The sequence below is a fragment of the Gigantopelta aegis genome, chromosome 3, assembly GCF_016097555.1.
Source record: "Gigantopelta aegis isolate Gae_Host chromosome 3, Gae_host_genome, whole genome shotgun sequence".
NCBI lineage: Eukaryota > Metazoa > Mollusca > Gastropoda > Neomphalida > Peltospiridae > Gigantopelta > Gigantopelta aegis.
In genome coordinates, this window is record NC_054701.1 from 71,769,095 (window position 1) to 71,828,353 (window position 59,259).

General features: G+C 37.0%; 4 protein-coding genes across 9 annotated transcripts; 1 reads left to right on the forward strand and 3 right to left on the reverse strand.

Annotated features, from left to right (window-relative positions):
- Positions 1-3,010: 3,010 nt before the first annotated feature.
- Positions 3,011-10,886, reverse strand: LOC121392261 (protein rolling stone-like). 2 transcript variants are annotated; one of them, XM_041523566.1, is made up of 4 exons: positions 10,569-10,886; positions 6,759-6,978; positions 5,693-5,803; positions 3,011-4,276 (listed from the first exon to the last, which is right to left on the reverse strand). In XM_041523566.1, exons 1-4 carry the CDS (start codon positions 10,656-10,658, stop codon positions 3,912-3,914), a joined length of 786 nt encoding a protein of 261 aa, XP_041379500.1. In that variant the 5' UTR covers positions 10,659-10,886; the 3' UTR covers positions 3,011-3,911. The 2 variants fall into 2 exon arrangements, with proteins under 2 accessions (XP_041379500.1, XP_041379501.1); XM_041523567.1 differs by lacking the exon at positions 10,569-10,886 and adding an exon at positions 9,467-9,648.
- A 3,169-nt stretch (positions 10,887-14,055) lies between these two features.
- On the reverse strand, positions 14,056-25,625 carry LOC121369029 (protein rolling stone-like). Of its 4 annotated transcripts, none has more exons than XM_041493838.1 (5): positions 25,494-25,625; positions 22,405-22,571; positions 19,438-19,669; positions 15,990-16,106; positions 14,056-14,922 (listed from the first exon to the last, which is right to left on the reverse strand). In XM_041493838.1, exons 2-5 carry the CDS (start codon positions 22,561-22,563, stop codon positions 14,525-14,527), a joined length of 906 nt encoding a protein of 301 aa, XP_041349772.1. In that variant the 5' UTR covers positions 22,564-22,571; positions 25,494-25,625; the 3' UTR covers positions 14,056-14,524. The 4 variants fall into 4 exon arrangements, with proteins under 4 accessions (XP_041349772.1, XP_041349773.1, XP_041349774.1 ...); XM_041493839.1 differs by having other exon boundaries at positions 22,405-22,568; positions 25,494-25,622; XM_041493840.1 differs by lacking the exon at positions 25,494-25,625 and adding an exon at positions 24,699-24,718 and having other exon boundaries at positions 22,405-22,568.
- Positions 25,626-25,778: 153 nt separating this feature from the next.
- Positions 25,779-42,681, forward strand: LOC121369032 (NADH dehydrogenase [ubiquinone] 1 alpha subcomplex assembly factor 3-like). 2 transcript variants are annotated; one of them, XM_041493843.1, is made up of 5 exons: positions 25,779-25,924; positions 39,035-39,224; positions 40,061-40,127; positions 41,502-41,602; positions 41,985-42,681. In XM_041493843.1, exons 2-5 carry the CDS (start codon positions 39,084-39,086, stop codon positions 42,288-42,290), a joined length of 615 nt encoding a protein of 204 aa, XP_041349777.1. In that variant the 5' UTR covers positions 25,779-25,924; positions 39,035-39,083; the 3' UTR covers positions 42,291-42,681. The 2 variants fall into 2 exon arrangements, with proteins under 2 accessions (XP_041349777.1, XP_041349776.1); XM_041493842.1 differs by lacking the exon at positions 25,779-25,924 and adding an exon at positions 37,809-37,951.
- On the reverse strand, positions 29,461-36,677 carry LOC121369031 (protein rolling stone-like). Its single transcript, XM_041493841.1, has 4 exons — positions 36,385-36,677; positions 34,747-34,969; positions 33,879-33,989; positions 29,461-31,380 (listed from the first exon to the last, which is right to left on the reverse strand). The coding sequence occupies exons 1-4, from the start codon at positions 36,478-36,480 to the stop codon at positions 30,899-30,901; spliced, it is 912 nt and encodes a 303-aa protein (XP_041349775.1). The 5' UTR covers positions 36,481-36,677; the 3' UTR covers positions 29,461-30,898.
- Positions 42,682-59,259: the final 16,578 nt, after the last annotated feature.

Below are 59,259 nucleotides of genomic sequence, written 5' to 3' on the forward strand. Positions count from 1 at the left end.
GGGGTGGGGTGGTGGGGGGGGGGACGGGTTGTTTAACGACATCAAAGGTAAAGCATATTGATTTAATAATCATCCGACCCCATACAACCGGATTTTATTTACCGGCCTCGGTGGCGTCATAGTAGGCCATCGGTCTACAGGCTGGTAGGTACTGGGTTCGGATCCCAGTCGAGGCATGGGATTTTTAATCCAAATACCGACTCGAAACCCTGAGTGAGTGTTCCGCAAGGCTTAATGGGTAGGTGTAAACCACTTGCACGACCAGTGATCTATAACTGGTTCAACAAAGGCCATGGTTTGTGCTATCCTGCCTGTGGGAAGCGCAAATAAAAGATCCCTTGTTGTTAATCAGAAAGAGTAGCCCATGTAGTGGCGACAGCGGGTTTCCTCTCAAAATCTGTGTGGTCTTTAACCATATGTCTGACGCCATATAACCGTAAATAAAATGTGTTGAGTGTGTCGTTAAATAAAACATATCCTATCCTTCCTTCCATCTGCTGTTGGATGTCTAACATTTGATAATTTTTACATATAATCTTAGAGAGGAATCGGGTGCATGTGCAGGGGGAGGGTATTGGAGGTCGAAAACCTTACTTTCCCAAGCTTAAACAAAATTGAAATGTATGTTTTGGGGGAGCATGGCCCCATATAAACTTCGCTTAACACAGTCTATAACCCCAACCCCGCTGAAATCCCTGCACACGCGCCTAGCAAGGAACTGTTTATATATACCATCCCACAGACAGGATATCACATACCATGGTCTTTTTGTATACCCGCCGATGAGGATCGATCCTAGACTGACCGCGCATTTCCAAAAAAAGCACCTTTTTAGGTCTAAGTAATGAATAAAAATAACATATAGTCTTGAAAAATGTTACGTAAATCGAACACAGTACCCTCTTCCTCTACCCCTAGAGCGTTACGTAATTAGTAACACCCCCTTACATGTAACGCGTATGCCAACAGCTGGCCACTGTCAAAATTTCAAGGCAAATTCCCCACTCAACGACCCCTGGAAAGGCGTTGTACCATACCTCTATGGATATATATATGTTTTGGAGATATGAGACGACCCCTCAATCAAGACAGTTAAATTTGTTCAAAAATTGCGAAATCTCACGTGATCTCTTGTTGGGGAATTCTATACTTGTGATAAGCCAATGAAAACCGAGATCGGTACGAGCCCGTCAAAAGTGTTCCACTTTCAAAATCATGGCTTTGTTTTTGACCTGGATAAGCCAGCGTAGTGAAACCAATGCGGAGTGCGGCGTCATATATGCACCAAACGCAATTGGATTTTCTGTTCTATATGCTTAAATAATAAAAATATTCCAGGGAATGTAGTTATAAGAAGAAAAAAAATTTCATTAGTTTATTCAGTTATCATTTTTGGTTTAGTTTATTTTTATTTATTTATTATTATTATTGTTTTAAGTTCTTGTGATTGATTTTTGTTAGTTTGTTCACTTCACTTCACTGGTTTTTGCTACAGTTAATTCATGTCTCATTTCACATTGTTTACTTCTGTTAATTTGTTTTGTTCCCATCATTGGTTTCTGTTACTGTTTGTTCAGTTCGCATTGTTTATTTATCTTAGTCCGTTCAGTTCTTGTTACTGTTTTCTGTTACTTTATTCAGTTCTCATTATTTGTTTTTGTTACAGTCTGTTTTGTTCACAATTTACGATTGCTTTCTCTTAGTTTATTCATTTTGTTTGTTTGCAACAGTTTGTTTTGTTTTGTCTTGTTTGTTTTGTTTGTTTAGTTTTATTTCTTTATTGCTGTTGTGGTGTTTGATATAAAATTTAGTTCCGTTTTCGGCTATCGTCCATCATCATTACATAAATTAGGATGTATTGGAGACTTGGAACATGGAATTGATGAAGAGAAGAACAACAAGAAAAGAAACCACTAGAGCACACTGATTAATTAATCATCAGCTATTGGATGTCAAACATTTTGTAATTCTAAATCGTAGTCGTCAGAGGAAACCCGCTACATTTCCCTATGCAGCAAGGGGTCTTTTATATGCATTTTCCCACAGACAGGAAAGCACATACCACGGCATTTGATCAGTTGTGGTGCACTGGTTGGAACGAAGAAAAAAACCAATCAGTTGAATGGATCCACCGAGGTGGTTCGATCCTGCGACGCAAGCATCTGAAGCGAGCACTCAACCGACTGAGCTAAATTCCGCCCCAGAAAAAATGAATGAAGAAAATTGCATTTTTACAACATTTCTGGTTTGTCTTTACTATTCGGTTCATCTACTGTTGTCTTTGGTCTCCTTTGTCTTTTGTGTAATCATGTCTTCAGCTGTGTAAAAGCCTGTTCTTTTAATCGGGGAGTCCAAATATTTTAACTTCACTTGGGCCTACCGATGGGGATTAATCCTACACTGACCAAGCAGACCTGATCATAGTTTTGACGTCATAGGAAAACCCTAGAACAAGCCTGGACATGGCTGTGTATTATGTATAAAAACATTAGATTTAAAACTGTGTGTCGTTCGTCAGTCGACTGTGCGTTGTAGAGTGAAGACATATGTTACAAATGGCTTCGGAATATTTGAGAATGGACAGTAGTAGCAGCAGCAGTGGTAACAGTGACAAATATGACATCTTGGGTTGCAAATGTTCCAAAAGAGACACATTCAAAGACTGTAAGAGCGTGAATCGAACCGTAGATGAAAACGATGCTACTCGTTAACAGCGATAGCGTCCCAACCCACGCCAATCATAGCGTACCCACGCTAACTCAGCCTCAGGTCAATACCTTATGTGGAAACATCTCGAAACGTACAGGTTTTTCTATGACGTCACACCTCACGCTGTCTGAAAGGTTGGCACACAGTTGCCACTGCTTACATCTGGTTTTCATTGCCCCCCCCCCCCCCCCCCCAAACACACATACACGTCATCTGAAAGGGGGCTGCTAGTTCATCCATGTTTGTTTTTCATACTAGAAATATATACATCAACTACATCAGCCAAACTAGGGAAGCTATAATGATTTTAATTTTTATTACACGCACGCACATATCGATGGTTTCCCACGCTTACTCCCACAGAGATCATTCACCCCATACACGCCATCCTTCAGGTATGTACGTCAGCGTCTTCACGTGATGCTTAGGCCCAAAACACACCGGAGCTGGGTCTGGGTCTGGCGAGTATGGTATCAGTCAAAAATGAAACACACTGAATCGAATGTGACAAAACACACCGCGTCTGTGCTGGTGCAAACTACAGATCTGGCAACAGACGACATAGAACATGCACTATATTTTCATATTGCTATACTGGTAGCTGGAGCCCGTGCAAGCATTTTGTTTTTGCCTTAATAAACAACAGGAAAGATATATTTTAATCAAAATTGGATTCTCATAATTATTGTTAGTGTTTACAGAAGAAAATATATTTAAAGATATAAACGCAGTTAAAAGACATGTATATTGAAAACTAGTTACAGTTACAGACCCAGACGTCAAAATACACCAGGCACGGTGACTTTGCCACACTCGCCAGATCCAGACCCAGCTTTATGTCAGGTCAGGTCATAGGGCTTTACGTGCACATTCAGAGCAAGCTGTTGTAGCGCACGCTTTAGACCCAGCTTTAGTGTTTTGGGCCTTAAGAGGACTCACAGTTTGACGTCACGAGGTCAAGGCCAAGGACGCTGAACAAAGGTCATTCAACTAGAAAGGTACCTTTTCATCACATAAAAAGGACAACCTAATGAAATGTTTTAAAATAATAATAATAATAATAATAAATTAAGAGAGGCGCTTGAATATATTTAGGGAGACAGTTCCCCTGGATTTCCCTCCCATCTTCTGAGCCTTAGTTTAAATTGTGTTGAGGATATTGTTAAAGAACCACGCTATTCCTTCCTGTACAAAAGTCTGCATCAAGCCATGATGTCTACGGATCTTCTCTGGTAACGGTTATACACCGCAACTCGAGCCAAGTACACATGAAATATCAATGAATGAATCAGCGGAATCGCCACAAACACCACCCCTGCTGAATACATGGCAGCAGTCCCAGGACGGTTCCAGTCAATCTGAGGGTAGATGTATGGTTTGTCGTGTCTGTTGGTACCGCCCAGTGCGTGATACACGATGGTAAATATGACGTAGACAACCCCGACTACCATTGAGTGGAAGAAATGGTAAATCCCGACAGGAACCGCAGTGACGGGCAGGTTCAGAATCACGTAGACGCTATTCAAGGCGTGCACGACAACAGTCGTGGTCGTTATCGGTACACCAGCTGCCAGAACACAAGAACAAATCAAATATTCGTATTAAAAAATCAGTGTTTAAACAACAAAATGCAGAAAACTGGAGAACTTTGACATGTCCAAATGGACGAATACCGTGTTGGCTTCCTACGCCTATAGATACTAAAACCAGTCTAGCGAGCGACCGTAGGCGCCTGCATTGACATTCAGAAGGTTTGATACCACAATTAATAATAATACATTCCCTACATTCATTATTGCGTTAGCCATCCCTAAAATTAATAAAAGTATGAAGACTGAGATAAACATCATTTAAATAATAAAATTTTAATTAGAAACACAGAGAAATGTTTTTAGCATAAACGTACCTGAAATTATAAACAAATGTTTGATATAACAGGGTGAAAAACCTGCAATTATCATGTTACAAATCAGGGTCACGAGACTAAACCTAATTCAAAATAACCCAAAACCGATTTTATTCAGTATTTTATAAGCAATCAGTCTTTTAGCAATCAGTCTTTTAATAAAGACTTCAAGATGGAATCTCTGTTTTAGCAGGCTAAAATTATACTTATGGTTTATTTTGCAAGATTATTCTTCACTGTATTTTGTAACTATAATGACATTCATTAGAGAAACCCACAATCTTTCCAAGTGATATCAATGAACTGTGCCATTAGTCTCAGTGTTTTACAAATGATCAGGGTAGATTCACTGCGTATGTTAATTCTCTGTCAACACCGTAACGAACATAAGTAATGTACTGATATTAATATGATTCATTCAGAGATCATAAATGGATGATTCGAAGACAGAGCTTGACAATTCAACAATAATGAGATACAAATTTGTGTTTTTGTTACATTTTGTCAACACCGTGACTTAGGTGTCGCTAAACAAATATTCCTTTGCACTCCTATTGTCTTAGCCATTTAATTGTGTGAATATGTAATTTTATCCAACAATATTCTTTTGTTTGTGTATTTGTTTTATGTTGTTGTTCGTTTGTTTTCGGGGTGGGGGGGGGGGGGGGGGGCGGTGGGGTGGTAGCCGTTCCCGCGCATTTCATACTGATTAGCTAATTATAAGGTGAAAAAGGAAAAATGCGATTAATGTGTGTGTGTGAGAGAGAGAGTGAGTGTGTAAATGTGTGTGTGTGTGTGTGTGTGTGTAAATGTGTGTGAGTGAGTGTGTAAATGTGTTGGTGTGTGTGTGTGCGAGAGTGTGTAAATGTGTGTGTGTGTGTGTGTGTGTGTGTGTGTGTGTGTGTGTGTGTTAGGGTTCTAACATTTATCACATTGGGAGGTAATTTATTTAACATATATATGCAGAGAATGCGATAGACCTATCGGGTATAAAATAATAATTTTGATGCCTTTAGTCTTTCTATATAGTCAGCACTTACCAGTGCTTATTATTGAAGATTACAGTGAACCACTTACTTTTATAGAGGATAAACCAGTACAACACTGTGACGAGGACAGCGCTGCAGTTGCCGACGTTATAAACAACCCACACAGCCTTTAAATACCACGGCGTCACCGTATAGTCACCTGATAAAATAATGTTGATATTTATCTAAACAGCCTTTAAATACCACGGCGTCGACGTCACTGTACATTCACGGTTCACCTGATAAAATAATGTTAATATTTATTTAAACAGCCCTTCAATACCACGGCGTCACCGAATAGTCACCTGATAAAATAATTTTAATAGTTATCTAAACAGCGTTTAAATACCATGGCGTCACTGAACAGTCAAGTGATAAAATACTGTTTATATTTATCTGAACAGCCTTTAGAGTCAGGGAGAGCAGAACGGAGTATTATATGTGTTGACGTGTGTGTATGTGTGAGGTTTCTTCCATGCCAACTAATACTTCACGACAAAGGATGTTGTAATACTTTGAGTATCTTTTTCATATATAAATATTTTTTTATAAATGATTTGTTTGTGTGTTTGTTTGTTTGTTTATTTATTTATTATTTATTTATTAACTTGCATTTTTTAAATGTTTACCAAAGGGACAGTCCTGAGTTTGCAGCCAGTGTAAGATGTTTACGACCATCATCATTTTTGCTGACTATAATTACAGATGAAAAATATTTTCCTGTTTAGAATATCAGTATCTGTATAAGCAAGGCGCTTGTTGTCGTATTGTCCAAATCAGATTTTACCTCCCTATCATTTCATACGTACGATATATATATATATAGATAGATAGATAGATAGATATAGATAGATATGTATAATAATGCTACAAATAATAGCACATGTCTGCAAACACAGGCACTGATATTCTAAACAAGAAAGTGTATTGAATATGTAATTCTAGTCGCTAAAAAGGTTCTATTTTAGGGAACCATCTTACAATCATGTAACAATAGCAGCAAATTCGAGACGGTCCCTTTAAAGGTGTTATGAATTGTTAGTTTTCCGGAAACATATTACAATGGCTGCAAACAAAATAAAGACAGTCTCTTTAGTGCCATACAATTTACATACCAGATAATATATCGTCTGCTTTTCGAACATAGACAACTGCTATAAATTCCAATAGTACGTCGAGAGTGAGCATGCTATAACTCCAGTTAGTGAGGTATATAAACCATTTCACGTCGGTCTCCCCATGGATGTTTTTGGAGACGAATGCGCATGCGATAATGGAAGCCAAATGGTACATGGCCCAAAAGGCACGCCATACTATATACAGTTTTCTTCCACACTGAAATACACACAAAGAGATAAAATAATATCAAGCATATCCAATTTGCACCCACACGCAGATATATATACAAACATATTGAGATATTGTGTGGGAAAAAATAGGAAGTCGGTTTAATATACACATCCTCGAATAATCAAAATGTCACGAAATGGGAGTTTTCACACTGGCTTTGTTACATACAGGTCTTCGGACAGCTGTATTGGCCATCTCCCAGTTTTATTAGTCCTCGGCGTTACCTCGGGCCAATATAACTGTCCTCAGGCCAATATGAAAAAAACTAAACAATATCATGTATCCAAAGTACATACACATTATGCATACACTTACAAACATATCCAGATATTGTTGTGTGGAATAAATTGGGAGTGAGTTTAATACACCTCCACGCCCCCGCCCCATTTGTTCTTATTTTTCAACTACTAGGCCAAAGAGAAAAAAGAATAACAGCCGTAAAACATACATGTTTTGTTTTTTGGTTTGAATTAAAATCTTGTGTCTCTAACATATTACTTCAAATTTAATGCCTTAAACCTAATACATAACTATTTAGTAATAAGAATGTGGACATCACCAGTCCAGTAGAAGTCGAATAATAAATATGTCACTAAGTGGGAGGTTTCACACTGGCTTTGTTAAACATAGCTCTTCGGACAGCTGTATTGACCCTCCGCCATCTATATTAGTCCCCGGCGTTACCTTGGGCCAATATATAACTGTCCTCAGGCCAATATGAAAACACCGATTTAATAACATAATACAATAAAGGATATTCAAATATCTTGCTTATATAGAATTGACTTCTGCATATTTAGAGTTAAAGGAATTACGCTAAGAGTTTGCACAATGTCCAGACAGCTATACTGATGTCAAGAAATGAGGAAATGCGTTGTATTTGAGACCAAATTTCATTATCCATTAGAGTAGTTATGCCTGGGTATACAGGGTTGAAAATTAACATGAAAACCAAGGTCGCCAGCAGGGTCAGTTGAAGAAAAATCGTACTGGCCCTTCTCAAATTCAACTAGCCCTCCAATTATCACATTGGAATTTAACTGCACAGCTAAAATTAAAAACAGAGTGTTTTTTGTTGAATAATAACCGTTTGCGTTAAAGAAAACCGATGAATTGACGTTTAACTTCATGAATAAAGTAAAACTTCATATAAAAACATGCCATTAAGTTTTAAACCCATACTAACTCCAAAAAAAAAAAAAAACAATTTGAAAAAGAAATCCAGTATAAGCAAACATGTTTCTTTACAAAGTACCATTAAATTAAACATATTAAATCTCATTTTAATACAGGGTAATAGATAATGCAGTACAGACCAAATGTAGAACTGCGCGTGCTTTAGTAAACTGTATGGGAGTGGCAGTCCTCTTTGTGGCGATGCAAGAGGGATGGGATAAATTTTGTGGTGATGCAGGGGGGGGGGGGGGTGAAATTCCCAGCAAATGATTTCCTCGGGAGTGGCTGTTCTCCTAGATAGAGATCCATGAAATCATCCCCTATTTTGCCAAATGCCCATTCGACTATGCTTTGTGCAGAGATACGACCCTGGTCATGTATTATGGTTGTGTCATTCAGATTACCTTGGATGTTCCATCAATTGCCTTGAAACTTGTATCACAAAACAAAGTTAAGCTATGCAGTTTTATGGTTATTTGTAAATAATTTTTGTTTTAATTTACACTGCACTTTTACCCCCAATAAAATGTTATTTGATACGGTATGGGTTTAAAACAATAAATTAATATGTTTTATATGTTCTTTGTCTTCTGCTGCCAGATCTGTAGTTCTCGCCAACATAGACTTTTGTCACATTCGATTCAGTATCAATGTGTTTCTTTTTTAACTAGTGCCATACTCGCCAGACACTAAAATCGATGGTCGCCCAACGGACCACTTTTCTAAAATTCGTAATAAAGGTGGCGACCGGGCGACTGCTAATTTACAACCCTGTATATAATACTGAGATGTAATGCGTGACTGAACGTGAATGCTATATTATTGAATGTTAGTAACGCAGTTAACTTCCTGATACTACAGTTGAAGGTTCGAATATCAGTCAATGTATGCGGGCTACTGTTTATGTGTTTTCTTATTTCTTTCTATCACCCCTGTGTGTGCTGTTCCTCGTCGTGGGGCAAGGGTGGAAACATTCTCGTGGGTTTCCTTGAGTGGCGAATACAGCATATATGTTCAGTTTCTGTTGGAAATTTTAAAACAAGTTTTATAAGCATCTGTGTTAATGTTTTCAAATTCAGTTTAGTGCAAAATTGGTTTATTTACTACCTCTCTCTCTCTCTCTCTCTCTCTCTCTCTCTCTCTCTCTCTCTCTCTCTCTCTCTCTCTCTCTCTCTCTCTCTCTCTCTCTCTCTCTCTCTTTATATATATATATATATATATATATATATATATATATATATGTATATATATATATATATATCGTATTTGTATTTAATGTTAATATGCGTATGCGTACCGTAAATCCTTGAATAGAAACTCAGGCTTTTGTTTGTTTTTTTTCATTTTCGCGACACTCAGAGACTCGGCCTCTATTCAAGGCTGGCTTCTATTTTTTTTTCAAAATCATTATGTTTTTTTTTTTTTGTCCTGATGTTCTCGTCATATGGTTAAAAACGTGACGTCATACAACAGAAGTGACGAGTATAACGCAGTCATTAACCTGACAAAGCTAGAATAGCAGAACTAGGTAGGCTTCTATTGAAGGCAGGCTTCTATTCAAGAATTTACGGTATGTGTCGTTCACAAATGTGACTATTTCATAGATGTCTACACTATTTTTATTAATGATTTTTAAATTGCACATTGATGTTGATCATCATATATACACCTTTGTTTGACATCCCCAATAGCCGATAATTTTGTCGGGTTTCTTGGTTGTTGTTTTGTGTGTGCTGGGGTGTCGTTAAACATTCATTCGTGCATTCTTTCCATCAATATATTTTTATTTGTGAAAAGGGAATATGTAGAGACAAATATTTTAGTACTTGCGTTTATTATTTTATGGGGGAAAGGACAGTCAAGATCTGGATTCAGGAGGGGAAGCAATTTTTTCCCCATTATAATTATTCGCTACTGATTCTTAGCATTGTTATATTATATTACATGTATCTTATATTACATGTATATTACATGTATATTATATTATATTATATTATATTATATTATATTTCACTGGAGCCTAATTCACAAAGCTCTCTTTAACTTCGATTAATCATCGCATCATCGTTTCACGTCTTTTTGTATTGTACTGCGAGATGCCAAGTGATTATCGAACACATAGATACTTTTTATTGCTTCTTTTCTTTCTATCTTTTGTCTTCCTTCATTCTTTCTTTCTCTCTTGCAATAATATTTATTTCTGTTCATATTTAAATTGCACAAATATATTACTGTCGTGACGTGTGTGTATTATGGAGGCCTAGTAAGTTGTATAACTTGTTCCTAATCCATTTCTTTTAAAGCAATAAAATATATTTCAATCAATCAATCAATCAATCGCCAAGTTGCGAGAGTTTAGTAAATTAGGCCCGTGGAGTTGCGAACATGAAATCACTTACCTGGAACTGAGACTGGACAAAATCAGCAGGTTCGTTATATTCTAAAGATACATTTCTGAGAGCAAAGTGTTTACGACATGCGTTACTCATGTCTAAGCTTCAGTAATATTAAGTTATACAAGCAATTTTAACTACCAATTCAAACGCCCACTGCATTTACTCCTATCTAGCTATATTTAGTTGTCATGACCTCGTGTATTTGACATCGACTATAACAGCAATAAATATTGCGAAGTGCCCTCTGTTCAGATATGTTGTTCGAACATATTCGTCCTGTTAATGCTGCTCTGAATTTTGACCATGTTGTGACATATATCACTGAAAACACTCCAGGGCATGGCACACGTTTTACTACTAGGAACAATGTAAATCCGATGTATGTAGCCTACTCGAAACAATTTATGGCATGGTACAATAAGGTCATGGAACAGTGCCAAAATTATTAACATGGAACAACGTCGATGAATCTGATGCATCAATATTTATTGCACTTAAACAAATTTGTACATATTTATGGCATGGCACAGTATTTATTGAACAGTAAAAATCAACACGTTGATCTCTTGAAACAATTTATATTTATATTATAACCTTAAACAATACCAATTAACCTATGTATACCAATCAAAACAGTTTCCAAAACCTTTTAACACCAGTGGCTTGTTCTCGCTCGCTAAACTGGTTTTAGCGCTGTATAGCGCCTATAGTTAAATGGATGTGCTTGGATATAATAAGAGGATAGGTTAAAGTTTGTTTTGATTAACGACACCACTAGAGCACATTGATATATTAATCATCGACTAGTGGATGTCAAACATTTGGTAATTTCGACTCACAGTCTTCAGAGAAAACCTGCTACAGAGAGAGAGAGAGAGAGAGAGAGAGAGAGAGAGAGAGAGAGAGAGAGAGAGCCAGAGAGAGAGAGGGGGAGAGGGAGAGGGAGGGAGGGAGATGAAGGGTGAGAGAGAGGAGGGGTGAGAGAGAGGGGGGAGAGGGGGGGGAAGGGGAGAGAGAGAGATTAAGACATCCCTGTTTAAAGGGAGCTACCACTCTGGCTCCCAATTACTGCCCTGATACTTGTTCAAGGAAAGCGATTTTATCTCCCCTTAGCATGTTAGTTAGGGTTTGTAATACCACACAAGAATTAACTATCAATGCTCAATATGGTAATAGCTTTAAAGGTTCCCCATAATCTAAATTAGTGGAGTTATTAGTCACTCCCCTCCTTTTTGTTTACACGACAAAGTCTGTTGAAGTCTTTCTCACAAGTCACGGTTATTGTTTTGTAAGTAAATCAGCGCATGGTCTCCTGAGCACGTTACTAGCCCTATACTGATGAAAGATTTGCAATTTGAACTTAGGTTAACCTTCTCCCTATCTTCGGCTTAATATTTGGCCTGGGGTTTTTATTTATGAAATAAAATATTACGAAACACTGCATCAAATTGCTCCAGAGTGCAGCAAACATTATAAAAAACAATGTATGTAAGGGGAGCATTATCTCACACCATCCACACATGGTGGTGTCAAAATAGGCTTTATCAATAAGTTTGTGCTTTCCAACAGATTGGGTTTTGCATTTAAAGTAAAAACAACACGTTTTCGAAGGGTTTTTTCGGGAAAGGTCCCCTTGCCCCCTCCTCCTCCCCCCTCCCCCCACAAGCACACACTTCTAGGTAGGCCTATGACCATGACAACACCATACGTATTACAGCGCTTAGTTTTCTGAAGTCTGAACTGTAGTCTTATATGCACACACACAACCATCAGGTGTCAGGGCCGCAGGGCGGATCAAACGGAGGGAACCAAGGGACCTGTCCCTCACCCTAAAACACGGCTTAGAGTTTAGTATTCATAGAAGTGCCCTTTTCAGAGAATTGTTGCATGTGCCCTTTTGCTGTGGTCCACTCACTAAAATATATATGTCCTGGGTCCACCCATGGAATGAGTGTCAGACTGTATGCTGCAGTTGCACCTCGTATGTTCTGTTCCTACTGCAAACCAACAAACAAAAAGGTATTCGTGGAAACCATTTTGTATTAAAGAAACTATCATAACCTGTGGAAATATGAGTTGTATTTATCGTTTTATTTAACGACTCACTCAACACATTTTATTTATGGTTATATGGCGTCGGACATACGGTTAAGGACCACACATATTTTGAGAAAGGAAACCCGCTGTCGCCACTTCATTTGCTACTCTTTTCGATTAGCAGTAAGGGATCTTTTATATTCACCATCCCACAGACAATATAGTACACACCACGGCCTTTGTTACACCAGTTGTGGAGCACTGGCTGGAAAGAGAAATAACCCAATGGGCCCACCGACCGGAATCGATCCTAGATCGATCGCACATCTGGCGAGCGCTGTACCACTGAGCTACGTTCCGCCCGTCCCGTTTCAACGTCACACACTCGTGTTTCACTATTGTCACGTTCTCTAAATGTATTACAGATTTGTAAATTAACCAAGTTATTACCGTAGTGTCCATTTTCACGGGTTGAAACTAGGGTCTGCTATTTTAATTCGTCATAAATAAGATTAACAGTGTAAAATGTTACGGATATTTTGATTGGTTCACAATCTGATTACAATTAGCTCTACTGGTCTACCAGTAGATCTAACAGCATTGCGTGGACTCCCATGTCCAGGTGACATTTCATCTATAAATAACAATTTAAATATCGACCAATTACACTTCGCCTTTTATAGCGTTATTCAGGAGCATACAAATTCTAAAAATATCGGGCGAGACTATTTATACAATAGGCGAACTTGTTGGTCTATTTCAACATTGAAAAAACAGGGGGGAAAGTGCAGTAATAAACTCTGGATTGTACACTAGTATAAACAGAATTTATGGCTATACCATCACGGTTTTGTTGTTTTTTCGTCTTGAAGCAAATTTTATATAAAATTTTATATTAAAATTAGTTTCCGGCATACTTCGTAATTCACCCGAATCATTTCGTATACCCTCGGCATAACCCCGAATGTTTTTAAATTCTTTTCAAATCACTGAGTCAAGCCACCGATCTTATCTAATTTCTTTTTGACCACCCGATCTAATCTAGCGACCAAATTTAATAGTAGAATTTTCTTTATTAATTATATTAGAGATGCGCATCAAAATTTTAAAGGCCCACTATTTAATTTTTGGATGTAAATTTCAAAATTGTCCGCTAATTTTTTTCTGTCCCGGGACAAGCCCCTGGCTATCCAGAGACAGGCCCCGGGACGGACATGCTCGAAACTCTAGTGGTATATGAGCATTTAAAAATTATTCGCACTCGCACACTCAAATCACTGGCATAATTTTGCAAGTAATGTTTTGATTGGTGGAATGAAAGGTCAGCTGGACATGAGCTCTAACGGGCTGCTGTTAGATCCACGTGTAATATTGGAGCTAATTTTAATTAGATTGATTGGTTCATAATATATATGTAGTAATGTTGGTATAAAGTGTACCTACTGGCAGTAGCTGGAGGGAATTTCCCTATTAGCTCAGTTGGTAGAGCGTTGGAATCTTGTACTGAGTCTGTGGTTCAAATCCCCTCAGTGGAGATTGATTTTTCTGTAACATATATTACAAAAAAAGAGCTAGACGTGTTCAGAGAGCCGAGCGCTCGCGAATAATTTAACTGGTACCATCGTCTTTTATTGCCGCACATTTATTTAACGTTAGGCGCAAAAACCAGTTTAGCCAGAAACCGCGATCGCTTTCCCTCATGACTATGCCAGGTTTATAATTTTGCCAGTGTTAAGATGGATTGAGCATAGGAAATCAATAATAGTCTTAGCTTACGAAGATAATATTCAACTTGTTACAGTGTTTAATGTATATATTGTATGTTGTTTGGGGTTTTTTCTTCTTCTTTTTAACAAAACATGGTTTTAACAAACAAACAGAAATTGCATCATTAACAGTTTTAGCTTTTGATGACATCGTGTCTACGGTGACTGCAGCTGGTACGATTCTACCGTCCGTGGCTTTTCTACTTCGTGCGCGGTTTTGAACTTGGATACGACAAGTGCCCGTAAGAAGGCGATGATGCACACCAACCCGTGCATTGCTACGACGAGCACAACCACGGCAGCCAGGAAGCCGAGCGTCATACCGGGACGGTACCAGTCGAAGACAGGGTAAATGGCCGACTGGTACTGGTAGTTTGTGCCGCCTGAAAGCTGGTAGATCGCCGTGAAGATGACGTACAGCAAAGCGTACCCCAGCGGCTGGTAGAAGTGCAGAATTCTGGAAGGTATTGCTGTGATGATCAAGTTGAGTAAGGCGTAGATGGCATTGAGGCCGTGAGACAACAAACTGAGGTAGAGAAAACTGTGACTAGAGTCTGCAAGAATAAATAACAACAACAATAATAATAATAATAATAATAATAATAAATAAATAAATAAATGTCGATCCAAGATACGGACGGATGCATGAAGGATTTTTCTAGGCCGGCTCCCTACAGATCACTTAGGGACGAAACTGTAAAAAAAATTAAATGCAACTCTATATAAATAAATTAATAATGATAAAATCTGGCCTGTGCCCCACCCCATCTTTAGAAATTATGCCCCCTTCAAATATTGTTTCTACGGGCCCTAATGGGATTGAGGAATTTGTTGTTTAAATATGTTTTATCCTAGGTACTGCTCTGATAATATATGTCGATTTATGTATTTTAAAGATATACTGGTTTAGAAAGCAGAAACGAAGTTGAAATGGAGAAGGGGTGTGTGTGATGCAACAATCACCTGGTTCAGTAGAAGCTCTAGGAATCTATAATATAACACGCAATGCCTTTTTAACAGTTCCCGATCCTTCTGATCGCATCTCCTTTTTTGATCTGTACTGCCGACAGCCACCTTTGGACTTTCCTGATGCTGAACCTCGCAAGGATATTTTTTTGCGCCCATGTCAAGTTGACTACCGTAAACACTAGGTGCTAAACATACGTTTAAAAATAATGTTCATAAATAACACCTCCATGACCACGGAGGTGGGGACAAAGGGTAGTTAACACGTAGAAAAATAACAAAAACAAAAGAGTGTCCTATTTAGTTTACCTGGAGATGACCCTCTATTTAATACTTTACTCTGTACTGCTAGGGGGCGAGACGTAGCCCAGTGGTAAAGCGCTCGCTTGATGCGCGGTCGGTTGGCATCGATCCCCGTCACCAAAGGCCGTGGTATGTGCTATCCTGTTTATGGGATGGTGCATATAAAAGATCCCTTGCTGCTAATCGGAATATCTGTGTGGTCCTTAACCATATATCCGACGCTATATAACCGTAAATGAAATGTGTTTAGTACGTCGTTAAATAAAACATTTCCTTCCTTCCTGTACTGCTATTCCACGTAAATATGTTATGCTATATATGGTACTTTATATGCAAATTATTGGCGACTTACGGGTATGCACCACGGACCAGAAGATAATAGTTGCGAAAAAAGCGGCAGGGGTGGATATGTTGTACAGAACCCAGCACAGTTTCAGCTCCCAGGGCATTTGATGACTTCCAGGTTTTCCTGCAAATACAAAAAAATAAAATAATAAAAAGTAAATTGACAAAATATTACACACACACAATGTAACAAACTTATTGAAGTATATCGGATAAGGTTTTTCTAAAGTAGGGGTGCGACTTTGAAAAGGGCAGCTAGCCTACAGTATTTCAAAGTACACTAGCATACGCAATCTTACCCAAAACACGACCACAATATTACAGCTCCGCTCCCACAATAAAAATTGGCTTTAACGCCTTATGTGAACCAATGGGGGGTGCGGCAGACCTAAACAAGAATTACAGGGCACGGTCACGCGGTCTTTGCTGCCACTCACGATGTAAACCTGCTTCTAACTGAGCAAGGTTTTATGGTGCAGGATCTAGTGCTTGCATACGGCGCCCCAGATAGTCCCAAAGATGTTCCAGAGGGTTCGGATCGGGGCTCTTAGCAGGCTAAGGTAAGATCGTGATCGCGTTGTTCTCCAGAAAAGCCCTCACAGCATGAGAACGGTGAGGTCGAGCATTGTCATCCATGAAGGTAGGTCTGCTGGTCAATGGGTGGTCATCAAAATGCGGCACAACTATGGGTTTCAAGATGTCGCGGATGTATCCGTCGCCGTTAAGGTTGCCTCGAACAGTGACCATATCAAGCGTGCAGTCATAAGAAATGCCTGCCCATACCATTACTGATCCACCACCGAATGTGACTGTAGGGTGGATGTTTCTAGGGGCATAAGCTGTTTCGTTTTGCCCCCAAACGCGCACGCGCCCATCAGTTACGTGGAGTAGAAATCCACTTTCATCTGTCCAGTGGATCTTTCTCCAGTTCCTAAGATTCCATCGTCAACGTGCTAAATGCCATTCCAAACGATGCCGTTGATGGTCTTGTGTCAAGAGAGGTCGTTTAATCACTCTTCTGGATCTTAATCCTGTTTCTCTGAGTCGATTCCGAAGGGTTCTTGACGATAACTGTCTATTTGGACGACACTGACGCTTCAGGGTATTGCTTGTTGAAAAGGGATTTCGCCTCACTAAACGTCAAAGATTCCGATCATCCATTTCTGTTGTAACACGAGGTCGTCCTGATCTTGAACGATCTTTAAACATGATTAGTTTGTCTGTGCTTTTGGACAAGTCTGCTAATTACCGAATGGTGAAACCCTAACTGACGACCAATGGCCTTACAAGACATACCGGTAGCGTGCATCCCTATAATTTGCCATCTTTTCGCTTCTAATATCCTTCGTCTTGCCATTGCCTGATATTAAAGTGTGAAAACTCACACATAATGCGTTTTAATACCCAGAAATACTAGACTGTTTCATACTGTATTATGAGAAAAGCAACCAGCATGTTTTGCACACGTAAATATAGCCTCTATTAGAAACATACTTATCTGCCCTTGATTTCCATGTGCTCTAAGCGGCCCGAACATCCACTAAATTACTTCCGGCGCGTTTACGCTTGCAACAAAGGCCCTTTGTTACTACTAAATCGTGCAGTAGTCGTCGACTTGTTCCTTTATTTTTTTTACGTTAATAAAGCTCCCTATTTCTATTATTGTTTCTCAGATTGTATGCAATTTCCTTCTTTTATAGAAAAGAAAATGTACAATATTTGTATGCTCAACAGAAATAGCCTACTTACGACCACGTTTTGGGGAGACCAAATAAAAGGAGCTCATTAAAACGGCATCTTAATAAAGTTTTGATATTTGCAATTAATATACATGTTTGTGTATATATCACGATGAACGAACGGACGTGTACATTAATTTGACTAAATGACTAGCTGCGATTTTCTGTACCGCTAGTTGCATTATTAATTACGATCTACACCGTAGTTAAATGAAAGCCCCCCCCCCCCCCCCCCCCCCCCAATAATACAAATTTGATTAATGTTAGTCACTGTTACGGCGCTGTATATCACTTTTCTTGATCCAGTAGCAGCAACGATGGTTTATATATATATATACGTTTTTAGGTTAAACTGTATATTTAGCTGTTATTACAGCAAAATTTACGCTTTATAATGCAATGTATATCTAGGCTTAATTAATTTGCAGCAAACAAAATATTTAGTCAAACAGGCGCGTGTCTAGACTGGCTAGTGGTGGTTTTAAGGGAGTGGTCGGGTCATGTGTCCACATAAATACATTGAAAAAAACCAACAACAACATAATATAGCACGTGATGGTGGGGACTGTTCTGATCGGAATATTGTATATAGTCCGTCCCATCCTCGTACAATGTTGTTGTTGTTGTTGTTTTTGTAAATGTAAATCATTTCAGTTTGGTTTGACGTAAAAATTAAAATAAAAGTATTTTGGAAATAACAAACATAGGCTATATGTTGTGTATAATTTAGAAAACAATTGGTTCAGAAATAAACAACTTGTAGTAAATTCCATAGCATGAAAAAATGCGTTCTCCGTGGGAAGCACTATAAACATGTTTCTATTATTGAACTATTACAACTGTGTTATTGTCACACACAATTCATTATAACTGTAGGTGTGTTTGTATGTTTAAATACAATTATGATAATTAATGTGACGCGAGATTGCAGCTTTAAAAAAAAATCAACATTCCCATGCAAGAAAACCAAAATAATTAGGGTGAGTGACAGCTCGCTAGATTAATCTCCTATATTTAACACATAGTCAATTATAACAAAACGCAATTTCATCAACTTAATTTTTACCTGTATCATTCTTTATTTTTATAGCATAGATGGGGATATTTATGATGCAAGGGTCCTGATATGCATAAATCTCAGCTGAAGATTTACAAACAACTGTGGTCATCGGCCATTCTTGCTGTTACTGGAACGCGTCGGAACTGGAGAGCGGTTAGGGGACGTATCTGTGTCTATTTTCCTTGCTAATTTCTAATAGAGGCTATAGGCGCGTTTTGGTGACACAGAACAAAATTAATTTTATATTTGTGTATATGGAAGGTTGTTTATGCCATATCATTTGAAACCATTTCAATTTATAATAATAGTGCATATATTTTCCCAAATATTTTAGGGGGTGCTCAACTTTTTTCCAGGTGTAAATATATAATTTGATGCTAATTCGTTAAGGAACCTTTTAATTTGCATAGGAATATTTTATTAAAAAATAAATAAAATAAATTAATTAATTAATTAATTAAATACATTTAATGTCTTGTTGAGTTGTTGTTGGGGTTTTTTGTATGATAGTTGGTATGGGTTTAAAACTTACATATTAATATGTTTTTAGACGTGTTTAATTATTATTCAATACTGAGCTGGAGTTACATTCCAATTTCTAAACTCCATTTTGATGCGATCGGACTGTAAGTAAAGGTTGCTGCACGAGATTTCACCTGTGATTAGATGCTGCCTGTGTTGTTGCACGTGGACGGCGATAACAAACTCGACGACAGCGCTTGCCGTCAACATTAGCAGACTCCAGTTGGATTGGTATATGAGCCACTTCGCACTATCCGCCGATGTCTCGACATGGCTACTGGCCAAAGCAATGGAGATGGCAGTTATAGAAACGGTGAAAATGACCCCGAACACCTTCCATACAATATACCATATCTGGTTGCCACACTATTGGGGGAAAAAACGAGGTAAAATTATTCAATGTAAAGTAATTGTGCTGTATAATAGTGTAATATAATATACTAGAAAATGGTAGTCAAAATGTAATAATATAAACAGAATAAGATACTAAGACTGGTATTATTATAGAAAACACGAACTACATATATACATATTTTGTTATAGGTTTGTTTTTGTTTAACGACACTACTAGAGCACAATAATTAATTAATCTTTGTCAGACAAAATCCGCTACATATTTCCATTTGTACTTCAAACAGACATGACATGTCACGGCCTTTTAAATGGTAATCGTGGGATGCTACTGAAAAATAAAGAATAAACTTAAGCCCTGTTCATATGGACGCAAACAAATACACGTGTGCAAAATTACAACGGTACAAATTTATGCCTGTGTGTAAATGTATATTTACAATGCGTCAATGCGGACTAGTTTTAACAGAGTATCGTATTAATACCACATTGATCAAAAATCTCTCACACCTCGAACTGGATCATCACAGAAGCTTAAACACATTATCCATGCGGACTAGTTTTAACAGAGTATCGTATTAATACCACATTGATCAAATCTCTTACACCTCGAACTGGATCATCACAGCAGCTTAAACACATTATCCATGCGGACTAGTTTTAACAGAGTATAGTATTAATACCACATTGATCAAAATCTCTAACACCTCGAACTGGATCATCACAGCAGCTTAAACACATTATCCATGCGGACTAGTTTTAACAGAGTATCGTATTAATACCACATTGATCAAAATCTCTTACACCTCGAACTGGATCATCACAGCAGCTTAAACGCATTATCCATGCGGACTAGTTTTAACAGAGTATCGTATTAATACCACATTGATCAAATCTCTTACACCTCGAACTGGATCATCACAGCAGCTTAAACACATTATCCATGCGGACTAGTTTTAACAGAGTATCGTATTAATACCACATTGATCAAATCTCTTACACCTCGAACTGGATCATCACAGCAGCTTAAACACATTACTTGCTTTCAGAAGGGGCAGGACGTAGCCCAGTGGTAAAGCGCTCGCTTGATGCGCGGTCGGTTTGGGATCGATTTCCGTCGGTGGGCCCATTGGGCTATTTCTCGTTCCAGCCAGTGCACCACGACTGGTATATCAAAGACCGTGGTATGTGCTGTACTGTCTGTGGGATGGTGCATATAAAAGATCCCTTGTACTAATGAAAAAATGTAGCTGGTTTCCTCTCTATGACTCAAAAATGACCATATGACTGACATCCAATAGCCGATGATTAATAAATCAATGTGCTCTAGTGGTGTCGTTAATTAAAACAAACCTTTGCTTTCAGAAGAAAAAGAAGTCGCAATGGAGAACTGTGACAAATTTGTTTGGGATCGTTAAATCAACTGATTGTGTTCACATGGTAAGTCAAGCTGTACAGAAAAAGGGGTGGAACGTAGCCCAATGGTAAAGCGCTCACTTGATGTGCTGTCGATCTTGGATCGATTCCCGTCGGTGGGCCCATTGGGCTATTTCTCGTTCCAGCCAGTGCACTACGACTGGTACATCGAATAGCATGGTATCGTGTCTGTGGGATACTGTATATAAAATATCCCTTGCTACTAGTGGAAACGTAGCAGGTTTCCTCTCTAAAACTATATGTTAACATTACCAAATGTTTAACAGCCAATAATTAATGATGAATAATTCAATGTGCTTTAGTGGTGTCGTTAAACAAAAACAAAATTTAACTTTTAACTATACAGAAAAAGCTGGCTCCTCAGTTCATCACATTCCAAGAGGAAAATGGACTGAAAGACGTCATACAAGGATATCAGGAAACAAGGGATTTCCCAGACTGCTGGGGCACTATTGATGGTTCACAAATATCGAACACAAGACAAACATACGATAATGGAGACTACTACCTAAAACGCATGGGATGGTATTCACTCATCTTACACGCCGAATGCGACTATCGTTAAGTCTTTACATACATCATGTTAGGTTGGCTGGCTGTCCAGGAAATGTGCATGACATCCGGATTTTTGCCAGATCGGAGATTTATTATCGTGTTTCATCAATCACACACACACACACACACACACACACACACACACACTCTACTCTCTCTATCTCTCTCTCTCTCTCTCTCTCTCTCTCTCTCTCTCTCTCTCTCTCTCTCTCTCTCTCTCTCTCTCTCTCTCTCTCTCTCTACATGTAGTAGGGACACAGAGTAAAATGTCTGCTGTCCTTCTTGGTGATAAAGCATACCCACTATTACCATGGCTGATGAAACCAGCAAAAACTTGAAAAATGCACGGAACTTCAGTTATTATCAATAGGCTAGTATATTTGTTTACCTGTGTAAATTTGTTATATGCGTTCATATGACGTAAATAGATATGTCGTTAATTTACACATTATGTAAAAATACATTTACACTACCTTCTGACTTGGTATAAATTTAGATACTAAGCAAAATTATTTAGGTGTGTATTTGCGTTCATATGAACAAAATACAAATATGTGTAAAATTACATACCTATGTAAAAATACATGCGTGTGTAATATGGTCCATATGAATCGGGGTTTTGGACAGCGAAAAATCCCATTGGGTCCACCGAGAGGGTTTGAGCCTACGATCCAACTCCTCAGGCGAGCTCTGTACTGACTGAGCTAAATGTCCACCCTCCTACCCATCAACCCCCGCCAACAAAGATGGATGTTCACCTGAGATTGCGCAAAGGCTCCCGGGTAGCTGTACTCCAGCCGGAAGTTGCGTACTCGGTACTCTGCGGCGATGCAGCTGCCACAAGTCTCGGCGTCGTCGTCGTCCTTGTTGATCAATGGCGTTGCCACGTTCGGCGAATCGTTGCTAGTCGAGGCCATACAGTCTGCTGTACAGTAACGTCATGTCAAAATGATATAGTCGAAAAATTTCAACTAAGGCTGGCTTTTTATATGTACGATTTTCACTTTACCACTAGGCTGTGCCCCATCCCACCCCTACACACACCACCAACACCCAGTTATATTAACTTCAGTCACAAATCATAGGTTAGAACTGAACATTCACCCAACTGCACTTGAGGGTGGGGTATCAATTTAATATAAACCCTAGACATGTCCCCGGTTCAGAAAATATATCATTCTAAATTACATCTTTTTCCATTTTCATTGGCTCTGGTCCTCTGAATAAATTCAATGTTATATATATCTATCTATATACATGTATATCTACACACACACACACACATGCACACGCACACGCACGCACACGCACGCACGCACGCGCATACACACACACACAGACATATATATATATATATATATATATATATATATATATATATATATATATATTCATATTGTCATTGGCTCTGGCCCCCTGAATAAATTCAATGTAATACCTATCTATCTATATACATGTATATAGATAGACATATATAAAGGATTGTGTACCTTTAGTCGCTGTTATAGGGTGATCTTCGGCAGAAAACATCGTGTCAACTACAACTCGGGTCACTTTCCAAAGAGCCTCTAGTACCTTAAAGGTGCCGACCAATATATTTAAAACCACGCCAAGAACTCCACTACTGTCACTCGGTTGTGTCGAGGTTTTCCACGGCATCTACTTTTGTTCCCTGTGTATGTTGGGGTCTTTGCTGTTTGACGTATATGGATGTGTAATTAACCGTTGGTGCCAGATATTTACTTGGGTCTACGGTCCGGCCTTTTAATGTGGCCTTCTACATAAAAGTAATAGACGTGTTTCTAAAACATCTCATTTTAAATATATAAAGGTAGCAGTCCGATGTAATCAGAAAGCTCATTAATGCGTATAGTTTATTACCAGCTTTTATTCGAAAAGGCACAGGTGTCACTATTGAAAGAATGCTGCGTGATCTCGCTGGAGAATACTTGTGTTAAATTGTTTGGTTTTTATCACGGCCCTCTGTCAGGGCCGCACGTAACTAACTGGGGTGGGTAGAAAAAGAGTCAGGGTACAGTAATAAAAGAAGGAAGGAAGGAAATATTTTATTTAACGACGCACTCAATACATTTTTATTTACGGTTATATGGCGTCAGCTATATGGTTAAGGACCACACAGATATTGAGAGAGGAAACCCGCTGTCGCCACTTCATGGACTACTCTTTTGGATTATCAGCAAGGGATCTTTTATATGCACCATCCCACAGACAGGATAGTACATACCACGACCTTTGTTACATCCAGTTGTTTAGCATAGGCTGGAACGACAAATAGCCCAATGGGTCCACCGACGGGTATCGATCCTAGACCGACCGCGCACTACGCGAACGCTTTACCATTGGGCTACGTCCTGCCCAGGGTAAAAAAAAAGAGCCAGGGCACAGTAATAAAAAATCAAAAAAATCGAAAGGGTATTTCTAAAGTATAAGAGCACTTTTTTCACTTTGGTACTGGATGTCAACTGCACAACCCCGCCCCGTCCTCTAGTTATCATCCAACTTATCTTTATCGTTCTTAACATATAGAGAATACTACACGAGTGCCCGTTAGTTACGACTTATCTTACAACGAGTTGTTTCAAAAAGTATCTTACGAGCGAAAGCGAGTAGGATACGGGTTTGTTTTTGTTGGGGGTTTGTTTTTTTTTTTTTTTTTTTTTTTTGGGGGGGGGGGTTGTCTGGGCTGGCTGTCCAGGACAGTGGCTTAGTTGTTAGTGGCTAGTGAGATATAAGAGGGTGTAGTGGTCTCACACCTACCCACTGAGTCGTTAAAACTCGCCTTGGGTGGGAGCCGGTACCGGGCTGCGAACTCTGTACCTACTAGCCTTATTTCCGATGGCTTAACCACGACACCACCGAGGCCGGTATATGTTATTGAACAAAGACTCGTAAAACAAGCATTCTGAGAGTACTGCTAAAGCAATACATGTCCCCTACCGAGCCCAACATATTTATTTAAGTTTAATGGCCTTAAAAAGAGGTAAATCACCTTTAAAGTTGAGTTGATCAGTAAAAATACATCATTACATACCTATTCAATCTTACTATAGTGATAAAGGCCTTTTGAAACCGTGTGATAAATTTATCCTGTAGGCCTATCGCACATATGTACAATCTGGACCGGAACTTTTAAATGGGGAATTCCTTTTTTATTTTTACTGCAGTTAGTGCCTGTTATTTACTTACGTCATAAATGACTTACAAATGACGTCATATCGTATTTGAAACATTACACAAGGCTGAAGCAGAGTATGATTCTTAACGTTAAATGAATCCATGAAAGGAGATTTGATCATAGATTTAACAAAGTGTTGTTATGACGTTAAATTAACCGTTTTTGTAAAATATAAAAGAAGGTATGTAATAAATACAGAACTTCACATACGTTGTTTTCGCTTCCTATTTATTGCACTCGTTTATTTTGCGAAAGAGCATATATTCTTGCGCAAAATAAACGAGTGCAGGCTGAGGCCGACACCTGCTCCCAGGACAGGCGTGCGCTACAAGAGCTTGCTCTGAGTGTGCACTTTAAACTCTGACCTGACCTAAACGAGTGCAATAAATAGGAAGCGAAAACAACGTATGTGAAGTTCATTATATTTATAAAGCTATATACAAAATTCCATCTCAGTATCTTCACGTATTGCCAAAAACAAAAAAGGTCCGGAAAACAATTTTTCATATCTCCTAAGTTCAAGGGCTATGACGCTATCAAAACAAAAAGTGGTAATATTCATCTTTCAATTCATACTTGCATAAACCGAAACATACTTGCGGTAACAACTTATAATTAAAGTTAGTCAGTAATTTAATAAAATATACTTACAGTTGTTGGATTCTTGTGACTCAGAAAAAAGTAATGCTGCCTTTCGTTAATTACTGCACAACTAGGCCTACGTCCCATAGCCTAGTACACAGCGACGTGATACATAAAACTGCTATATCGTCATAGCAGCGACTTCAGTCACGTGACGTTCACTTGTTCCATCTTATTTTGTCGTTAGCGAACATTTAATTTTAACTTTGTTATTTCTGGTTAATTTTTAGGCAACCTTTAAATCCTGGTTGAGTTCAGTCAGACCGAGCAAAATACTGTTTGCTAGACTGGTTTATCCCTTTTACATTAAACCAAATTACAACACCGGGGACCAGTCAAATTATAGGCCCTAATAGTAGTTGCGAACGTTAGCGTCGCTCTCTGTCACTGAACACGGGGTTGGTTCATTTACCAACAGCAACGAAATATTTCCAAGCAAAGTAAGTTTTTATTGTTTTCCCCCCCCCCCCCCCCCCCCCCATAAACTGCGGAACCTATGAGTTTATAGTCCTACTACTTTACGTACGTTGGTAGGTCTTTTGTAACTTAGAAATCTTGATATCAATCACCAATACCATCAGAGCTTATCTGATGTTTTTGGTTAGATAAGCAAAATCAATAAAATAGAAATAACCCGCCGTTAAAACAACACAATGTACAAGTGAATAATAATTCACTTACATGTTGTTATGTAGGCCCGTACGCAGGATTTTTAATGGGTGGGTGCGAATTGCTCGTGATGGGACCAATCAACATACAAATAACCCCTCAAAACAACAACGATTACGTACGTTGCGTACGGGCCTGTTATGATAATTAAATGTGAAGAAAATCAATAATATGCGATGAACATGCTATTGTCTTTTTTTTTAGTAGTAACAATAATAATGATGGCATATGTTACATATTTTTGTAGCCAATGTAATATGTTACCGTCTAATGGGCTTCCATTTTTATAGGGGGACATTAGGCGAGCGATTTACCACTTGACTATGTGCCGTCCCTCCCTCCTCTCTCGCCTTGTACGTGTATGATTTTGTCTGTATATTCAATGTATATCTTTTATTATGATCGTCGTCACGTTTATAACAGCTCGGACGGGATTTTACTTCCTATTCGTTCATTTCGTCCGTATTTAACAAACACACACACACACACACACACACACACACAGACAAAAATACATACACATACATACATACACACACACACATACACACACATACATACACATACACACACATACACAGACAAAAATACACACACACACATACATACAAGCACACACATGCACGCACACACATACACGCACACATACACACGCGCACACACTCATATACAAGAAACAGAACGAAAACGTTTGGGTTGTTGCTGTTTTTTACGATACCGCTAGAACACATTGATTTATTAATTACCGGCTATTGGATGTCAAACATTTGGTAATTTTTACATATAGTCTCAGAGAGGTAACCCGCTAAAGTTTTCCATTAGTAGTGTGGGATCGTTTATATGCACCATCCCACAGGCAGAATAGCATATACCACGGTTGTTGTTATACCAGTCGTGGTGCACTTACTGGAACGAGAAATAGCCTAAAAAGAAAGAAAGAAAGAAAGAAAGAAAAGAGAAGATGAAAGTACTTAGTAGTTATTGTCTGATACACTGTCAGACTGAGTAGTGAGTAGTTATTGTCTGATTCACTGTCCCACTGAGTAGTTATTGTCTGATACACTGTCAGACTGAGTAGTGACTGTCTGATACACTATCACACTGAGTAGTTATTGTCTGATTCACTGTCACACTGAGTAGTGACTGTCTGATACACTGTCACACTGAGTAGTTATTGTCTGATACACTGTCACACTGAGCAGTTACTGTCTGATACTGTCACACTGAGCAGTTACTGTCTGATACACTGTCACACTGAGCAGTTACTGTCTGATACACTGTCAGACTGAGCAGTTAGTCTGATACACTGTCACACTGAGCAGTTACTGTCTGATACACTGTCACACTGAGTAGTTACTGTCTGATACACTTTCACACTGAGTAGTTATTGTCTGATACACTGTCACACTGAGCAGTTACTGTCTGATACACTGTCACACTGAGCAGTTACTGTCTGATACACTGTCACACTGAGCAGTTACTGTCTGATACACTGTCACACTGAGCAGTTACTGTCTGATACACTGTCACACTGAACAGTTACTGTCTGATACACTTTCACACTGAGTAGTTACTGTCTGATACACTTTCACACCGAGTAGTTATTGTCTGATACACTGTCAAACTGAGCAGTTACTGTCTGATACACTGTCACACTGAGCAGTTACTGTCTGATACACTGTCACACTGAGCAGTTACTGTCTGATACACTGTCACACTGAGCAGTTACTGTCTGATACACTGTCAGACTGAGCAATTAGTCTGATACACTGTCACACTGAGCAGTTACTGTCTGATACACTGTCACACTGAGTAGTTATTGTCTGATTCACTGTCACACTGAACAGTTACTGTCTGATACACTTTCACACTGAGTAGTTACTGTCTGATACACTTTCACACTGAGTAGTTATTGTCTGATACACTGTCACACTGAGCAGTTACTGTCTGATACACTGTCACACTGAGCAGTTACTGTCTGATACACTGTCACACTGAGCAGTTACTGTCTGATACACTGTCACACTGAGCAGTTACTGTCTGATACACTGTCACACTGAACAGTTACTGTCTGATACACTTTCACACTGAGTAGTTACTGTCTGATACACTGTCACACTGAGCAGTTACTGTCTGATACACTGTCAGACTGAGTAGTTATTGTCTGATTCACTGTTAGACTGAGTAGTTATTGTCTGATACATTGCCAGATTGACTTTCGCTATCACCTTGTTACCCAGTGCGACAAACTATCCAGAATTTTTTGGAAAATCCGGAATTGTTTTTCATTATCCGGAATTTCAGAATTAATACCAAATATCAAGACAAACAGACTGAGTTTCAGTGTGGCTGTTTATTGCATTAGGCAAGCAAAGCAAGTACTATAGTACTGTCGGAAATAGAATAAAAATGATTTTCGTCGATTATTTCTTACATATTAAACAGACAAGTAAATATTTTGTAAATATATATTTAATTATAGTCTACCTAATTTAGCATTTCCTTGTTTTGGCTCTCATTAATGTACAAAGTGGTGTTTACTCTTGAAATTAAAAGAAATACGTCAGTAAACAGGTGATTTGTGAACTTTATTGGTCAACATATGTCAATTTCATTGCTGTTACAATATGTGAGGGACCGTTTCTGATGATGGTTTACCCCTATTCCTCAAAAACTAAATATTTGTAGACATTTATAAGTAACTTTTGAGCAAAACTGTCAAGAACCATTTTGAGTTTGTAATCTATTTTCCGGTATTAAAGGTGCTATCTCAAAGTTGCGTAATGACAGCTATTGCAAATCATGTTTTTATTAAATTTTGCTTTAACATTTAAAGACTACACCTTTAACTATATGCCCATAATTATGATTATAGGAAATTATTTTATCTACTTGTAGAAAATACAGTTTTATTGGAAAATCTTTATCACAAACAGATGATCACATATAACTTCTGATATAGCACCTTTAAGTGGTTGCAAGATTGTGTACATTTCTACTGTATTTATATTGAATTTATATTCACTAAATATGCTGGTCAAAATTAATAATTTATACTGCAATTGAAAATAATCAGTTATCTTGCAGTTTTAAATTAAAAGTTTGTTTACGGGTAAATGAAATTGACACATATCCATCAAAATGTGTTATAGTCTGTTCCAATAAAGGTCACAAAATCCTGTTTACCGACATCTTTATTTAAATTTCAAGAGTAAACACCACATTGTACATCAATGAGAGCCCAAACAAGTAAATGCTAAATTAGGTAGAGTATCATTAAATAGGTATTTACTAAATATTTATTTGTCAGTTTAATATGAAAGAAATAATTGACGAAAATTATTTTTATTCTATTTCCGACACTACTTTAGTTGTTAGAACTATCAAACAAGTTAACAGCATTATAATATCTAGACATGCATGAACGGAAACTTTAATTATGTTGTAAAATTACTGACGAACAATAATGGCGTCGATACGTTGTTTAATATGCGGCACTGAATTGAGCCTCCCCAAAACTGTTTAAAATCTATGGCTATGTACAGTCACGTTAGCAGGGTGTATACCACTAAATGAAATCACATAAACGACAATAGTAACATGTGTGGCTAAAACTGCTACACACAGCGTTTCAGTCAACATATACACAATGGATATGTTTTAGATATAACAAGAAGCTTCTTTGACTACCCCATTTTTGTAGACCCCGCACGTTTCAAGCAAAAAGTAGGATCCACAGTGTATGTAGTGCATAATACTCATTACGTAATTCCAGAGCCGGTTTATCCTAGTAGCACATGTAGCACGTGTTACCACCACGCGCTTCAGGGCGGCCCGCGGTGATGTGTAGGCCTACATTTATTTTCCCCGGGTCATTTCCCCCTCCCCACCTCTTCCTGAGGGGTTGCAACATATATATATATATATATATATATATATATATATATATATATATCCTGGGAAGGAGGTCCCGCTGTAATTTGTGCTACACTCCCCACGGATCCTTAAACCGGCTCTGCCGTAATTCTCACGTTATACGTAATCATCTCTCTTTGGAGAGATGAAAACGCAACACACAAGACATTACCCATAATGCATCACGCAGTACGGGAATCTCTCCAATTTGTTTTGTCACTTATTCTTATCTGCTATAGCCTACGCATCACACCATGTGCACTTCGCGCTATGACGTCACCTCATGGGATTCTACAGGCGGGGATATTAAGTTCAATTATTGAATAAGACCTTTAAGGGTGAAAAATACGCCGCAGTTTTTAAAAACTAGGGTCTGTCACTTTAATGTTATGGACCACCCTATTATTTAAAAAAGGAAAAAAACTTCTATAGTTCGTCCCATCATTCTATTAAAAAAAAAAAAATTGTAAATAATTTTACTTTGGTTTGACATAAGAAGAAAACTAATCGTGTTTTGAAAATAACAAAAATATACTATTTGTGTGTCTACTTTAGAAAACACGGCTCAGAAATACATACGTTGTTCAAAGTACATTTTATAGCATGAAAAAAAGGCGTTCAAGGTGGGAAGGGCTACAGATCCACGTCTGTTCAATGGCGTAGGCAGGATTTTGTATTGGGGGGGGGGGGGGGTCACTTGTGTAGTGGGATATGACACAGGAACCTTTTTAATGTTATTAATAAGCGAAAAGGTAAAAATTGGGGGGCATGGACCCCCCGGCCCCCCCCCCCCCCCGGGCTACGCCACTGCGTCTGTTCTAGCATGAGCTCTACGTAATCGTATCTAATAGGTTCATTGGCACTAACAGCCTCGTCTTTTGCTGATTCTCATCCCCCTTCGTGATTATCCTGCGATCACTACTGAATTCTAAATATTCAACTTCGTTATCCACGTAGCAACTATTTTCTCCTCTGGCGTGAACAACTTTTGACGTAACAAATTCTCGGAGACAGACGACAAAGAACACCGCGCAGTGACACACAACGTTTACGAGCACCAACAACATTGCGTAAGGCCACGCCCTAGATGGCACCGACCAGTCGAGAAAGTAATAGGCATGTGTTTCGTGCTTCTCCGCACCTCGGTTCGTGATACTAAACACTATGTAGGCGACGCTGTATACAAATGTCTGATAGAAGTGCAACAGTCGAGTAGGGATACCAGAAACCAAGATAACGGAAGTGACGTAGATACAGTTCAGTCCGTGTCCCAAGTAAAGTACTACCTTGCTTCCTTCAACTGTTGCCCCACCTGAAACAAAATCGACAAAAGGGTTTCTTAATTAATCTACCTACATGTAGGTATTCTAAAATACAAAATATATAATAGAAAGAACACCATTATGTCATCTAACTAGCCTGCGTGTGATCTGTGTAGTACAGACACCGTATATTTGTACTGTCGTAGCTATTTCCTATTTAAAATTCTAATGAAAGAAATGCGTTCCTAGCTTTTTGTGTTTTGTGTTCTGCAATGTTAAAGTTAGCCTATATGCACTTGTATGAACTTGATTAATGGTAAGTGATCCCCAACATTGATAAAAGACAGTGGCGGATCCAGAAAATCCATTGGGGTGGGGGGGGGGGGGCAATGACATGAGGCGGAATGCCAATGGAACTTTGGTGGAGGTTTTCAGGGGATCGTAAAAAAATGAAAATTAATATATAATAAAATTATAACCGTCACAAAATTTAGGGGGGGGGGGGGGGGGGGCTCTTGTCCCCGATCCGCCTCTGAAAGATAATACAACTTTAATAATTATGTTGTTCTGCTCGTAAGATTTGTCGTTACGGCAGTATCAAAATCCGTTGTCGGCCCACACAGTGGGGTATAGCCATTAAAATAAATAGTGGACGAAGCTACTCTCATATATTATAATGCATCTGTATGATACGTTATTACGGACGTTACATTTCTTACAAAAGGAAAATAATATTTAACGACATCTGCGGTCATCACTCCTATCATGATACAACAAGTGATCTTTTACATGCACTTTCTGATAGAACAGTATTCGCCAGTTTCACAAAACATCGTAAGTTTACGTTTGCGACTAGCAGTTATAAACCGGTCTTACGTTTAATGTGTCTGGTATCTATTTCACACAGAAAATCACATCATCATGGAAGACAGATTATTGTAAGGACAAGCGAAAATTAAATATGTGTACTTCAAACTCTGTTTGACCGGCCTCGGTGGCGTCGTGGCAGGCCATCGGTCTACAGGCTGGTAGGTACTGGGTTCGGATCCCAGTCGAGGCATAGGATTTTTAATCCAGATACCGACTCCAAACCGTGAGTGAGTGCTCCGCAAGGCTCAATGGGTAGGTGTAAACCACTTGCACCGACCAGTGATCCATAACTGGTTCAACAAAGGCCATGGTTTGTGCTATCCTGCATGTGGGAAGCGCAAATAAAAGATCCCTTGCTGCTAATCGGAAGAGTAGCCCATGTAGTGGCGACAGCGGGTTTCCTCTTAGAATATGTGTGGTCCTTAACCATATGTCTGACGCCATATAACCGTAAATAAAATGTGTTGAGTGCGTCGTTAAATAAAACATTTCTTTCTTTCAAACTCTGTTGTACTGTAACTGTTAATAGTAATACGAATTGTAGTTTAGTCGTTTTTTGCTACATTCTGGGGACATTTTGTAGCAAACATGTATACGTTTCTATTTCGAGCAAGATTAAGGTTGTTGTTTTGTTGTTTTGTTGTTTTGTTGTTGTTGTTGTTGTTGTTGTTGTTGTTTTAACAACAAATCAGGCCAAATATTCGACCTGACCGACCTTACCGCTTCCTACGTCCTTGAGTCGATATGTGGCCATTCGCTGAGACGGGAACAAATACTTTCTTTCTTTATTATCCAAAGCCATCCTGGCTATAGGCGCGACATAAACATCAATATTATTATCATAGTAACAGTTGTGCATATATACATAGTGTGATATTTAACAATCAAAATTACATGAATAGAGTATATAAAATGTCAATAGGAGGGTAAACATAATATATTAATTTTTAATGAACATTTCCCTTCTTAGAAAAGCCTTGTATAAATATTTTCCAAGATTGTTTAAAGTTTTTATATTTTCCGAGTTCAATAGTTTGATTAACTTAAACACGGAAGGTCTGACGTAGAAGTATTTCTTTATGTAATTTATTCTTAGATCATGGTAAAAAGGACAACTCAGAACACATCGATTACGATCGGCACTCAGACGAGCGCTATACCACTGAGCTACATCCCGCCACATATTATAGGCTATTATATACACTTCAAAAAAAGTAAGGGAACTCTAATAAGAATTTACAACTGCCAAAATTGTATGGTATATTAACTGTGGGGAATGGTTATATGATAATAGTGAATTGATTGGGCAAACATTACAACCGGTAATTCAGTATTACAGTAGGTTTTATGACCACGAAAGATCTTGAAGGACGATTGGGGTCAGAAGTGAAAGTTGGAAGTTGACGTGTATTTTTTTTATCAGTAAATCGCAAACAATAAAAATGACTAAAAACCAAACAATAACAATTGTATGATCAACAGAATGAAAAAAATTGACAGAAATAATGTTCCACAGTGATTAATGTACCTTCCTGGAAATTGTCAAAATCGAGAATGACACCCCACGCACGTGTACGGGGCAACTGCGTACTTTTTTGGAAGAGTATATGTGTCATTTTTATAAAAGTATGTATGGACCAGACAAATATAGCCAGTTTACGAGAAGAAAATGCCTTACCGTTATAAACTAAAGTCCAGTATAGCAGGGTAACAGAGTAGGTAGATGACTGCGAGACGTTGTGTATGACCCAGACAACTTTTAGATACCACGGCAAAACACGGGGTCTTCCTGAAACACATCGCCAACGACATTTACAATTAGATGTAACTTGCGCAAAAAGAGACAAAGAAAAGGAAGTAAAGTGAAGTTTGTTTTGTTTAACGACACCACTAGAGCACATTAATATATTAATCATCGGCTATTGGATTTCAAACATTTGGTAATTTTGACTCGTAGTCTTAGAGAGGAAACCAACTACATTTTTTTCATTAGTAGCAAGGGATCTTTTATATGCACCATTCAACTGACATGATAGCACATACCACGGCCCCATGATATACCAGTCGTGGAGCACTGGCTGGAACGAGAAATATCCCAATAGACTCATAAACGGGGGTCGATCCTAGACCGACCTCGCATTAGACGAGCGCTTTACCACTGTACGGTTTCCTACATTCCACCCCACAGAAAGAAAATGAAAGGCTTGTTTTAAACCGTAGCTATTTGGTGACTAGTTTATGGTTATTGTAATATTTGGTCACGAGAAAAAGAAACGAAACCTGCTACCGCCACAAAGGCTACTCGTACCTAAGATGCAGCGAGGTATATTTTATATATTGAAGTGAGGTAGGGAGCAGTTGTGCCCCTCCTACCCACCCCCACACTTTAAAAAGACGTTAAATTGCCCTTTTAGGTTATATGTACCTTATTATGTGTCTAGCTGGAAAAGACCCTCTGTTACTGTGCTTCAATTCATTTTAAAGCCCCACCCCACCCACCACCACCACCCAGTTATTTTAGGCTAGGTACGGCCCTGTTGTTATACCTATTAGCAAGTCTTTGCGCTTGATTTGTGTATACAGTGAGGCAGAGAAATCCAGCAGCGCGTTGAAGACGAGCAGTAGGAGACTCCAGTTGGTCAGATAGATGGGCCACCTCTGAACTACGTCATCACTGGTAACGGTTAATTGGAGGCTGGTGGCAACCAGCCCAGCCGACACCAAAATACCCAGCAGTCTCCACAAAGTGTAAAATGTTTTACCGCCAAACTGTGGAAAACAAAATAAACTCGTAAGCTTAAAGAAGCCAAGGTTCGTGGTTATAAATGTTTTTAGAGTCTAGATTCAATCTCTAATGACGTCACACGCATACAATTTGTATGGCGTTGCCATGGCGTTACAGTCTCCGAATCTTGAGTCTAGACTCGTAAAAGTTTGATAATCACTGAGCCTATGAAACATTTACCGGCCTCTGTGGTGTAGTGGTTAAGCTAAGGGAGATTAGGCTGGTGGGTATTGGGTTCGCATTCCGGTATCGGCTGCCACCCAGAGCGAGTTTAACGACTCATTGGGTAGATATGTAAGGCCACTACACCAACGTCTCACTAACTAACCATTAACCCATTGCCATGCGCACGCTTGCGTGTGTGCCAAGAATAGCGTGCTTGAACCATAATTGGATATAAGCACGAAACTAAGTTGACAATAAAACTTTTAGTCTTGAGTTAAGACTCCATTAGAGTCTGAGACTGCAATGCCATGACAACGTCAAACAAATTGTATGCGTGTGACGTCATTAGAGATACAAGTGTTTTATAAGCACGGGCCCTGTGTGTGTTTTAGGTATGGAATCTGACTATCATGCCAATGGTTCTGAGTTATATTATTAGGAAAGGGATACATGTGACCCATAGGCGTCGGAAGATGCCAGCAACTGGTGTGTGTGTGGGGGGGGGGGGGGGGGGAGGGCTGTTATATATTAATTCACCTTTCATCGGAGGGATGCATAATCTTCAGTGTTTTGTGGAGCACTGCTGCCTGCAACTCCCCCACCTTTTTCCGCCACCTATACATTTTGTAAGTACCGGGTACGGTTATTTGATGTCTAACATGGTTGTTTTAACAGTTGGTCAAGAGTTAAAAAGTAAACGTTTGTTTTGTTTAATGAAACCACTAGAGCTCGTTGATTTCTTAATCATCGGCTACTGGATGTCAAACGTTTGATGATACTGAGGTATATTAGTAGAGAAAACACGCTACATTTTTCAATTACAAGGGCATTTTATATGCACTTTCAATTGTTCAAGGGTTTAAACTTTTTAAAATGAAGAAAATAATAAAAAGAATTGTCACGTAGATTACTTAACAACTACAATGTGTGTGGGTTTTTTAAATCCTATTCCTACCAGTGCTAGCCGACTGATATATATATTATACTATACGCGGGAAAGTGCAAATAAAAACAAATACTTTCTACCAAAACAAAAATGAAGTGGGACTTCCTCTGAAAACTACGTGTCAGAATAATGTTTGACATCCATGATTAATTAATGTGCTCTAGTGGTGTCGTTAAACAAAATAAACTTGAACTATTCTAAATTATGAATTATTAAAAATCAAAATGTCATCGGTACAGCAATTTTAAACCAGAGATTGGGTGGGCCATGCACTACGCCATCACTAACCTGAAACTGGACAAACGTTGCTGGATTGTTGTGGTCCATGAAAAGGTTTCTCGAGTTAAATTCCGACTTCAGACGACTCTTGCAGCTCCATCCCATCTTTGGCTTAATTAAGTCTGTATTATTAGTGACGTTTTGTATCACAACCAAGCTGCAAGTATTTTAATTTTAAAGATGAACCAAGTTTCATATTACGATCATTCATTATGTTTTATAGCGGGTGGCCAAAAAACAACAACAACAATTTTGGAACGAACGAGCATGGAAGACGCAAGACACCATTGTGTCCGGTGCCATTCCCCCATCCCCCCCCCCCCCCCATGAACTTTTTAAATCTAGAGGCTCTGAAATACCATTTTGCAGTCATTTCAGGGAAGTTACATACTTAAAACGTCAATATTAATAACCACTGCTGTAAAAGAAATTGTCCCCGCTAGCTACGACCCTGTAATAAAAATAGTAAAGGTTACTTGCAAGTAACATGCCATAAACAGATATAGAAGACATACGCATGTGCATGCATATGAATTAATATAACTTACGTTGTTTACGACAATGAGGCCGGCGAAACTATGGGGAGGGGCGGTTTTCTCCTTTGTGTCTGGTTTAAAATATTTAAAACACAGCGTATCATTTTGACAGGATTCCCAGTACCCAACATCACTGTCACTGTCACTGATAGAGGCTACTGCACAAATAATGTTGTTCAACATGCTCTGATTCCTGCTGTAATATAAATGGTTTAATGCATATATTCAGACCGTACTAAAGGTCGCATTAACAAGTAAACACAGCCGTATAGCTATTTCACAGACAAGACAGACACACAAATTGTTTATTAAAGTCTCACCTCAGTTAAAACAACAAATCTAAAATGGCACTGAGCCACTCCATATAGAGTTATGAGAGACTATAAAATAGTAATAATCAACACATAAAATCTATAAATATTACATTAAAACATATTTAAAACATTTAACATGAAATAAAATATATATAAAGTGCAATGGTGTCATGGAAGCACGGTAAGATTGGTGACTTCTGTTATTTAAAATTGTATTTACTTCTAAACTGTTAAATATCCATTCAATGCTGGCTGTTCATACAGACCTGCCCTACACACTGGCATAGGATGCCTTGGTGGTGGTGTTATGGGGTGTTATTTTTTGTTGTTGTTGGGGTTGTTTGAGGTTGTTGTTTGTTGTTTTTGGGGAGGGGGGTTGGTGGGTCTTGTCTTAGGTTTTTTCGTTTCTTTTTGCACAACCCATAGTAATACTTGGGGGAAAACAGAGGACGCATACAGTGACAGTGTCAACATACAGTTCCTGGTAGTCATTTTGTTTTTCGTCCATGAAAACAGGATATTCGTAAAATTTAACTATGGTATGATACTACCAAATGGAATACTAAGGGGGGGTAATTCTAAATGTGTTTTGTACCTTGCAGCAACTTAGTGAGCATGATGTGAAAATGTAAAAGATTAGAAGCAGTATAAGTTTTTAAACAGCAGAATTATGTTTTTACATAAAATTACAAGTCATATTTTAAAGTCTGTTCGGCCACAGTGGAAGTAAGTTGACACTGTTATGTTCTGGGGGAGATTGATCATTGAGTATGCTGAACATCGTCATCGTGTGTCGGTGTCTGTGACACTGACAGTTACAATGACACTGGAAATAATTCCTTTTTCCCACCCCCACATCCTCAGCTCTGTTTTTTGTTTGTTGAGTACAGAATGAATGATTCTGTATGTGAATTAAATGTATTGTTAATTTGACATGAGTTCGACCCGTCCCCTCCCCTTTAAATGGTTAGGGTAGTTTTAGGAATAGGGTTAGGGTTAGTCTTTAGAGCCTTTGATATAGTATAATAGAGGGGTACGGGTTGAACACTTTCCTTTACAGTCCATAGGGGTCATTGAAATATTACGTAACACTCGAGGGGGTGGGTGTAGGTCCAAACATTATGTAGCGTTACAGGTGGTGGGTGGGCATATTTTATTATTTAACAGCGTTATGTCATGCATTTTAAAACATTTTTGTTACTAAAATCTTTAATTTTGTTTTGTGTCTTTCCTAAATGCTCTATCACAGCGACAATGTTTAATGTAGGTAGTTATAGCTAGGTGTATACATACAATATATAAGATTGTAAATCGAGTTGAAATGCATATAGATATGCACTTTCCCAAATAGCAAGCAGTACATTAGAATTATATTACACCCATCGCATGACTTGTTTGTGAAGGGGGGTGGGGGGGGGGGGTTGTTTCTAAGCATTACATAATATTTTGGGTGTGTATGGTTTAGTGTTATGGAGCATTACAGGGGGGAGGGTGGGTGTCTAATTTTGACAAAAATAGCGTTACATAATATTTGAATGGCCCGATAACCCCATTGCAGCTAAAAATTAAGCGGTTATTTTTGTTTGTAATTACAGTTCTAAGGCTTGGATATTAATATAAAAGGATATTAATATAAAAGCAATACTCATCCTAGTGAAGAAAGTCGTCTGCTCATATTTAAAATTTTTATTTCTCTTTTACTCTCTTAGAAAGAGTTGAACAAATCATATGTTAAGACACCAAATAATAGTAGACTCCTAAAACATTGCTTAGCTGTTGTTAAACAAATATTCCTTTCCATTCATACAGACGTTTAATTCGTCTCCACAATACCGAGGGTGACAATGCGTATCGTCCGATGACCATTCATATGCTGAGCAAGGAAGATGATGCAAACATCTACATCGAGGCGTACAGTCCTGAGGGCTTCAAGCTGAGCAGTGGCTTCCGGATACTCGGCCCGTGTGCGGTCTTCCCAAGATCCATTCTACACTGGAACGTAAGTTGGCATGAACATTAATATAAACTATTCTCCTTCATGTTTTCCTTCTAGAATTTTTATAAAATCCACTAACCATGGGATTAGTGATTTTAAAAATTTACTAGCCACAATTAAAAATTCAGTAGCCCTACTTTACTTTAAGTTACTACAATTTTACTAAGTAATAGTAATAATCAGATATGTCACCTAAAGAGGGAGATAGAACCTAAAAACACTAACGTTGGGGGGGGGGGGGGGGGGGGGGGGGGGGGCAGTATATTCATACTACAAAATAGACTTAACTGCAACATTTGAAAAAAAGAAATTCACTAGCCGTCGGGCATGGCAATAGTAGTTATTTATTAGCCCAACATTGAATATCACTAGCAGTGTTCGAGATTAACAGTATCCCGATATCCCAGGGATACCAGAATTTAATTTTGGATACCAGACTTCAAGAACCCAGTATCCCACTGGTATACCATATAATACTAAATTTTCAGGTGGGATACCAGATTTTGAAATGTTAGTATCCAACTGGAATACTGGCCAAAATTTTTAATCTCGAACACTGACTAGCCAAGGGAGTGGGGCTACCATAATCTAGAAGCCCTGTTTTTAATAGAATAGTGGATTAGCACCATCTTTCAGAGTGTTAAAATGGAGAATAATATGTTATGTAGTTGAGCTACTGTAGCCAAAGGGTATCAAAGAATGGCATTCAATAATAAGAAAATTAAAGTAACTAATCTACATACAGTATGTTCTAAATGATTAAATGAATATAAGATATATTCAAGATAGCAGCTTTAAGGCCCTTGATTTAACTCGGATCATGTGTTGTGTGTTTTCAGGTCAAGAGCTCAAAAGACATTCATGAAAATTCTCTTTCTTTGTTTTGTATGCTGGAGCCAAAGATTGGTGAGTACAGTGAGTTCTACATCATCGCTTATCGGCTACGAGGATATTGCGGCTAATTGACTAAATTACTGAAACATGGATTCAAATTCTATTTGTCTTCTAAAGCAGGGCTTCTGGAATGTTTATCAAATCCACTAGCCAATGGATCAGTGATTTTAAAAATGTACTAGCCATGATTAAAAATTCACTATCCCTACTTTACGTTCATTTAAGACAATTTGACTAAATAATAGTAAAAATCAGATATGTCACCTAAACAGATATAGTTTAAAAACACTAACTTTGGGGGGCAGGATATTCATATTTACAAAATAGACAACTGCAACATTTGACAAAAAACAATTCACTAGCTGTTGTGCACGGCAATAGTAGTTATTTACTAGCCCAACATTGAATATGACTAGCCATGGGAGTGGGGCTACCATAATCTAGAAGCCCTGTCTAAACGCATGCTTCCAAGTGACAATATTGCATATTGGAATAGTACAAAATGGTATCTATTTTGATGGTGTATTTGTTTCAGTGGCTGTATCAACAGTGAAACCTCTTAACACCAGACCCTCTGTAAACAGGAATTCCCTCAAAACCGGACGTTTTACAGAATCCCTTTTTAAAAACCAGGACAGAATGTAACCTCTCTAAACCAGATGCCTCTTAAAACCGGACATTTGTCTTGGTTCTGAGGGTGTCTGGTTTAGAGGGGTTTCACTGTATTTCAGTGGCTGAAAATATGGTCTATAGTAGATGAGTCAATTCGGGCTTACGTGTGTATTTCATAACTTCATAACCTATGTTTTTATCTAAAGTCATAGTTATAATAAAATCTGAAAAAAATTTAAGCCTTTATATTATATAGCTTTCTGTGATTCTTATTACATGTATGTCCTGCAAAAAAATTACATTAAGAGAGAAAAGAGGGAGACAAAGAAATAGGGAGGGAGTAGGAGGGGAGAGAGTATGAGTGAGGGAAGAGAGACAGGGGCAGTTGTGCTGCCAGAAAGAAATTTTTGGGTATGGCACAATGGAATTGAATGCAACCACAGTCAACAGGAAGGCCTCCCCCAGAAAGAAAATGGGTTAAGTTTAGGGTTAGGGTTAAGAAAATCATACATTAATGATAAGAGTAATTAATTTTGTTAAAAGATTAACATTTAAAAACAAATCTGCCCAAAAATCTGGGTATGGCGCCATACCTATTTTACCCTCTGGCAGAAGCCTTGAGGGGTGAGAGTGTGAGGGGAAAAAGTATGAGTGAGTGAGAGGGGTTTACTTTCCGTTTTGCAAAGAGTGGAAATAATCAGTTCTGGGTGCCCAACCACGATATATATTTCTAAACATTTCAGTCAAGTAGTCTTATAATTTGACATATTTCAGATATCCTAATTCTTGGAATTGGCGACCATGGTTCCAAGTACAACTTTGACATTATCCGCTACTTGAGGAGCAAAAAGATTAATGTTGAAATCTTGCCAACTGTAAGTGCAAAAATCCATCATTATTCAACTCTGATCTTTATCTTTATGCTTACATGTATCATGTAGTTTGCCAATTGCGAATTTTATTTTAATTTGGCGAAATAATTTTATGTAATAACTGACATTTTTTTAGAAAATAACTGTTGATTTCTGTAAATTTTTTAAGTTTAATAAACAATTTGGCAAATTTTTTTGCTCACCCAGAGCTAGCCCTGAAATTGAATGTTGAAGTCCTCGCGTTCAGATCAATTTCTCACAAACTATAAGTCCTAGGTCAGTGAAACTTGGTTTATAGTTGCACCTATTGATGTCCATCACAGTGCACTAAAAACATTTATGGTAGGCGAGACGTCTAATTCTACAGAATTTTTGTTTACTTTAGGATCAGGCCTGTTCTACATTCAACTTCCTGAACTCAGAGAGGCGTTACGTAGCAGCTGCCTTGATCCCGCCACAGGACGTTTCCTTCGACATTGACGAGGACCTGTTTGTGGAAGACCTGCAAGTGGAGTACACCAAAGAACTCGACACGCCCGGCGAGTTCGAAGAGGAATACAAATACATCAAAGAAAACTTTTATAGCAAACTGCCTGGATTGAAGTCACAGCAGACCAAACCTGATGATACGAAGGGTAAAAGGGAAACAGACGATTTAGTTGAACCAGAGAAAGATAAAGAGAAAAAATAATTATTATTTTGTATTTATTTATTGATGTGTGTAATATTGTCTTTTTCAAAATTGAAATCAAGTAGTCATATTGATGCAGTTGAAGTATGAATAGGAATGTAAAATAAAATAGTATGGTCGGAAATGTTTTGTGATATTAAAGTTTGTGTGTATTTTCATAATATTTTAACTTGTGTGTGTCAGAATTTTGTACAAATGGGGGCAGAATCTTGCTCAGTAGATAAGAGTGGCCTGAGATGTTTGGGTCATTACATAGGATAACATTTCATTACATTAAAAAAAAAAAAATTTTTAACATCACCACTAGGGCACATTGATTTATTAATCATCGGCTATTGGATATCAAAACATGGTCATTTTGACAGTCACAGAGAGGAAGGAAGGATATATTTTATTTAACGATGCACTAAACATATTTTATTTATGGTTATATGGCATCAGACATATGGTTAAGGACCACACATATATTGAGAGAGGAAACCCGCTGTCACCACTTCATGGGCTACTCTTTTCGATTAGCAGCAAGGGATCTTTTATATGCACCATCCCATAGACAGGATAGCACATACCACAACCTTTGATGTACCGGTCGTGGTGCACTGGCTGGAGCTAGAAATAGCCCACTGGGCCTCACTGATGGAGATAGAATCCAAACTGACTGCGCGTCAAGTGAGCACTGTACCATTGGGCTATGACTCGCCCTCACAGAGAGGAAACCAGCTACATTTTTCCATTGGTAGCAAGGGACCTTTAATATGCACTATCCCATAGACGGGATAGCACATATCACAGTAATTGGTATACCAGTCATGGTGATTTAGCTTTAATGAGAAATAGGCTATAGTACGTGTGCTGTCCTGTCTGTGGGAAACTGCATATAACAGATACCTTGCTGCTAATGAAAACGATGTTTATCTGATTTCCTCTAAGACTAATTGTCAGAATTGCCAAGTATTTCACATCCGATAGTTGATGATTAATAAATCACTATGCTCTAGTGGTGTCTTTAAACTTTAATTTCATATGTCAAGATTTCCAGATGCTTGATGTCTAGTAGCCAATGATGAATAAATCAGTGTGTTCTATTGGTGTTGTTAAGCAAAGCAAACTTTTAACTTTTGTACCGAGATGAAAAGCTTTTATGATTTTTCTGGATTTTAGCACAACCTGAAAATTGTTTCCATCCTTGTTCTTTAATAAAAACCTCAGTGGAATCTCCTACTATTCATGTTATGTCTTGTGTCATTTGTTTTCAATCTTTACCAGCCTCGGTGGCGTCGTGGTTAGGCCATCGGTCTACAGGCTGGTAGGTACTGGGTTCGGATCCCAGTCGAGGCATGGGATTTTTAATCCAGATACCGACTCCAAACCCTGAGTGAGTGCTCCGCAAGGCTCAATGGTGTAAACCACTTGCACCGACCAGTGATCCATAACTGGTTTAACAAAGGCCATGGTTTGTGCTATCCTGCCTGTGGGAAGTGCAAATAAAAGATCCCTTGCTGCTAATCGGAAAGAGTAGCCCATGTAGTGGCGACAGCGGGTTTCCTCTTAAAATCTGTGTGGTCCTTAACCATATGTCTGACGCCATATAATTAATTAAAATGTGTTGAGTGCGTCGTTAAATAAAACACTTCTTTCTTTCTTTGTTTTCAATCTCTGAATTTCTGGCTTATTACCATATACAACAAAAGCTCCATCCATGGTATTCCAAAGGACATGGTATGTACTGTTCTGTCTGGAAAGTGCACATAAAAGATCCTTTGTTGCAGAGGGTTTCTTTTTTTGTCTTGCACTCAACACCAAGAGTTGCAGTCTGATGTATTTAGTTACTCTACAAATAATTACATGAAATGGAGGCATATTTTGCAATTACAAAATACATACTGAGTAAAAGGTTATTGGCCGAATTATCATTTTTATTTTGTGATGGTTAAGAATCGGAAACCTCACTTAGCTTTGCAAACAAATTTTCTTTATTCAACTATTTTGCATTGACTCAGTCTTTACATTACATTTGCTTCACTTAAAAGTTAAATGTTCATTCTGAATAGTTCATTTGTATTTGTAACATAAATTCATAAAATTCCAGTGAAAATAAAAATATATCTTTCTTGAGTATTTCTATGTACAGAATAATGCTTAATTATCTTTTTGTATGTGAGGGTTGGGGTGGCCATGGATTTAGTTTAAATTATAGTTTTGCAAAATTAATTTCTTCAATGGGAATTATGGGATTTACTCATTTTTTTATTATTATTTTTTAACTCTGGTTCTGACCAAAAAAAGAAAACTAAAAGTTTTATATCACGATAGAGATTGCACAGGAGGACTGGTAATGCCACACACTGCCACCAATCCATTGCAGTGTTTCTTTGGTTGAAAACCACATGTTCGTTTTGCGATAATTACAGCATTTATCTGTAGTACTACAAGAATACCAGTAGTTGTAATTGGTACAAAATACATTCAAATAACTACAAAAACCAGAACTCATTTTAACTGCTAATTTTTATTTTATTCAGTGGAAAAGTTAGAAATTAAAGGAGACTGCCATTAATTATTGAAAAATAGTGACAAGTGTCTATTTTTGTGATATAACTGTTGTTAATCCATTGCTGATTGACTCAAAACAAATTTTAGATGTTTACAATCATCAGATAACATTGATGGGACCCCAACCATCTCCATGTTGGTGCATTTTCTGTGGATCCAAAATAGACATTTGTTTGTTTTGATTAAGTACTTAATTACAAGTAACCTATCCATCTAATTAGGTTAACCATGCAAAAAATGACCTATTTTAATGAAACCTGTTGGGTTAGAATACATATTATTTCAATATTAGCTATTTTGTATAGACATTTTTATCTTCAATGTTTAAGATCTACAGTTGACTTCAACTGTACAAGTATATGAAAATGTTGGACTGGACCATAAACATAATGTATATTATCAGGGGTGGATCCACAATTTTTTTAGGGAACGGTGCAAGGTTTAAAATGGGCAGCTATAATACTCATAGTGTGGATGCAGTGTAGAAAAAGAGCACCCAACAAAGTCTAAATTATATCAACTTTCCTTACATAAAAAACTTCTGCCAAAACATCTAGCTGACCAAGATATTACATATTCACTCTAAATTTAAAAAAAAAAAAATTGTACATGTTAAAACACTAAACAGTGGATTTTCCAGGCATTTTGAAATGGGGGGGGGGGGGGGGGGGGGTTACATGCCCCTAAAACCATTCCTCTAAGTCTGTGGTTGATTATTATATATGTATTGTTCATATAGTGTCCAACTACATTGATTTAATTAATTTAGAAAACTTATAAAAATGAAAATACTGGTTTGAATTCATGTACCATACTTGAGGCAAGTGGAAATATTTATAGGGTAAAGGTATATTAACCTAAAATAAGGCTTAAATTTAAAAAGTTCTCTGTGCCAATTTTTTAGGTCTTCTGTAAATATTTGCCTTTAATATAACATTTCCGTTTTAGGATGTTAGGGTCAACTTTATTATTATTTTTGTTTTCTTGAAACTAGTTCTTATAAAGGTATTCCATCAGTACAGCAAAAAATTGTTATCATTCTTTTCATATTTAGAAAGTGTCTGCGGTCCCTAATCACGAAATACTGAATACATTTTTAGTTCTACTATGACATTCATCAGCGGACCTTTTCTGTTACCAATTTGTCCAATGTCGGGCAACTTTTCCTTTGAAGTCTTATCTTCTCCTACAGTTTTGATTGAATTGTTCTAAAACTTGGTACAATGATCCTCTTGGGCAACCTCTTCAAACTAATAGATATTATTAACATTAAAAATGTATAAGTGTATCTTCTCTTAAAGTTTTGATTTGATAGTTCTAAAATGTATAAGTATTCTCAAGGACAGTATTCACAAATTAATAGACAAAGATTAAGGAATTTTTATTAAATGGTCTTTACAAATTAATGAATTATCTGATACTGACAAAAATGGAAAATTAAATAGCTGAGCTCTATGGGCCTCTTGTTATTTATATTTAAGGAGAGAGGACACCCAGTGCTGTAAAGTGTCATAATCTACTCTTAACAGCAAGGGATCTTTTATATGCACCATCTCTCAAATAGGATAGTAAATACTATGGGTTTTGTTACATCAGTTGTGAAATACTAGCTGGAATGAGAAATAGCCCAGTGGGCTAGTGTTTCAAAGTTCATGGTATGCATTGTCCTGTTTAGGATAGTCCTAGATGTAACCCATAATTTGTACAAGGAAGTTTAGATGGGGGTGTGGTGGCCTTACACTGGGATTCCCCCCCCCCCCCCCCCCCCCAAAATACAACTATTGTGTATGTAGCCTTTCTACATGTTAATGGACAAAGATGGCAGTCTCTATTGGGGTTATGGGGGCGGAACGTAAACCAGTGGTAAAGCGTGATCGGTCTGGGATCGATCCCCGTCGGTGGGCCCATTGGGCTATTTCTCATTCCAGCCAATGCAACACGACTGGTATATCAAAGGCCGTGGTATGTACTACTCTGTCTGTGGGATGGTGCATATAAAAGATCCCTTGCTGCTAATCGAAAAGAGTAGCCCATACACAAGGCTCTGGTCCGATTTATACCAACCCATTTTGCGTTCATCAGATATATTATTAGTGCTTTCTGGGAAATATTTTTCAATACCGAATTTCTGTATTTTGAAATTTGCTCGGTACGGTAAATCGGTATTGACATAATACCGATACCGAATGGTATATACAGTATACCGCCCAGCTCTAGTGTACAGTACATCCATATCAAATACAAGTAATCCACTACTTGATTCAAATGTTAAAAGAAACTCAACCAATCTTCATTGATCTTATTAAAGTTGGCTAAAAAAAATTAAACCTGCCAATTCATATCAAAGCATCCAACAAATAGATGACTAAACATAGGACATAGCTCAGTGGTAAATTGTTCTCATGCATGGTCAGTCTAGGATCAATCCCTGTTTGTAGGCCCATTGGGCTGTTTGTCATTCCAGCCAGTGCTCCACAACTGGCCGTGATAGGTACTATCCTGTCTGTGGGATGCTGCATATAAAAGATCCCTTGCAGCTAACTGGAAGGAGTTGCTCATTACATGATGGCAACATGTTTCCTCTTATTAACCAGATGTCCGATGCCATATAATCATAATTAAAATGGTTGAGTGTGCCATTAAATAAAATATTCCTCAATTTTTTTCAAACACTGATCAGTAAGTGTGGTAATTCAGTTCATACCTTCTTCCTTTCAAATACTGATCAGTAAGTGTGGTAATTCAGTTCATACCTTCTTGCTTTCAAACACTGGCCAGTAAGTGAGGTAATTCAGTTCATACCTTCTTCCTTTCAAACACTGGCCAGTAAGTGTGGTAATTCAGTTCATACCTTCTTCCTTTCAAACACTGGCCAGTAAGTGTGGTAATTCAGTTCATACCTTCTTCCTTTCAAACACTGGCCAGTAAGTGTGGTAATTCAGTTCATACCTTCTTCCTTTCAAACACTGGCCAGTAAGTGTGGTAATTCAGTTCATACCTTCTTCCTTTCAAACACTGGCCAGTAAGTGTGGTAATTCAGTTCATACCTTCTTCCTTTCAAACACTGATCAGTAAGTGTGGTAATTCAGTTCATACCTTCTTCAAACTTTGATCAAAGTGTGGTAATTCAGTTCATCCTGGCCAGTAAGTGTGGTAATTCAGTTCATACCTTCTTCCTTTCAAACACTGGCCAGTAAGTGAGGTAATTCAGTTCATACCTTCTTCCTTTCAAACACTGATCAGTAAGTGTGGTAATTCAGTTCATACCTTCTTCCTTTCAAACACTGGCCAGTAAGTGTGGTAATTCAGTTCATACCTTCTTCCTTTCAAACACTGGCCAGTAAGTGTGGTAATTCAGTTCATACCTTCTTCCTTTCAAACACTGGCCAGTAAGTGTGGTAATTCAGTTCATACCTTCTTCCTTTCAAACACTGGCCAGTAAGTGTGGTAATTCAGTTCATACCTTCTTCCTTTCAAACACTGGCCAGTAAGTGTGGTAATTCAGTTCATACCTTCTTCCTTTCAAACACTGATCAGTAAGTGTGGTAATTCAGTTCATCCTTTCAAACACTGGCCAGTAAGTGAGGTAATTCAGTTCATACCTTCTTCCTTTCAAACACTGGCCAGTAAGTGAGGTAATTCAGTTCATACCTTCTTCCTTTCAAACACTGATCAGTAAGTGTGGTAATTCAGTTCATACCTTCTTCCTTTCAAACACTGGCCAGTAAGTGTGGTAATTCAGTTCATACCTTCTTCCTTTCAAACACTGTTAAGTAAATGTGGTAATTCAGTTCATACATGAAACTTTTAACTGCATGCTGATGTACTTGGATGGCCAAATGCTGTAATTATGCTCATGTTAATTATCTGCTGCATACTGCATACTAGCCAAACATACCTCCAATGCCTCACCTGAGATTTCAACCCAACTGTGAAAATGGACCCATATTCACTCCATTTGTAATGAATGTTGACTTGTTTTATTTTCTATTACTGAAACAATTTTTGTAAAACACAAAAGACAAAAACATTGTCAGTTTCACGAATGACCTGATTTATTGCCTCACATGATCTATTCATATCAAACAATACACGAACAAGCCTACAAGAATTAGAGATGTATATACATGTTACACGTAACACTGGATATATAGCGGGACACATGAAATAATATATATCTTTCAATGTATAATAATAGATAAGATGTTAGATGTTGAAACAAGCCACACACAACTTATAGTACATGATTAATACACTGCGGTTAAAAAGTCACAATATCAGCACAGACCATTTCAGGAGTCGAAATGCTTACTTGATGATTTTTACAGTCTCTTAAAACTAATCCACAGCCTAATATGCTTAACCCTTTCGTGATGCGATGGTGAGCAGCGCCCCGTTAATTTAATTATGTTGTGGATGTGATGGCACACTGCTATCATTATGACTTCATGAAAAAGTTCAGTCCACGTCATTCCAGCACAATCACGAAAAGGTTAATTAAGCAGTCATCAGTTTTATGAAGTTGACTTATTTTCCACATGCCTGACCTTTATTAAGCGGCCACCTGTGCACAGTGCCACTTTTGGTTACTCTTGTTAGATGGCTGCTTAACACAGATCTGTCAATGCCAACAGTGGTAGGCGTGAATTAATAAATTAATATTTTGTCAAACATAAATAAAGGTTGATTGTTCTGCACTAGTTTAAGTGTTTCTGTCATAGCTAATTAGATGTCGTCAAATCAGTCAAAACTAAGGGCATAGTTGTTTTTCAACATGCTGTAATAAAAGGTAATGTATGCTATTAAGATTTGCACAATCATTTTAAAGAATATTAAAACTTTAATTAAAATAAGAACACAAGGCAATGTGCATATTTTCCATACATGACCTTCAAAGTCCATACACTTCATACATCAAGTGTATTTATTAATGAAGAAATACTGGCCACTATGAATTCACAGTAATCTGTATATACTTGATTTGTAAAGCCCTATAAATTAAGTTAAATAAATATTTGTTTCTGAAGTAATCGTGATCAGTATATAATAATACATCAAAAGAAATATTAAAAGTAGAGCCGTCACTTGTTTTTGATGGTTATGAAAATATTTCCCAACCTCCCCGACTTGCATGTATATTGTGACCATTTTATTAAGTGCAATGACAGCCATATATATTCTAAATAAAACAATAACCTGTTTGATGATGAACATTATGGAGTTAAAACTAATTTGCAGGCAAGTTTGGAATTATGGCTGTTTTAATTCCTTTTATTTTATTTGGGGTTTTTCCCTCAATTTAAAAAAGAAAATAAAAAATAAATCTCTTCAACTTTTCTCCTTTTTGGCAAACACTGCACATAGCTACTTAATATAGAGCAAATATAGCAGAGCATTGGAATTCCTACAAGAAAATGCAGATATACTGTCGATAAAAGAACTCCAATGAAAAATAAATCTTCAATAAAACTTGATTAAAATTGGTTATATTCCACTTTTTTTTTTAATTAATGAACAGCATCGTAAAAATATGAATACTACTAAGAAAATGTTGTTGACTAATGGTACTCAAAAGCTCAAACATGATCTTACAGATTTTGTTACTCAAAACTCAACAATACTAGTATGCTACCAGAGCTCGGAAAAAACCCCAACGTAACTTGGTGAATACACAAACAGAATCACAGGTTTGTAGCAGTTGAAGAACAGTTTTGTTCATGAATGAAAAACATGTAAAAATCCATGTAGTAGTATCAGCACCTTTGCATGTATAAAAATAATCTAAAATTACTAGAGTAAAATGGTGACCAAGGGATTTCATGAAATTAAAAATGATTCACTATATAGACAGATGTCAAGATGCACTAACACAGATACTGAAACAAAAAACATAACATGTCCGTTAATCAGTCCTGGACTATATATCAATGTATTTGCTAAAACAAAACAACCATATTTCGTTTTTTCTATATAAAAAAAAATATATATAGTATTCACACAAATCCCACATGAACAGAGTAAAAAAGAGGTTGATACTAAATTGGCTACTATATTTTCTTCTTAACTGTATATATATATATTTATAAATACTAAACATGGAGCAAAATGTATTAAAAAGTTATATTTAAAAAAAATATTTAAAAAATTAAAAATATTTTTTAAAAACTCAAAAGGAACAAAAAACAAGAAAATGTAACATAACTGATCTTGGCTCCAATCATGTCAAAAGGCAGTCAGTATTAATGTTTAGGATAATGTTAAAAGGCAGCTAATAATGTTTAGATGGGTGTTAAAAGGCAGATAATATTACTAACGTTTAGGGTCATGTTAAAAGACAGAATATTAATATTTTGGGTCTTGTTCCAAAAGGTAAAGTTTAGGGTTATGTTAAAAGGGTTTGGAATATTGATATCTGGAGTTGTGTAAAAAGACAGACAAGATTAATAATATTCATATGCATGCATAAAAGAAGGAATATTAATGTTTTTACAGTAAAGTTGAAGTGGATAGTACTATTAACCTTTAATAAATAGGACTGCCTGGTTATATAACAAAACAAAAAAGAATAAAGTTTGTTTTATTTAATGACGCCACTAGAGCACATTGATTTTGGTTATATAACAAGTGCGGACAGACAGTTAGTGTGTCCTTTCCTAGAGAGACCTTGAGTTGACTTTAATATGTCCAACAATAAGATTAAAACAACTGGTATACCCGATAGTTATCAGAGAAGAAAACTAATACCTACCAGGGCTATCAAGACTTGATTCAGGCCCCAAGGCTCATCAAGTAGACAAATACGTTTTGTTTTAGAGAATGAAAAAAACTGCACATAAGCAGAAGGAAAGGTAGAAAATTTGGCTACTGGATTCAGTGATCTGATCACCATACCTTATTGTACAAATCAATTTCTACCCAAGGCTTGTGGGGCAACAACGGGTTTCCTCTTTCATAATAAGCATGTGTTATGTATCAGATGGCCTTGGTTTTGATATGTACTAAGTGCCATTAACAGATATTCATTTGAACATGTACAAGACATCAAAATATAAAATAATGTCTATATTCAGTAAGAGCTGACATGATAACGAACAAAGATCAACAACAGTCTTTTGACAAACCATATCTTGTCATCAGTACACTAAGAATAGCTGAAAGATTCTTTCATTAAACTACTATTAGGTACTGTGTAAATGTGTTGAGGTACATGTTATCAAACAAGGGACAATATTTCAACATCTTAGATAACCGGAAGTCAGTTCATGTGAGTTTTTACCTAGATAACCGATTCTACTGTGTAACTGATTGTTCAATTAGATGAACTGTATTTGTGTAACCTAATCAACTGCATCTTTTTACTGCAGTGTATAACAGTTCACCACATAACCAACTGGCAGTTACGGTGAATTTAAAGGTACGATCTCCAGTTTGTAACCAATTTAACATATTTCCAAATAATAAATCCCTTTTAACTAAAGTTGCACCTTGAATACAGTTTACTGTTCAGAATATCAGTTTCTGTATATCCAGTGTGTTTCTAATAATCCTAATGATTGTAGTACCTCAGATTTCATTTTACTTCCCAATATAATTTTTTTCATACATACAAAATTATTTAACAAGTAAAATATAGCTTGTGCAAGTACAAAATTCAGAATACCAAGAAACATATTGCATGTATACTGACAAGAAAATGTATTTAATATGTACTTAGGATGCTAAAATCTTTCAATCAGTCGAAAACATGTTACACTAGATGAATATTTGGGAGTCCATTTAAAGGTGTACAACCGACATAAACAGAACTGTTTGTGTGAAATATTGTGCCCTGAAGAAGTTTTACTACAGAAAATTCACCTTTATGTTTAACTAACATACTACTAATAAAACGGTATCACATAATTAATGTGCTATGGCTATAAGTAACAGGTCTTCAACATTACAGAAGAGAAAAATAAAGTATTCACAGACAAGGCAAACCTTCAACTGTTCATATATACAGATTGTCAACAGAAAATACATATTTCATCAAGTCTTTAGCCTGAACAATATTTTAAGGAAATTTTTTAAATAATTAAGAAAAGTCAGTACAGTAAGCTTCATAGAAAATCTGTAAAAACATTCTCCTATGGACCAGATCCAGCCTATGTTTTCTTTAACAATTTAAAAAATATATATATACATTACCTGCTATTTTATTGCATGTGAATTAAATTTGTTTAACAACTTGAAGGCCAAATATGAATAGAAATAATCAGTTGTTCAAATAGACTAAGTATATTTTTTCAGTGGGTATGTTGGCAAAACTATAAAAGTTTTAATCTTTTTTAAGATGAACTCCGAATTATGGTTTTTTTTAGTTGTACCAGTTGAGCTAATAAGAGATATTAACCTTAAGTTAGTCTTTTACCTTATAGTAGGACAAAAAATATTATTTTATCTTACCTTAATTGAACACACATTATAATGATTGACCTTAAAGGAGTGCAAACATTACATTGTTTGACCTTATGGAAGTACATATATTTGTGTTTGACCTTAAAGGAGGGTAAATAAAGCAGTATTTGGCCTTAGTGGAGCATATTTATGAATATTTATGACTGTATTCAACAAGATAGGACATATTATTTCATCTTATCGGAGAATTGTAATGGTATCAAATACAATTTTTTACTAATTATATTTGTTCAGGAGAATAAAAACAGATTTTGAAGTAATAAAGAAAGAAATGTTTTATTTAATGACACACTCAACACACTGTATTTACAGTTATATGGCGTCAGACACATGGTTAAGGACCACACAGATATTGAGAGAGGAAACCCACAGACAGGGTAGTACATACCACAGTCTTTGATATACCAGTCATGGTGCACTGGCTGGAATGAGAAATAGCCCAATGGGCCCACCGACGGGGATTGATCCCAGACTGACCACGCATCAAGCGAGCGCTGTACCACTGGGCTACGTCTCGCCCCTTGAGGCAATAACAATACCCCTACCGGTACCATTACCTACTGGTCAAATCAAGTTGTTATAAAAATATCCACATTTAGCACAGCAACAACCAGGCAGTTAAAGTTAATTTTTTCTCATTTCAGTTTACTCTTTTACTAAAAAGAAGTGCGAGTAAAGTATACAAATTTAAAATACATGTAACACACATATTTTGTTCAGAGAAATTATAATGTAGTTATGACAGTTCATTGCAATAATAATCATAAAATACATTTGTTTCAGGGCTTTCATTTGTTCTGAGAAATTAACAATGTCTGTTCACAATATAGTTACTTTTGTTCAGACAATGTACATGTCCTTGCCTTCTGTTTATGACAGATAATAATAATTTAAAAAGAAAAGAAAAAAGTTACGTATTTTATGCTTCATTACTCATTACTGCTATAAACAGAGTGAATTAGAATGGGAAACACTGTGGTCTATTTGACAATCGACTGACAAATGCAATTTTCACAACTGAAAATATGTCACACCATATTTCCAAACTAGTGGAATTAAAGGTACGTGTCCCCTCTTTCGTACTATACAGGACTGATGGCTAACAGTCATTTTAAGGGACCATTCTGGGTTTGACACCATTGTAAGATGATTCAAAAAAATAAAGCCTTTTTCACAACTATAATTACATATTCAAAACATGTGCCTCATTATTATTATTTTTTTTTTTACTGCCTCCCACCCCCAGTTATATAGGCTAGGTATGACCAGATTTGTAACATTTTTGACAAGATAGCATAACTCATGCACGTAAAGGAACACATACCTTTAATAAACTAGTAAACTGCCAAATAAACGCACATGGTATTCCAATTATGAACTAAACAGTTAAATTTGGCAAATTTAATTCGCCAAAAATCTAATAAGAAAAATGTGTAAATCTACCATCATTTTCTCTACCTTGCCCTTTTTCAACATCAGGATAAATGTGTCAATCGGCCAGAGTGTACCAATGACGTTCTTGCCTAACGGAATGGTCAAGATGTAATCAGAACACTTTGGCCTTTAACTCATTATAACATTAATCAGAGATGTCAATTTATATGTTTATTTAAATTTGGTTATACTGTATTTTGTTTATTTAACTGAAACCTAAATTGGGCTAAAGGTGTTTGGGCCAAATATGCTTATACTTCTTGGAGAATAGCTATAACCCTGGGGCCAAATTCACAAAATATTTCGGCCCAAATTTACAAAGCCTGTTTTAATCTTACACATGTAACTATATGCATTCAGAATGCTTAAAAACTTGTACTTAAGAAAATCAAGTTTTGTACATTTGGTCCGTTATCATTTGCATGCGTTATGTATCTATTCTATGCAAAAAATTACTGAATTACAAAATACTGATCATGGTAAATAAAAAAATAAAAATTGATTTATGTACATTAAAAGCGGTTTTAAACAGCTAGAAAAATCTACATAAATCAATTTGTTTTTTGTCTATACTGTGACCCATCTTCCATACCTACATAATTTTCTGCATGAAACAAAAACATCAAATACTTGTAAACATACAGCTGCTAACCATAAACGTAAAGCTAAAGGGTCGAACTTACGAAGCCTATTTTGTCTTAAATGCAGGTGTTCAAGCATTATAAACGTATGTAGTTACACGCGTGTAAGACATAAATAGGCTTTGTAAATTTGGCCCATAACATTTTGTTAATCTGGCTCCTAGATTTTATTGCATTTTAAAACAAATTTAAAACTCACTAAAACTAAAGACGATTGAACAGCAGCATGAAAAGGATGAAGTTATGAAACAAGATGTCGACACGACGGTGAGGCTGAATCAAGCCACACGAGTAAGACTGAAAAAAGTAATATTATGCTTTGTTAAAGAAGACAAAACGGTGATTACCATGTACTGTGTTATTCAATACAAACTAAATGCTACAATAGGATACATTTAAAAAACAAAAAAACAAAACACAACACAACACAACCACAAAACATGGCCAGAAACGAGATTACTTTTTAAAACACTTTGTTTTTCTTATGTACAGCGAGTGAGTATATGATATATTAATATTGTCAAATGCACGGTTTTTAATAATTACACAAATAATTAATCATATATCTTAAAAACAAAAATGATATAATAACAATGCATTAACTAAAAAAAAAAAAAAAAAAAATCTCTATCTAAAATGAATTCAATTGAATACATTTAATAATAATCATAAAAATTCAATTTCATTCCCATATAGGTATAGGGGTCATATGATCATATTATGAAATCAATGGCATGAAATATAGAAATATACTACAAAACGAGCAATAATTTCATTCTTAACAACAGTTCTTTTTACAAATTGCCATGGCAATGTAATGGCCGCCATAACACATACATTCACACAATGTACAGGACTGTAACTAGAATAAGAAACAGTTTATAGCATGTGGTTTTAAAAAAACAACAACACAACAACAACAACACTGTGGTTGCAAGTTGATCATTCATAAATATTGACCAATGCATATTAAAAACACTTTGATATAAAATGAATTACGTAATATATTCCAAAACACTAGATGATCAACTGGAGTTCCCATCATGCATTGTAAAACACGAGACAAACTTGAAGGTGCCTCACTGGTTTAAAGCTGCTGCCATTCTGTATTAGTTCACAAAATGTATTTAACATAATTTATTCCATGATGATGACACTTAACAACATTTTGTACATAAATAAATATGTTAATGGATTTCTTGTTAAATAACAGCAATGTGAAGACATTCCTGTGGCATTACCCCGTCCCCACAAATAATGAGTTTCAACAGACTTTCTTTCGGAGTCAATAGGTGAATTGGGGCACGAATGCTTTAAACAAGAGAAACAAATATACACTACAGACAGTCTCCATAATCAGGCAATTTATTGGCCAATTTTTATTGGCTGTAACTTATTAAGTATCCCATACATGTGTAATACATTGAAGTATGTTACGGTCTTATTTTTCTAACCTTTCACTAGTTAATAAAAAATGTTAGATTACATGGATCATAATACACAACTATACAATTGTTATACCAACACTTAAACTGAAGAATATTTTTTTTTTTTAAACTGCCTCTTAAATATTATGCACATTAAGCCTGACATAAAATTGACTTACATTAATTTATCAGTTTTCTTACATTTTTTGTTTGTTGTCATTTTAACAACTGCAACTGAAAAGTGTAAAATGATTTTAATTTATTTTCAAATCTTCAACTTATCCAGCATCATCCAGAATGAAAAATATTGCTATAAAAGTATGTTCTATGCAACATAAAAAGTCGTAAAAATGTAACTGCCATTTGTCACTTCATTAAGTATGTAGTGTCTCACTGACCAATGCAATACTGGTATTTGATACATATTGCTAGATCAGGTATGCAGATGGGAACAACAAATTCAAAATGCATGGCAATGTCAACATGACAAATATATATTAAAATATATAATGTTAATGTAAAATGTTATAACACAATGGCAATGAGACAAGAATGAACACATGGCGAGTGTTTGAAAATAAACAATGTTCCTGAAACCCCCCCCCAAAAAAAACTTCAGGTATATAGTCTCGAGTAAAATGGACCAACCTTCAACTCCACCCATGCGCCAATCAACGGCTGCATTACCCAATCAGCTTAATGTGTGAAAACAGTGTACTGATCAACAGTTAAAACAAACAAGTTTGATCATTTAGACATGCCAATGAATTTCATGTTTAAAATGTCTAAATATTGAACAAGTTTAATATTGTATAAAAACAGTTCCAGACTGGCAAAATGTTTTTTTTATATACAATGTGGCAGCTTGTAAGAAGATATCCTAATACATAGCCAAAGAATTAACTTGAGAAAATATTTTAGAATTCTGTTGGAAAATTTCGGGTTTCCAACTTATAATTTTATGACAGCATGAATTCACAGAAGCATAAATTTGTGCTAACTTCGTCGTCTGCATATTGGAGTGATCGCATGAGCTAAATGGTTGCAAGCCTGTTGCCAAATTCACAAAACATTTTAACTTAATGTTAAACTGATAACAGATGCTTGTAGAGAGAGAGAGAATACAGGCTGCAACCTTGAACGTAAACCACATATTTCGAGACATTTATATTATTTACCATTTAAAAAAAACATTATGAGTTGAGATTGATTTGCCTAGATGATAAATAAAGATATCACATAACTTGCCAGAGCAACATTTTGTGTGGATTTTAAATCATGAACTTTAAATCAAGTAACAACTACAGTTATTATACAAGCTGAACAACCATAGGTAAACATATTCCCTTTTTAAGTTTTGACTATTACTTACAACTGTAAAGTATAGTTTCAAAAGAATACAAATAAACAAACTAGAGACAAGATGAGAAAAAAAAAAAAACGAGCTGGCATACAAGATGAAACCTGTGACTTGCTCTGGGCAATACACACACTGCTGACCCAGAATTAATTGCACAGCTGTTACTTTTTGTTTCATCAGTCGGTGACAGATGACATGAAAACACCAACACTCTGGTCAGGAGTGCATGCACTTTTCAATTGCTCATACAGACATGAATAAATGTTTTGGGTGTTTTTTTGATGTTTTTTCCCACTTCATAGACATGCTGATTCGTACCAAAAAATAGCACCAAACTTAGTGATGTCAATGAGTTTGAAATTAAATAGTTTTCACCCACAGGACCACAAACCTATAAGTGAGTGAATAACAAAAGAGTATGTAGCTACGAGTGTACAGAAAGCAATACCATTTCTATGAGCAATCCACAGTGGCAATATAAAATATTGTATTTAAATTTGAATGCCTAACAATGTCCGATTCCTAGCACCCATAGTTTTCCCCCTGTCCCAAACACTACCATGATTGGCATATCAAAGGCTGCGGTATGTGTTGCATTGTTTATGGAAAACATGGATATAAAGATCCTTTGCTGCTATTCTGCAAGAGTAGCTTATGTGGCAGAAGAGGATTTCCTCTCTCACTATCAAAACCAAGTGTCGAAAGAACCATTTATAAGAAACTGAATCTGATTAAAAAGTGATGAGATGTTTTAAAATAAAGCAAATAATCCCTTAGTTTTCTTTCAGTTCCTAGCATTAGTTCAACATAAGTAAAATTTTAAATAAACAAATGCCTAAATGAAGATGAGGCACATATGGTTGCTAGGCCTGCACCACAGATCCTTTTGGACGTAAACTGTACTACACCAATACCGTCCCTCACTCTTATTTGGTGCCAATAGTCCAGAAAGCATAAATATTTCACCCCACCCCAACCTCCTATCCAGAAATGTCTTCAATTCAAACAAGTTTGTCGTCTCCAATATCTTCATTTTAGTATATTATTACATCCTACTAATCAATGGTATTGTTGTCATGACATTAGAAATAATAATT

Excerpts from the sequence above, each read along its gene's own strand:
- LOC121369031 (XM_041493841.1), bottom strand. The coding sequence starts at position 36,480 with ATGGGATGGAGCTGCAAGAGTCGTCTGAAGTCGGAATTTAACTCGAGA. Across the intron at positions 34,970-36,384 it reads CAACGTTTGTCCAGTTTCAG|TTTGGCGGTAAAACATTTTA; the intron begins GTTAGTGATGGC and ends TGTTTTCCACAG. Across the intron at positions 31,381-33,878 it reads CTGGACTTTAGTTTATAACG|GTGGGGCAACAGTTGAAGGA; the intron begins GTAAGGCATTTT and ends ATTTTGTTTCAG.
- LOC121369032 (XM_041493842.1), top strand. The coding sequence starts at position 37,896 with ATGTTTTTACATAAAATTACAAGTCATATTTTAAAGTCTGTTCGGCCA. Across the intron at positions 37,952-39,034 it reads TCTGTTCGGCCACAGTGGAA|ACGTTTAATTCGTCTCCACA; the intron begins GTAAGTTGACAC and ends CCATTCATACAG. Across the intron at positions 39,225-40,060 it reads GATCCATTCTACACTGGAAC|GTCAAGAGCTCAAAAGACAT; the intron begins GTAAGTTGGCAT and ends GTGTGTTTTCAG.
- LOC121392261 (XM_041523566.1), bottom strand. The coding sequence starts at position 10,658 with ATGAGTAACGCATGTCGTAAACACTTTGCTCTCAGAAATGTATCTTTA. Across the intron at positions 6,979-10,568 it reads TTGTCCAGTCTCAGTTCCAG|TGTGGAAGAAAACTGTATAT; the intron begins GTAAGTGATTTC and ends TGTGTATTTCAG. Across the intron at positions 5,804-6,758 it reads AGCAGACGATATATTATCTG|GTGACTATACGGTGACGCCG; the intron begins GTATGTAAATTG and ends TTATTTTATCAG.
- LOC121369029 (XM_041493837.1), bottom strand. The coding sequence starts at position 23,305 with ATGCCGTGGAAAACCTCGACACAACCGAGTGACAGTAGTGGAGTTCTT. Across the intron at positions 22,569-23,136 it reads CCCTATAACAGCGACTAAAG|ACTGTATGGCCTCGACTAGC; the intron begins GTACACAATCCT and ends ACTGTACAGCAG. Across the intron at positions 19,670-22,404 it reads GAGCCTTTGCGCAATCTCAG|TGTGGCAACCAGATATGGTA; the intron begins GTGAACATCCAT and ends TTCCCCCAATAG.